This window comes from Euprymna scolopes, chromosome 29 (genome assembly GCF_053919585.1).
Source record: "Euprymna scolopes isolate OS-2025 chromosome 29, ASM5391958v1, whole genome shotgun sequence".
Classification (NCBI taxonomy): Eukaryota; Metazoa; Mollusca; class Cephalopoda; order Sepiida; family Sepiolidae; genus Euprymna; species Euprymna scolopes.
Genome location: NC_136510.1, coordinates 6,519,973 through 6,592,061, shown reverse-complemented (window position 1 = coordinate 6,592,061; position 72,089 = coordinate 6,519,973).

The following is a 72,089-nucleotide window of genomic DNA, read 5'->3' as shown; positions in this document are numbered from 1 at the left end:
TCTGCTTGGTGCAGATTGCGAACCCACGTGACTTATTTTTAAGTATTTCTTCCGATCCAGGGCAAGTTGGTTGATGGACTCCCAACCATTGAAAGATGTACAATTAAAAATATTTTCTCTCCGCCTTCCCCTTGCCTTTCCTTCGCCTCTTTTGCCTTCTAACATACCCTCAAAGCATAACTTTGATAAGCCAGTGGTTAATCGTTTGAAATCGCCAAAAAGTTTAAGGGTTTTACTTTTGATTTCATCAAAAGGAGTGGGGTAGGGAAGTAGTTTAACGGAAGGGGATAGGGTTTTTTTTTTCGATCAGGCGATGTCCCGTAAAGAACAAAATTAAAGGTGAATAAAAGCATTTTTAAAAATCAATGCAGCAAAATGACATTACAAACTTAAAGACGGTTTTACCATTATGTACGATAAATCAAAGCACAACAAATGTACGACAAGGTTCAGCAGCTGCTCCTGCTGATTCTCTATTGGGAAAATTTGTTTTCCGTTGGATTCGTTGGCAAAATGGAACAAATCCGCAATTAACTAAAATGTTATTTTACAACAGCAATTCCAACAACAACAGGGCATTGCGAAGGCTGCTGCAAAGAAGGTGGGCGCCCTTTATCGTGCTAGAAAACTACTCACACCTGAGAGTGTCCTGTTCCTCTATAAGGCCACCATTCGCCTATGCATGAAGTATTGTTGCCACATCTCCGCTGGTGCACCAACCACTAGTCTTTCCCTCTTGGATAGGGTCCCACTTTGTCAACTAGGTTCCAACTTTTACCCCATCGCCGCATCCCTATGTCTGTTTTACATGTATTTTAATGGAATGTGCTCTGATGAACTCATTGCACTTGTGCCCCCATCGATGTACATATCCCGACCAACCCACTTAGCAGCAAAATCACACCCCTTCACTGTTAAGGTCTCTAAATGCCAGAAAGCTTTCTACTCTAATAGCTTCTATCCTAGAACAGCTAAACATTAGAATGCCCTTTCTACTACCTGCTTCCCTCATTGTACTGATATGCGGAAGTTCAAATGTAAGGTAAACCAACATCTTAATTGTTTGGTGAGTTTAAAAATAAATAAATAAATAAAAAATAAGTTGTGCGATAAGTTATTCAAACAACAAGCAGTGGAAGAATTTGGTAATTTTTTTCGGCTGAAGAAATTTTAAATTCACTAACAGAATCTAAATAATTGCCATTAATACAAAAGTTTGGAACAGAAGAAATACTAAATACGTAAATTTAAAACCTCTTAAAAAAAAATAAAAAGCGAAGGGCATATCAGTAAGTGAAACAATAGAAATTTGGGTGAAAATTTCTGACAAAAAGAGATAGTCTGTTTCATACTCGATATAAGTATTTTAATATCGTAAAACAAGAGGATGATGTTATATATGTATTGTTAACGTACAGTTGGCATTAAAGCAATTATCAAGTGATTAATAAACACAAAAAAGGACAAGTATTTTGCAAATACAAACTTTAAGACAACAAAAGTGGGAAAAAGTTATATGCAGTTCGTGTGATGGAAAGCATGAATACAAGAATTGTTTCTTTAGGGATGAAATATGCGTTATTTGTGGGTGTGTAATCTATAAAAGTTCCAATTATCTGGTAAAACACTCGAAGAAGGAAATAAATGGACAAATCGTAAAATTATTACTCGATTCAGGAAGTGATATAAACAAACAAACCTGGGAAAAATAGGTTTTCCACTGTTGAGGAACACAGAAAAATTTGTTGGGAAAGAAATTGGAATGTAATGGTTTAACAGTTACATTAAAATGTAACATTTCGTTCGTGGAAGAACAAATTCATAAATCGACAATGTATGCACCCTTTGGTTCAGAAAATCTTTTTGGTTGAGACTGGATTTTATTGCTTACCTTATGGAGATTATCAATAAATTCTTTTTGTATCAAAGAACGTTATAGAGAAAAACGAAACAAATCAAACAGAAAGAATTATTGCGGGTTTAATAAGCGAATTTCCTACAATCGCGTATATGCATAACAATGAAAAACCGAAAAATCCAAATATGTGCAGATTTTTCGACGGGAATAAATGACTGCGTGAAAGACCATGCCTAGCCTCACTATCTCTGGAGGATATATCACTAAATTAAATGCTTCTTATTTCAGTAGCTTCTATTTAATAATTTCAACCTTATGGAACTGCTTTCCTCCTACCTATAGTCTTTTAAAGACTAAGGTCAATAGGCATAGCCTGTCTTGCGATAATCATCTTTCATTCTGGTTAGCTTCTTACATCAAATAGCTTCACGCTTTGTCTGAAGCGATTCTCATACAAAAAAAAATCTATCTGACAATTGGCCAGTTACATGTATGTGCATGTATTTACTGCACTGCAAGAGGTTGATGTTGGAACGTCTAATCGGTCTAGTCCTACAGACAAAGACGATCAGCAATCTGATGCAGATTGCGACGAACGTTGGTTCTTTATTCAGCCTGAATTGAATGATGTTGCCAAAGCTTTGTATTCGCTTAGGTATTCGCTGAATTGTTGGCTTCTATGTTACAAGAGAAAAGACTGCTGAAACCATATACGTTTGTTTCGCTTTTGTGATAACAGAGATTCGGAACTGCGCAAATAGTTCTATTCAGATTGTCAGTTTATTTATTGTAATCAGTTTGTTTATTGTAATCATAATAAAGGAATTATTCTACTTTTGGCGATTATGTGCATTGTATCCAAGTGAGTGAGTGATTCGTAATGGAAATGAGACATTCTGTTATAAGAAGACTATGTTTAATATGAAGATTTTTTCCGCAGATGTTAAGATGTGACCCGATCCTTTATTGAGGAGAGTAAGTTCGTGAGTCCGCGCCGTGAGGACCTCTCTTGAAAGGCTGTTACGTCCCGGATGTTAAACAACAGAAAATGATAGGCACATCCACTTTAGATCAAGGGGTTGATATGACGTCCGATACATCTGCTTGATGTGGGTTAGGTAATCATTAATTCTCTCCTAAAAATTAATTATCTGGACGCTTTTATAAAATAAGCGAACAATGCATTTAAGTCATCATTGCTAGTGACAGATTGATAAGAAAACAAGATAAAGTAAATATCAAGCGATTCTAATCTATAACTATATATGTATGCATGCGTAGAAGTAACAAGTTTAGTCGACTCACTCCTGCCAAGGTCAGTATTTTCGTAAGTAAAAAAAAAAAAATCTCTTGAAAATAGAAAACTCTGATGTAAAATCTGCGATTTTGTTTTTCACCCACGTCTGTGACTAGTTCTTATTTTCGGGTACTGGATTTAGTGTTCAGAGAATTGTTTCTCAATTTTGATACACGAAAATTGGGGTGGTGGCGTTTTTGTTTTTTAACAGGTAAATTAACTCTGATATTCTGATAATGCACTTATTGTTCAGCAAATAGGGTTAATCACATGCGGCATATTTTTGGAGTATGAAGCGACGAAAACGACGACAGCGACGACGACAACGATGACGATGACGATGACGATAATAATAATGATGATGACGATGACGACGGCGATGACGACGACGACGATGATGATGATGATGATGATGATGATGATGATGATGATGATGACGACGACGATGATGATGACAGCAACGACAATGATGATGATGATGATGATGATGATGATGATGATGATGATGATGATGATGATGATGATGATGATGATGATGATGATGATGATTCATATCATGTATTTTATTATCACCGAAAATAAAACGTACAGGAACATAAAAGTGGTACTATCGAGACTTAATTTTACTCATCCTGGGACGGGTATTCTAGTTTTAATATAATGGAGGAACCGATATAGTTATTATTAACGTTGTACGAGTAAGCATTGTTTGTAATTGTGTTAAATACGTTATTTCTATCAAATTTGCAATCATTTTCATAACTAATATTTTTTCTTGGAATGTTTCCACCACAAAATTTAACGATTTGTTAAGCGGTAAACACGAATTTCACAATGATCTGTTTGTCGTAGAAATATTGCCATTATTGCTGGTAATAGCTGTGGCCGTACTGTCGAAATAGTTGTCGGAGAAAAAATACTTTCGTTGAAATTGATTTAAAATTAGGTCATGTTAATCCTGGTGATGAAAGCTGCGTGTAAATGATTACATACTGGTTTTAATGGTTTAATAATAGTGTTACTGTTGCCCGCTAGGTGGCGCTTCTGCATGGAAGTAATGGTTTTCAGACGCCTCATCACTATTTCTACCTGATTCTCATTTAGACATTAACGGGTTTTTTTCTATATATAAATTATAAAGTCTGGAACCTATACAGAATAGCTGTCCACTGAGCATTTATTATCTCCAGGACTTGTATAGAATAACTACCCATCGAAAACTGTTCTGAAACTAAACATGGCTTCCAAATCAAGAGTTATTAAAAAAAAGATAACAACTTAACTCTGGAAGGAAGTAAAGTTTACATTGGGTTATCCGCCCAGCGTGAGACTTTACTTCGATGGATTAGAATCAAATTGTTGCAAGTGAAATTTTTAGGATATCTACGAATCCAAAAGTTACACAAAGTAATTCAGGCACAACCTTAAAACAGAAACGACCCCGACCTTTTTTTTTACATGGAAGTCACCTCTTATCAAGGCCCGGGGGCCACTCGGGGATAAGGGTTACTGTGTGTACAGTAATCAATGGGACAATATCGTAGTAATCGTTAGTAATGGAGATTTGATAAAGTGTCTTACTTAAGGTGGCGGTTTATCAGGAATTTGTTTATGTTGGACTTGAAGACATCCAAGTTTAGTCAGGTGGGAAACAGGCAAACGGAAGAGAGTTCCACAGTCGTGTACTTCTTAAAAAGAAGCTTTGTTCATGAAATCTACGTTTTGATTTAGGCACAGATAAAGAATGGGGAAAATTATTGACAGTAGTTTCAGCTAGACATGTGTTTTTTTTGTAAGAGATTTGCGAGGAGGAACCAGATCAGACGATCACTTCCCATGGAAGTAACGATAAAACAACGACAGGCTCGCAACGTCCCTTCTGTGGGAGAGAGGTTGCAGGGAAGAGAAAAGGGCATCACCCACTAGGCTACAAAGTCTATTTTGTACTCTGCCAAAGCAGAATAGGCTATTTTTTGCAGCTCCTGCCCAGATATGGCAGCAGTACTCCATCCTTATTAAAAAGAATGCAACTGTCTTTGCGGAATTAATACAGTGCTAAAATGACATAAGTCTATCACTGGTAATGCGAGAAGCCTTCGTCGATGATTACCAAGCATTGAACATATTAAGAGTGCATTATTTATCGAAAGGAACCCCCAAAATTATCTCTTTATATAGTGAATTGATATATCTAAAACGTATGGAAGCTGAAACCACATCAAATTCATTAAAAATGTCTGGTGAAGTTATTAGTCCGTTAATCTATATGGTCCTTAAAGGGTTGCCGAGTGATTTTAAGCTATTTACCACCGTGATAACCCAGAAAAAAAACTTTATATATTTCTGTAATTTAAACACGATCTGACTAAAACACTGGGAATTTTTTTTTAATGCAAAATTCAAACAATCTTTATTTATAAAAAATAATGTCTTTTAAATGTTGCCCATTTTCAGCTTCGCATATTTGTGCTCTTTCCAAAATATTATACATGACAGATTGCAGAAATTTCCTCCCTAATGTTTTCCTGTAATTTTTTCAGGGTTTGAGGTTTGACGTTTCGAGGTCTGCCAGCAATCAGAACGAAACAAGGGAGTTTAATCGCAATCCAGAGATTCTGCAATCTGTCATGAATAATTGAATTTTGAATTTTATTTTTTTTAATTTCCCAATGTCTTAGTCAGGTTGCGTTAAAATTACAGAAATATATCAAAAATAAAGAGTCTATTTAAACTCAAACCCAATCTAGTGACTTTTGGGACACTCGCTCTCTCTCTCTCTCTCTCTCTCTCTCTCTCTCTATATATATATATATATATATATATATATATATATATATATATATATACTTTTTAGTTATTTTAACGCAATTTTCTTACAAATAAATCTACTTTAATCCGTTGAAAACCATAAGAGCATTTTACAACGGCGATTTACACACCGTCTTTCTTTTTTTATTATTTATTCTCAAGTTTTTAATTCACTTTTCTAAAAAAAAAAATATTCATATATTTTCTTCAACACTACCAACATAAATAAATAACCCCAAAAATATGTTTTTTTTTAATTTGCGTTACAAATAAATAATCAACGCGACAATAAAACGTATTGTTTTACTGTGTACGTTTTCAGCACCCCAATTGTTTTTTTTCGCGTTCTAATTATCCAAATAAACAATTGTTAATACTTTCTGCTTTTCTTTTTACATCGTTCATTTCCACATTGTCTTAATTAGTTTTATTGACCTTATTATTAACATATAAATTAAATATTTAACCCAATGAGTCATGAATGTTTGTTTAAAATAAATGAAAAAAGTTACATTTCAGTTTCATTTTCTATTTAAAATCCATTCTTAACATGGGGAGAGTGTTTTTAACTATTCTGTACTTTCAACTAACAATTTCATTAAAAAAAGATATATCAAAATTTGAATTTAACTTTTAGTATTATGGTATCTGTTCAGTGCATATTTACCTATAAGTATGGCAAACCACTTATAATTCAATGGCTGTAAGTATTTTTTTTTTTTTGTCAAAAATAAACAATTTTAAACAGAACAACTCATAGAAATCTATCTATATTCTTTTTTCATTTTAATATACTTTCATAGAAATGTTTCTGTTATGTCAAAAAACACTATTTTCTTTACGTCACAAGTGTCACGCTCATACATTAATTCCATAGCTAATATAACATACTGACCTGACCCAACGGATCACGGGTAGTCTAATATATATATATATATATATAGAGAGAGAGAGAGAGAGAGAGGGGAGAAAGAAAGAAAGAAAGAGAAAGACAATGACAGAGAGGAAAGTGAAAGAATGTGGGGCAGAAACTGTTTCGTCTCCGCTTCTTCTTCTTCTTCTTCTTCTTCTTTTTCTTCCTCCTCTCTCTCCCTCCCTCTCCCTCTCCATCCCTCTCCCTCTCCTTCTCTCTCTCTCTCTCTCTCTCTCTCTCTCTCTCTCTCTCTCTCTATCTATCTATCTATCTATCTATCTCTCAATCATTCAACAAATGCTTATGTTTTGCTTCCCGGTCCCTATCACACAAATTCTTCCACAATTCTTACGAAATGTTTACCCTTCTTTTACCCTCCGTCCCTTCGCACGTGTCTTCTTTCTTGTGTTGCCTTTTATCCTTCTATTAAAAACCATATAGAAGCTACACTTCAAAGTAGACGATTATTGATTAACGATCTGCTAATGCGATTATGGAAGACGCAAATGAACACAATACGCGGCGTCTTTCAGTCGGCGCCGTTGTGAAAGCGAACTTCTGATACTATTTGTCACCGTTTTCTTTGTCTTCTTTTTCCCCACAACTTATTCTTCGCCATATTATTATTATTATTATTATTATTATTATTATTATTATTATTATTATTATTATTATTATTATCCGGACCAGCACACTGGCGATGTTCGGGAAAATTGTAAAATCCAAGAAAATTAGGTTCCCACATTTGGACGCCATCTAACTAATTATTTCTGAATTATCTATAAATATTATCAGTAGTGACTTCATGGATTAGATTTATAAATAATAAATAATACTACATTTATCTATAATAAATAACATTAAATCTATAAAATATAAATAATATTAAAATTATAAATAATACAGGATGACCAAAAAAAAACGAGCCCGTGTACACTTTATGTGATATCTCCATTATTTATTCATCGATTGCCCTTATTTTACAGAACATGGCAGAATCATCGACCGTGAGTACACCAAGACACCAGTGGGAGCTGGGGCAAAGAATACACTGTGTTAAATTTTACTACAAGACAGGCTCATTTAAGAAAACCCAAGACAGTTTCATGCGTCAGTTCGAATGTGAAAAGGCTCCATCCAAAGCAGAATTCAGAACTGGGTGGACCACTTCGATAAGTATGGGACCGTGGAGAACTTCAACGCTGCCAGAGAGAACCGTCCAAGCTACTCGGGACGTCCCAAGAAGCGAACATCCGAGCTGTTCGAAACAATTTGATAGTCTCTCCAGCAGAGTCCGAAACGCTCTGTGCGTAAGCGAAGTCAGTCCCTCGGTATGTCCCGGGAGACTTGCAGTGCTGGTGAACGATATCAGGGCTTACCCATACAGAATACAGACGCTGCAGGCCCTTACAGCCTCAGACAAGAAGCAGAGGAGGGCTATGGCAGTCAAGATGCTCGATAAGATCGAAGAGACACCAAGTTTCATTAACCTCGTTTGGACCTCAGATGAAGCCCACTTCCATCTTGATGGAACGGCGAACTCCAAGACAAATGTCTTCTGGGGGTCCTCCATACCCAATGAAGTAGCCACCAAGCCCCTGCACTCTCCTAAGTGCACAGTGTGGGCTGCAATCTCGGCCAGAGGCATCATCGGACCAATCTTCATCGAAGAATCTGGAGTAGCAGTGACAGTCACCAAGGAGCGGTATGTGGAGGTCCTCAAAACCTTCAAGAGTGAGCTCCAGACCATCTACCCGTCGCTCATGAGCAAGTTCTGGTTCCAGCAAGACGAAGCAAGTTCTCACACCTCAAACCTCTTCCGAGATTGGCTGAAAGAAAACTTCGGAGGCCGAGTGATCAGACTCAATTTTGAGTGGGCATCCCATATCCCGGAGCTAAACCCCTCAGATTTTTTTCTTTGGGGCTATCTTAAGGACAGAGTCTACGCAGGGAAACCCAGAATCATCACAGAAGCCACAGGGAGGAGATAAGAGCCATTACCAATTCGGTCTGTAAGAACGTCATGGACAACTTCGTGCTGCGCCTCAAGAAATGCACGGAGCTAAATGGAAGGCATTTATGCTGTAGAACGGAGAAAAAAAAGCGCCAAAGACCCCAGTGTTTTGATATGATGTTTTGAATATAATAAACTAGTTATGACCAAAATTTCATTTCATTCGGACAAAACACTAAGAAACGGGGCCTAATTAGAGTTGGGGCCCGTTTTTTTTGGGGGGGCACCCTGTATTAAATTTATAAATAACTAGCAGGGTCCGTTACCCGGCGTTGTCCAATGGAAGCACGCTCCCCTCGTAAAAAAGTTTACTACGGTTGTTGTTGATAGCCAACCCTCAATCTTCTCATGTTAAGAACTGCTTTTGTAATATACACCTCCAACATTCTCATGTTAAGAACGGTTTTCGGAATAGACACCCCAAACCACCCTCATGTTATCAACTGCTTTCTGAATAGACACCCCATTTTTTAAGAGGGGGTGTCAAAATAATTGCTCCAAACTTAACCGGGATATTCTTTGTTAGTATACCCACCCACAAATACTATAAACTAAAAAAATACAGGATGGCAGTGTCGGTCGGAGAGAAGTAGATTTGTTTATCGCGCATGCGTACAAATATAGCAGCCACTAAATTACAGTGCACAATACAGGTCTTTATATCTCGGAAAGTACTTGTCTCTGCCAAATTTAAATGAGATTGTCTCATTCAGCATAGTCGAAAACCTTCAAAAGTCGATATTTTCAAGAAAATTGTGGAGGGGAATGTAAGGTAAAAATTGACCTAAGAAACAAAAACAAATTTAATGTTTGTCGACAATGAGTCCGGAAAAAAGAATTAAACAAAATACTCCACGGAAAGTATAATTGGTAAGTAAACAAATATATAACCAATAAGTGTTTCCGTAGACAATGTAATTTAGTTTAACATCTATCTGCAGAAAATATTGGGGCCTTAACTTATTTGTAAGCGGTTGACACGATAACATGATTGAAGCCTAGGTAATTTTTGGAAAATATATAGAATCGTAAAAAAAATATACAAGTAGTTAAAATCGTAAGAAAAATATATAAGTAGTTAAAATCGTAAAAAAATACATGAGTAGTTTAAATCGTAATAAAAAATATATAAGTAATTAAAATCGTAAAAAATATATAAGTAGTTAAAATCGTAAAAAATATATAAGTAGTTAAAATCGTAAAAAAATATATAAGTAGTTAAAATCGTAAAAAAATATATAAGTTGTTAAAATCGTAAAAAAATATATAAGTTGTTAAAATCGTAAAAAAATATATAAGTAGTTAAAATCATAAAAAAATATATAAGGAGTTAAAATCGTAAAAAAATATATAAGTAGTTAAAATCGTAAAAGAATATATAAGGAGTTAAAATCGTAAAAAAATATATAAGTTGTTAAAATCGTAAAAAATATATAAGTAGTTAAAATCGTAAAGAAATATATAAGTAGTTAAAATCAGAAAAAAATATACAAGTAGTTAAAATCATAAAAAAATATATAAGTAGTTAAAATCGTAAAAATATATATAAGTAGTTAAAATCATAAAAAAATATATAAGTAGTTAAAATCGTAAAAATATATATAAGTAGTTAAAATCGTAAAAAATATATAAGTAATTAAAATCGTAAAAAATATATAAGTAATTAAAATCATAAAAAATATATAAGTAGTTAAAATCGTAAAAAATATATAAGTAGTAAAATTCGTAAAAAAATATACAAGTAGTTAAAATCATAAAAAAAATATATAAGTAATTAAAATCGTAAACAAATATATCAGTAGTTAAAATCGTAATAATAAATATATAAGTAGTTAATATCGTAAACAAATATATAAGTAGTTAAAATCGTAAAAAATATATAAGTAGTTAAAATCATAAAAAAATATATAAGTAATTAAAATCGTAAAAAAAATATATAAGTAGTTAAAATCGTAATAAAAAATATATAAGTAGTTAAAATCATAAAAAATATATAATAGTTAAAATCGTAAAAAAATATATAATAGTTAAAATCGTAAAAAATATATAATAGTTAAAATCGTTAAAAAATATATAAGTAGTTAAAATCATAAAAAATATATAAGTAGTTAAAATCGTAAAAAATACAGAAGTAGTTAAAATCGTAAAAAATATATAAGTAGGTAAATCGTAAAAAATACAGAAGTAGTTAAAATCGTAAAAAAATATATAAGTAGTTAAAATCGTAAAAAATATATAAGTAGTTAAAATCGTAAAAAAATATATAAGTAGTTAAAATTTTTAAAAAAATATATAAGTAGTTAAAATCGTAAAAAAATATATAAGTAGTTACAATTGTAAAAAAATATATAAGTAGTTACAATTGTAAAAAAATATATAAGTAGTTAAAATTCTAAAAAAAATACAGAAGTAGTTAAAATTGTAAAAAATATATTAGTAGTTCAAATCATAAAAAAATATATAAGTAGTTAAAATCGTAAAAAAATATATAAGTAGTTAAAATCGTAATAAAAAATATATAAGTAATTAAAATCGTAAAAAAATATATCAGTAGTTAAAATTCTAAAAAAAATACAGAAGTAGTTAAAATCGTAAAAAATATATTAGTAGTTCAAATCATAAAAAAATATATAAGTAGTTAAAATCGTAAAAAAATATATAAGTAGTTAAAATCGTAATAAAAAATATATAAGTAATTAAAATCGTAAAAAAATATATAAGTAGTTAAAATTGTAAAAAATATATAAGTAGTTAAAATCGTAAATAAATATATAAGTAGTTAAAATCATAAAAAAAGATTTAAGTAATTAAAATCGTAAAAAAATATATAAGTAGTTAAAATCGTAATAAAAAATATATAAGTAATTAAAATCATAAAAAATATATAATAGTTAAAATCGTAAAAAAATATATAATAGTTAAAATCGTAAAAAATATATAATAGTTAAAATCGTAAAAAATATATAAGTAGTTAAAATCATAAAACATATATAAGTAGTTAAAATCGTAAAAAATACAGAAGTAGTTAAAATCGTAAAAAATATATAAGTAGTTAAATCGTAAAAAATACAGAAGTAGTTAAAATCTTTAAAAAAATATATAAGTAGTTAAAATCGTAAAAAAATATATAAGTAGTTAAAATCGTAAAAAAAATATATAAGTAGTTAAAATCGTAAAAAATATATAAGTAGTTAAAATCGTAAAAAAATATATGAGTAGTTAAAATTGTAAAAAAATACAGAAGTAGTTAAAATCGTAAAAAAATATATAAGTAGTTAAAATTGTAAAAAATATATAAGTAGTTAAAATCGTAAAAAATATATAAGTAGTTAAAATCGTAAAAAAATATATAAGTAGTTAAAATCGTAAAGAAATATATAAGTAGTTAAAATCATAAAAAAATATATAAGGAGTTAAAATCGTAAAAAAATATATAAGTAGTTAAAATCGTAAAAAAATATATAAGTAGTTAAAATCGTAAAAAAATATATAAGTTGTTAAAATCGTAAAAAAATATATAAGTTGTTAAAATCGTAAAAAAATATATAAGTAGTTAAAATCATAAAAAAATATATAAGGAGTTAAAATCGTAAAAAAATATATAAGTAGTTAAAATCGTAAAAGAATATATAAGGAGTTAAAATCGTAAAAAAATATATAAGTTGTTAAAATCGTAAAAAATATATAAGTAGTTAAAATCGTAAAGAAATATATAAGTAGTTAAAATCAGAAAAAAATATACAAGTAGTTAAAATCATAAAAAAATATATAAGTAGTTAAAATCGTAAAAATATATATAAGTAGTTAAAATCATAAAAAAATATATAAGTAGTTAAAATCGTAAAAATATATATAAGTAGTTAAAATCGTAAAAAATATATAAGTAATTAAAATCGTAAAAAATATATAAGTAATTAAAATCATAAAAAATATATAAGTAGTTAAAATCGTAAAAAATATATAAGTAGTAAAATTCGTAAAAAAATATACAAGTAGTTAAAATCATAAAAAAAATATATAAGTAATTAAAATCGTAAACAAATATATCAGTAGTTAAAATCGTAATAATAAATATATAAGTAGTTAATATCGTAAACAAATATATAAGTAGTTAAAATCGTAAAAAATATATAAGTAGTTAAAATCGTAAAAAATATATAAGTAGTTAAAATCATAAAAAAATATATAAGTAATTAAAATCGTAAAAAAAATATATAAGTAGTTAAAATCGTAATAAAAAATATATAAGTAGTTAAAATCATAAAAAATATATAATAGTTAAAATCGTAAAAAAATATATAATAGTTAAAATCGTAAAAAATATATAATAGTTAAAATCGTTAAAAAATATATAAGTAGTTAAAATCATAAAAAATATATAAGTAGTTAAAATCGTAAAAAATACAGAAGTAGTTAAAATCGTAAAAAATATATAAGTAGGTAAATCGTAAAAAATACAGAAGTAGTTAAAATCGTAAAAAAATATATAAGTAGTTAAAATCGTAAAAAATATATAAGTAGTTAAAATCGTAAAAAAATATATAAGTAGTTAAAATTTTTAAAAAAATATATAAGTAGTTAAAATCGTAAAAAAATATATAAGTAGTTACAATTGTAAAAAAATATATAAGTAGTTACAATTGTAAAAAAATATATAAGTAGTTAAAATTCTAAAAAAAATACAGAAGTAGTTAAAATTGTAAAAAATATATTAGTAGTTCAAATCATAAAAAAATATATAAGTAGTTAAAATCGTAAAAAAATATATAAGTAGTTAAAATCGTAATAAAAAATATATAAGTAATTAAAATCGTAAAAAAATATATCAGTAGTTAAAATTCTAAAAAAAATACAGAAGTAGTTAAAATCGTAAAAAATATATTAGTAGTTCAAATCATAAAAAAATATATAAGTAGTTAAAATCGTAAAAAAATATATAAGTAGTTAAAATCGTAATAAAAAATATATAAGTAATTAAAATCGTAAAAAAATATATAAGTAGTTAAAATTGTAAAAAATATATAAGTAGTTAAAATCGTAAATAAATATATAAGTAGTTAAAATCATAAAAAAAGATTTAAGTAATTAAAATCGTAAAAAAATATATAAGTAGTTAAAATCGTAATAAAAAATATATAAGTAATTAAAATCATAAAAAATATATAATAGTTAAAATCGTAAAAAAATATATAATAGTTAAAATCGTAAAAAATATATAATAGTTAAAATCGTAAAAAATATATAAGTAGTTAAAATCATAAAACATATATAAGTAGTTAAAATCGTAAAAAATACAGAAGTAGTTAAAATCGTAAAAAATATATAAGTAGTTAAATCGTAAAAAATACAGAAGTAGTTAAAATCTTTAAAAAAATATATAAGTAGTTAAAATCGTAAAAAAATATATAAGTAGTTAAAATCGTAAAAAAAATATATAAGTAGTTAAAATCGTAAAAAATATATAAGTAGTTAAAATCGTAAAAAAATATATGAGTAGTTAAAATTGTAAAAAAATACAGAAGTAGTTAAAATCGTAAAAAAATATATAAGTAGTTAAAATTGTAAAAAATATATAAGTAGTTAAAATCGTAAAAAATATATAAGTAGTTAAAATCGTAAAAAAATATATAAGTAGTTAAAATCGTAAAGAAATATATAAGTAGTTAAAATCATAAAAAAATATATAAGGAGTTAAAATCGTAAAAAAATATATAAGTAGTTAAAATCGTAAAAAAATATATAAGTAGTTAAAATCGTAAAAAAATATATAAGTTGTTAAAATCGTAAAAAAATATATAAGTTGTTAAAATCGTAAAAAAATATATAAGTAGTTAAAATCATAAAAAAATATATAAGGAGTTAAAATCGTAAAAAAATATATAAGTAGTTAAAATCGTAAAAGAATATATAAGGAGTTAAAATCGTAAAAAAATATATAAGTTGTTAAAATCGTAAAAAATATATAAGTAGTTAAAATCGTAAAGAAATATATAAGTAGTTAAAATCAGAAAAAAATATACAAGTAGTTAAAATCATAAAAAAATATATAAGTAGTTAAAATCGTAAAAATATATATAAGTAGTTAAAATCATAAAAAAATATATAAGTAGTTAAAATCGTAAAAATATATATAAGTAGTTAAAATCGTAAAAAATATATAAGTAATTAAAATCGTAAAAAATATATAAGTAATTAAAATCATAAAAAATATATAAGTAGTTAAAATCGTAAAAAATATATAAGTAGTAAAATTCGTAAAAAAATATACAAGTAGTTAAAATCATAAAAAAAATATATAAGTAATTAAAATCGTAAACAAATATATCAGTAGTTAAAATCGTAATAATAAATATATAAGTAGTTAATATCGTAAACAAATATATAAGTAGTTAAAATCGTAAAAAATATATAAGTAGTTAAAATCGTAAAAAATATATAAGTAGTTAAAATCATAAAAAAATATATAAGTAATTAAAATCGTAAAAAAAATATATAAGTAGTTAAAATCGTAATAAAAAATATATAAGTAGTTAAAATCATAAAAAATATATAATAGTTAAAATCGTAAAAAAATATATAATAGTTAAAATCGTAAAAAATATATAATAGTTAAAATCGTTAAAAAATATATAAGTAGTTAAAATCATAAAAAATATATAAGTAGTTAAAATCGTAAAAAATACAGAAGTAGTTAAAATCGTAAAAAATATATAAGTAGGTAAATCGTAAAAAATACAGAAGTAGTTAAAATCGTAAAAAAATATATAAGTAGTTAAAATCGTAAAAAATATATAAGTAGTTAAAATCGTAAAAAAATATATAAGTAGTTAAAATTTTTAAAAAAATATATAAGTAGTTAAAATCGTAAAAAAATATATAAGTAGTTACAATTGTAAAAAAATATATAAGTAGTTACAATTGTAAAAAAATATATAAGTAGTTAAAATTCTAAAAAAAATACAGAAGTAGTTAAAATTGTAAAAAATATATTAGTAGTTCAAATCATAAAAAAATATATAAGTAGTTAAAATCGTAAAAAAATATATAAGTAGTTAAAATCGTAATAAAAAATATATAAGTAATTAAAATCGTAAAAAAATATATCAGTAGTTAAAATTCTAAAAAAAATACAGAAGTAGTTAAAATCGTAAAAAATATATTAGTAGTTCAAATCATAAAAAAATATATAAGTAGTTAAAATCGTAAAAAAATATATAAGTAGTTAAAATCGTAATAAAAAATATATAAGTAATTAAAATCGTAAAAAAATATATAAGTAGTTAAAATTGTAAAAAATATATAAGTAGTTAAAATCGTAAATAAATATATAAGTAGTTAAAATCATAAAAAAAGATTTAAGTAATTAAAATCGTAAAAAAATATATAAGTAGTTAAAATCGTAATAAAAAATATATAAGTAATTAAAATCATAAAAAATATATAATAGTTAAAATCGTAAAAAAATATATAATAGTTAAAATCGTAAAAAATATATAATAGTTAAAATCGTAAAAAATATATAAGTAGTTAAAATCATAAAACATATATAAGTAGTTAAAATCGTAAAAAATACAGAAGTAGTTAAAATCGTAAAAAATATATAAGTAGTTAAATCGTAAAAAATACAGAAGTAGTTAAAATCTTTAAAAAAAATATATAAGTAGTTAAAATCGTAAAAAAATATATAAGTAGTTAAAATCGTAAAAAAAATATATAAGTAGTTAAAATCGTAAAAAATATATAAGTAGTTAAAATCGTAAAAAAATATATGAGTAGTTAAAATTGTAAAAAAATACAGAAGTAGTTAAAATCGTAAAAAAATATATAAGTAGTTAAAATTGTAAAAAATATATAAGTAGTTAAAATCGTAAAAAATATATAAGTAGTTAAAATCGTAAAAAAATATATAAGTAGTTAAAATCGTAAAGAAATATATAAGTAGTTAAAATCATAAAAAAATATATAAGGAGTTAAAATCGTAAAAAAATATATAAGTAGTTAAAATCGTAAAAAAATATATAAGTAGTTAAAATCGTAAAAAAATATATAAGTTGTTAAAATCGTAAAAAAATATATAAGTTGTTAAAATCGTAAAAAAATATATAAGTAGTTAAAATCATAAAAAAATATATAAGGAGTTAAAATCGTAAAAAAATATATAAGTAGTTAAAATCGTAAAAGAATATATAAGGAGTTAAAATCGTAAAAAAATATATAAGTTGTTAAAATCGTAAAAAATATATAAGTAGTTAAAATCGTAAAGAAATATATAAGTAGTTAAAATCAGAAAAAAATATACAAGTAGTTAAAATCATAAAAAAATATATAAGTAGTTAAAATCGTAAAAATATATATAAGTAGTTAAAATCATAAAAAAATATATAAGTAGTTAAAATCGTAAATAAATATATAAGTAGTTAAAATCATAAAAAAATATATAAGTAATTAAAATCGTAAAAACATATATAAGTCGTTAAAATCGTAATAAAAAAATATATAATAGTTAAAATCGTAAAAAAATATATAATAGTTAAAATCGTAAAAAAATATATAATAGTTAAAATAGTAAAAAAATATATAAGTAGTTAAAATCGTAAAAAATATATAATAGTTAAAATCGTAAAAAATATATAAGTAGTTAAAATCATAAAACATATATAAGTAGTTAAAATCGTAAAAAATACAGAAGTAGTTAAAATCGTAAAAAATATATAAGTAGTTAAATCGTAAAAAATACAGAAGTAGTTAAAATCTTTAAAAAAATATATAAGTAGTTAAAATCGTAAAAAAATATATAAGTAGTTAAAATCGTAAAAAAAATATATAAGTAGTTAAAATCGTAAAAAATATATAAGTAGTTAAAATCGTAAAATAATATATGAGTAGTTAAAATTGTAAAAAAATACAGAAGTAGTTAAAATCGTAAAAAAATATATAAGTAGTTAAAATTGTAAAAAATATATAAGTAGTTAAAATCGTAAAATATATATAAGTAGTTAAAATCGTAAAAAAATATATAAGTAGTTAAAATCGTAAAGAAATATATATGTAGTTAAAATCATAAAAAAATATATAAGGAGTTAAAATCGTAAAAAAATATATAAGTAGTTAAAATCGTAAAAAAAATATATAAGTAGTTAAAATCGTAAAAAAATATATAAGTTGTTAAAATCGTAAAAAAAATATATAAGTTGTTAAAATCGTAAAAAAATATATAAGTAGTTAAAATCGTAAAAAAATATATAAGGAGTTAAAATCGTAAAAAAATATATAAGTAGTTAAAATCGTAAAAGAATATATAAGGAGTTAAAATCGTAAAAAAATATATAAGTTGTTAAAATCGTAAAAAAATATATAAGTTGTTAAAATCGTAAAAAAATATATAAGTAGTTAAAATCATAAAAAAATATATAAGGAGTTAAAATCGTAAAAAAATATATAAGTAGTTAAAATCGTAAAAGAATATATAAGGAGTTAAAATCGTAAAAAATATATAAGTTGTTAAAATCGTAAAAAATATATAAGTAGTTAAAATCGTAAAAAAATATATAAGTAGTTAAAATCAGAAAAAAATATACAAGTAGTTAAAATCATAAAAAAATATATAAGTAGTTAAAATCGTAAAAATATATATAAGTAGTTAAAATCATAAAAAAATATATAAGTAGTTAAAATCGTAAATAAATATATAAGTAGTTAAAATCATAAAAAAATATATAAGTAATTAAAATCGTAAAAACATATATAAGTAGTTAAAATCGTAATAAAAAATATATAAGTAATTAAAATCGTAAAAAATATATAATAGTTAAAATCGTAAAAAAATATATAATAGTTAAAATCGTAAAAAATATATAATAGTTAAAATCGTAAAAAATATATAAGTAGTTAAAATCATAAAAAATATATAAGTAGTTAAAATCGTAAAAAATACAGAAGTAGTTAAAATCATAAAAAATATATAAGTAGTTAAATCGTAAAAAATACAGAAGTAGTACAATCGTAAAAAAATATATAAGTAGTTAAAATCGTAAAACATATATAAGTAGTTAAAATCGTAAAAAAATATATAAGTAGTTAAAATTTCAAAAAAATATATAAGTAGTTAAAATCGTAAAAAAATATATAAGTAGTTACAATTGTAAAGAAATATATAAGTAGTTAAAATTCTAAAAAAATACAGAAGTAGTTAAAATTGTAAATAATATATAAGTAGTTAAAATCGTAAAAAAATATATAAGTAGTTAAAATCGTAAAAAATACAGAAGTAGTTATAATCTTTTAAAAAATATATAAGTAGTAAAAATTGTAAAAAATATATAAGTAGTTACAATCGTAAAAAAATATATAAGTAGTTAAAATCGTAAAAAATACAGAAGTAGTTAAAATCTTAAAAATATATATAAGAAGTTAAAATCGTAAAAAATATATAAGTAGTTAAAATCGTAAAAAAATATATCAGTAGTTAAAATTCTAAAAAAAATACAGAAGTAGTTAAAATCGTAAAAAAATATATGAGTAGTTTAAATCGTAAAAAATATATATAAGTAGTTAAAATCGTAAAAAAATATATAAGTAGTTAAAATCATAAAAAAAATATATAAGTAATTAAAATCGTAAAAAAAAATATAAGTAGTTAAAATCGTAATAAAAAATATATAAGTAGTTAAAATCATAAAAAAATATATAAGTAGTTAAAATCGTAAAAAAATATATAAGTAGTTAAAATCGTAATAAAAATATATAAATAGTTAAAATCGTAAAAAAAAATATATAAGTAGTTAAAATCGTAAAAAAATATATAAGTAGTTAAAATCGTAAAAAAAATATATAAGTAGTTAAAATTGTAAACAAATATATAAGTAGTTAAAATCGTAAAAAATACAGAAGTAGTTAAAATCGTAAAAAATATATAATAGTTAAAATTGTAAAAAAATATATAAGTAGTTAAAATCGTAAAAAATACAGAAGTAGTTAAAATCGTCAAAAAGTATATAAGTAGTTAAAATTGTAAAAAGTATATAAGTAGTTAAAATCGTAAAAAAAATATATAAATAGTTAAAATCGTAAAAAAAAATATATAAGTAGTTAAAATCGTAAAAAAATATATAAGTAGTTAAAATCGTAAAAAAAATATATAAGTAGTTAAAATTGTAAAAAAATATATAAGTAGTTAAAATCGTAAAAAATACAGAAGTAGTTAAAATCGTAAAAAATATATAATAGTTAAAATTGTAAAAAAATATATAAGTAGTTAAAATCGTAAAAAATACAGAAGTAGATAAAATCGTCAAAAAGTATATAAGTAGTTAAAATCGTAAAAAGTATATAAGTAGTTAAAATCGTAAAAACATATATGATTAGTTAAAAATGTAAAAAAATACAGAAGTAGTAAAAATCGTAAAAAATATATAATAGTTAAATCGTAAAAAAATATATAAGTAGTTAAAATTCTAAAAAAATACAGAAGTAGTTAAAATCGTAAAATATATATAAGTAGTTAAAATCGTAAAAAATACAGAAGTAGTTAAAATCTTAAAATATATATAAGTAGTTAAAATCGTAAAAAATACAGAAGTAGTTAAAATCGTAAAAAAATACATAAGTAGTTAAAATCGTAAAAAAAATATAAGTAGTTAAAATCGTAAAAAAATATATAAGTAGTTAAAATTGTAAAAAAATATATAAGTAGTTAAAATCGTAAAAAAATATATAATAGTAAAATCGTAAAAAAATATAAAAGTAGTTAAAATTGTAAAAAAATACAGAAGTAGTTTAAATTGTAAAAAAATATATAAGTAGTTAAAATCGTAAAAAAATATATTAGTTAAATCGTAAAAAAATATATAAGTAGTTAAAATTCTAAAAAAATACAGAAGTAGTTAAAATCGTAAACAAATATATAAGTAGTTAAAATCGTAAAAAATATATATAAGTAGTTAAAATCGTAAAAAAATATATAAGTAGTTAAGATTGTAAAAAATACAGAAGTAGTTAAAATCGTAAAAAAAATATATAAGTAGTTAAAATCGTAAAAAAATACTGAAGTAGTTAAAATCGTAAAAAAATATAAAAGTAGTTAAAATTCTAAAAAAATATATAAGTAGTTAAAATCGTAAAAAAATATATGATAGTTAAAATTGTAAAAAATACAGAAGTAGTTAAAATCGTAAAAAAATATATAATAGTAAAAATTTTAAAAAAATATATAAGTAGTTAAAATCGAAAACAAATATATAAGTAGTTAAAATCGTAACAAATATATAATAGTTAAAATCGTAAAAACATTGTATAAGTAGTTAAAATCGAAAAAAAAATATAAGTAGTAACAATTGTAAAAAACTATATACGTAGTTAAAATTGTAAAAAGTACAGAAGTAGTTAAACTCGTAAAAACAATACAGAAGTAGTTAAAATCGTAAAAAAAATAAATAAGTAGTTAAAATCGTAACAAAATATATATGTAGTTAAAATCGTAAAAACAATATAGAAGTAGTTAAAATCGTAAAAAAATATATAATAGTTAAAATCGTAGAAAAATATATAATAGTTAAAATCGTAAAAAAATATATAATAGTTAAATCGTAAAAAAATATATAATAGTTAAAATCGTAAAACAATTTATAATAGTTAAAATCGTAAAAAAATATATAAGTAGTTAAAATTGTAAAAAAATTGTATAAGTAGTTAAATTGTAAAAAATATATAATAGTTAAAATCGTAGAAAAATATATAATAGTTAAATCGTAAAAAAAATTGTATAAGTAGTTAAAATCGTAAAAAATATATAATAGTAAAAATCGTAAAAAAAATATATAAGTAGTTAAAATCGTAAAAAATATATAATAGTTAAAATAGTAAAAAAATATATAAGTAGTTAAAATCGTTAAAAAAAATATATAAGTAGTTAAAATCGTAAAAAAAAATATATAAGTTAAAATCGTAAAAAAATATATAATAGTTAAAATCGTAAAAAAATATATAATAGTTAAAATCGTAAAAAAATATATAATAGTTAAAATCGTAAAAAAATATATAATAGTTAAAATAGTAAAAAAATATATAAGTAGTTAAAATCGTAAAAAAATATATAATAGTTAAAATCGTAAGAAAATATATAATAGTTAAAATCGTAAAAAAATATATAAGTAGTTAAAATCGTAAACAAATATATAATAGTTAAAATCGTAAAAAAATATATAAGTAGTTAAAATCGTAAAAAAATTGTATAAGGAGTTTATATCGTAAAAAATATATAATAGTTAAAATCGTAAAAAAATATATAATAGTTAAAATCGTAAAAAAATATAGAAGTAGTTAAAATCGTACAAAAATATATGATATTTAAAATAGTAAAAAAATATACAATAGTTACAATCGTACAAAAATATATAATAGTTTTAATCGTAAAACAATATATAATAGTTAAAATCGTAAAAAAATATATATAAGTAGTTAAAATCGTAAAAAAATATATAAGTAGTTAAATCTTAAAAAAATTGTATAAGTAGTTAAAATCGTAAAAAAATATATAATAGTTAAAATTGTAAAAAAATAAAGAAGTAGTTAAAATTGTAAAAAATATATAATAGTTAAAATCGTAAAAAAATATATAAGTAGTTAAAATCGTAAAAAAATATATAAGTATTTAAATCGTAAAAAAATTGTATAAGTAGTTAAAATCGTAAAAACATTGTATAAGTAGTTAAAATCGTAAAAGAATTGTATAAGTAGTTAAAATCGTACAAAAAATTGATTAAGTAGTTAAAATTGTAAAAAAAATTGTATAATAGTTAAAATCGTTAAAAAATATATAAGTAGTTAAAATCGTAAAAAAATATAGAAGTAGTTAAAATCGTAAAAATATATATAATAGTTAAAATCGTAAAAAAATATATAAGTAGTTAAAATCGTAAAAAAATATACAATTGTCAATATTGTAAAAAAAATATATAAGTAGTTAAATCGTAAAAAAATATATAAGTAGTTAAATCGTAAAAAAAGATATAATAGTTAAAATCGTAAGAAATAAAATTGTAAAAAATATATAAGTAGTTAAATCGTAAAAAAATTGTATAAGTAGTTAAAATCGAAAAAAATATATAATAGTTAAAATCGTAAAAAAAGATATAATAGTTAAAATCGTAAGAAATAATATATAAGTAGTTAAAATCGTAACAAAATATATAAGTAGTTAAATCGTAAGAAAAATGTATAAGTAGTTTAAATCGTAAAAAATATATAATAGTTAAAATTGTAAAAAAATATATAATAGTTTAAATTGTAAAAAAATATATATAAGTAGTTAAAATCGTAAAAAAATATATAATAGTTAAATCGTAAAAAAATTGTATAAGTAGTTAAAATCGTAAAAAATATATAATAGTAAAAATCGTAAAAAAATATATAATAGTTAAAATCATAAAAAAAGATATATAAGTAGTTAAAATCGTAAAAAAATATATAAGTAGTTAAAATCGTAAAAAAACTGTATAAGTAGTAAAAATCGTAAAAAAAATATATAATACTTAAAATGGTAAAAAAATATATAATAGTTCAAATGGTAAAAAAATATATAATAGTTAAAATCGTAAAAAAATATATAAGTAGTTAAAATCGTAAAAAAATATATAAGTAGTTAAAATCGTAAAAAAAATATAAAAGTAGTTAAATCATAAAAAATTGTATAAGTAGTTAAAATCGTAAAAAAATTGTATAAGTAGGTAAAATCGTAAAAAAATTGTATAAGTAGTTTAAATCGTAAAAAAATTGTATAAGTAGTTAAAATCGTAAAAAAATGGTATAATAGTTAAAATCGTAAAAAAATATATAAGTAGTTAAAATCGTAAAAAAAATATATAATAGTTAAAATCGTAAAAAAATATATAATAGTTAAAATTGTAAAAAAATATATAATAGTTAAAATCGTAGAAAAATATATAATAGTCAAAATCGTAAAAAAAAATATATAAGTAGTTAAAATCGTAAAAAAATATATAAGTAGTTAAATCGTAAAAAAATTGTATAAGTAGTTTAAATCGTAAAAAATATATAATAGTTAAAATCGTAAAAAAATATATAATAGTTTAATCGTAAAAAAAATATATAAGTAGTTAAAATCGTAAAAAATATTTAATAGTTAAAATCGTAAAAAATATATAATAGTTAGAATCGTAAAAAATATATAATAGTTAAAATCGTAAAAAAATATATAATAGTTAAAATCGTAAAAACATATACAATAGTTAAAATCGTAAAAAAATATATAATAGTTAAAATCGTAAAAAATATATAATAGTTAAAATCGTAAAAAGTATATAATAGTTAAAATAGTAAAAAAATATATAAGTAGTTTAATCGTAAAAAGATTGTATAAGTAGTTAAAATCGTAAAAAAATATATAAATAGTCAAAATCGTAATAGCAAATGTAAAAAAAATAAGAAAAATATAATTTTAAAAAAAACGCCCCCGAAAAAAAAAGCTAAAACAAAACAAAAAAATTGTATAAATTTAAAAGCTGCTCCAAAATCGAAAAATAAATAATTGTACCCCTAAATGGTGTGTTTTATTTTTCGGGGCTTTTGGGGGTGGGGGATAATGGCGGGTAGGCACTTTGTGTATAGATAAGTGTAAGGTTACCAGTATTTAATTTTCTGTTTATAAGCGGTTATTATGTTTGTATGTGTTTTTTTAGCATGATTGTCTCATATGAAGAGCGATGCCATATTGGAAAATTTTAGAACGTTGGTTTATGTATGAAGAAGTGGATTCCGGAATAATACAATTATCAGGTCTCAGCCAATCAGAAAAGAGAATTTTTTTATTTTTGAATCGGGAAATGGAAAAATTATGTTATGTGTATGTAGTTAATAACCAGTTACGATGGGTGGAATAAAAATTAAGAAATGAAATAAAAATAAATTAATGAATATATATATATACATACATATATAAAAAAATAAAACTTGTCAATAGGAAAATGAAACCGCCACCAGAAAATAAAAAACAACCATAAAAATTAATGTAGAGAAGTAGCGACAATAAGAGTATAATACTACTTCAAATCAAAGCGAAAACTTAGATCTATAAACAACCGCCAAATTAAAAGAATACTAGCACGTCCCCACAACGACAGCTTAACAATACGGAATCGTTCTTCCTCCGCTTCCCTCACCTCTATTCCCTTCCTTCACCATACCTCCCTCCAAAATCCCTACTGCTCACATTCATAAGGTATACATCCCATTTTCTTCCAGAACGTAAACCACACCCGAATATCTTATAAAAACTAATGTAATTTTGACTCCTGTTTCAATATCGATTCTTTTTTGGTCTGATTAAGTGTTAACCTTTAATTGGGATTCTACTGAAACATGTATGCATATATGTAACCAATAATTTTTGTACGATAAACAAACTACATACCAGCTCTTTCCTGCATAGAGCACACTTTCATAATCACGCGAGTTTCATTGGATTTACATCCAGGAAACCAATCGATACAACCATTATATGCATGCATGTGTGTGTGTGTGTGTGTGTGTGTGTGTGTGTGTGTGTGTGTGTGTGTGTGTGTGTGTGTGTGTGTGTTCGCTCGCGCTAAATCTATTTTAGTATGACAGTTTTACTTATGCCTATTAATTATTAGTTGAACCAACCACTTACCACCTTGAGCTAAGTTTTTTATTATTTTAATTCTGATCTCTAACCTCCATCAACACTTTGCTTCTCCGAATTCTAATGAAAATTCCCACTCTTGGAAAACTGGCTGTCAAAAAGGCTACAGTGAATTTTGTCGCGAGGAATTAATAGTCGACAATGCATTTCGCGGCCAATTTTCTGGTCGCAGGTCATCAAAACTCCACTAGAAGCTCTGGGCGGTCCATCCTCTCATTGTGTTTCGGGCTGGCTGGAATATTTCGCAATGACCCCGTGTTAAGAAAGGCCTCGGTTAAACATGGGCAGCTTTCACCACTGAATATGTTCTTGGCGAACTAGATGGGGAAAGAGTTAGAAGCGGTGGTGGGGCAGGCGGGAGGTTTCAATTCAAGCGTCGTAGAATAACAAATTGGACAAGGAACCTGAAGCGATAAACTGTTTGTCTCCAGTTTTTGCTTAAATGGCATAAAATTATATATATATATATATATATATGTGTGTGAATTTAGGAAAACTCGTGCCGGGAAAACTCGTCTCCGGAAAACTCGTTTCCGGAAAACTCAACCCCGGAAAACTCGACCCCGGAAAACTCGTCCCCTTTCGCTAGGTAGGAAAAATGGTCCCTTATTGAATAAATATCGATTGAAAATACATTCTATAATCGTTCTTGAAGGAGATATTGTTTTTTTAAAATAAACTATAGCCCCCCCCCCTAATATTTTTTTTAAATATTTTTACTCAATGTACAAAGTAAAATCTTCGGAAAATGTTAAATGGTGTTCTAATTGGTAAATGTCGGTGCGTTACTTACGGAAAATTTGAAAATTCGATGTTCCAGGTAAAAAAAAAACAGATAAATTACTCCAACTTGGTGTGCTTTCCTTTTCTTATTTTATTTCTTTTTCAGCTAATTTTAAATTTTCCACCCAAAAAGCGCTATAATGTATTTTTGAAAATTAGAAAATTCTATGTCCTGGAAAAAAAAATCCCCTCCCCCAACGTAGTTTGCTTGGTGAAGCCGTCATTTATGCTACAGCGTGCATGCGCGTAGCATAAACGGAAGCTGCAAAATGGTGGAAAGAAGTTCGTGGGTTCAGGGGTAAATACCATGCAAACGGTAAATTTGCCCCAAGTTTGACTATCAGATTCGTTGTCAGCGACCTCAATTACCTATAAAAAAACAAAGAGTGGTCGGTGTTCTGTAGTAGCGTATCTGGATATTTACATTTTTTTTCTTGCTTAAAAAAAATAGCATTAATACAGTAAGTTAGGTAAACTGACTTTTTCGTTTAAAAATGGAATTATTTCCCTTTCGTTATTAACTTTTTTTTTTTTTTAATTTTTTTAATAAATATTTTGTGTTTTATATACATAAAGTACAATTGTTGAATGTTACTGTTTTGATTATATTCGTTTGGGGGGCACAATTAAAAAATTAAGAAAGATTAAAACGAAGCGAAATTTAAGTTTCCGTTCCATTTTTACAACAACCGTAAAACAGTGCATACTCAGCAAGTTTTATCGTACTTTATAAGCATATTGAAACACTAAATCAACATTTTATTTATTTTTTTGCATAATTAATAATGGAAGTATTTTTCTGTTTATTTTCTTAACATCTGTTAAAAAAATAATTTGTACATTCTCTTGAAAAAAAGAATCAAACTTTTCTCTACTTTCACATGTGTTCCATTTTAACTGAGCCACAGCAACGCGTGGCCGGGTACAGCTAGTTATTAATAATAATATTGCTGTTATTATTATTATTATTATTATTATTATTATTATTATTATTATCATCATCATTATCATTATTGATGATGATGATGATGATGATGATGATGATGATGATGATGATGATGATGATGATGATGATGATGATGATGATTGGATGTAGCTTTAAACTAAGCTACTACATGTAGATACAAACATGGGAACAGAAAGCCACGCGAACGTAGGCATATAAATTTAAATTCATTTGTTTTGAGTGATTCGGGTCTTTTTAACCAATTCCTCAGAACTTTAGTCGAAGCCACCTCCTGACCTCATCCTAACCCGACCCCCACCCCTATAACTTACAAAATCCGACGAAGAAGAAGAAAGGTGCCCTCGTCTATTAACGCTTGTCATTAGATACTCGCGAGTCAGGCACGCAATATATTTATGCTTCAATTATTTTCGTGATAATTCTTTGTCCGGCTCGATGGCCATTCTTCGAAATGGCACCGTCTTATCATCACATCAACTCAGTGACATTTCGAAAAGTTAAGACAATTAATACTTATTCGCATTCGAAAGTAAATCACTTTTTTTTCTTTTACTTTTCAAGCGAGTTCTGCTAAAGTTACAACTTTCGATATTAGCGCATTTTGTCTACAATGACATACAGCCAAGTTGTACGATCTGGCAAGTCTTAACTTATCTATTACACGCCTATGGAATCCATAGTAACGATGTGCCCAGTATAATAATACAAGCTTACCTGTGTCTTGGCGTTGCCCGGGAAATTAGAATAAATCAAGAAATTCTGTGTTCCAATTATCAAATATTGGTATTATTTGGATTAATCGGAGTACTGTTCTCATCTTGAGTGTCATTTTCACAACGTTTTATTGGACTATAACATTTCAAGTCGAAAATGATAATAATCAACTTCGAATGGATTAATCAATTTCAAATCGGAAAACAACCTCAAAATGAGTAATATCAAATTGTAAATGAAACAATCAACTTCAAAATGGATTAATCAAATTCAAATTGAGATTTTTTTAGTAAATTGATAATTCTTTCTTTTTCAATTAACTTACCCCATGAGTAAGGAAATTAACTTGTTGTTTTCATTAAATATATGTATATATATGTGTGTGTGTGTGTGTGTGTGTGTGTGTGTGTGTGTGTGTGTGTGTGTGTGTGTGTGTGTGTGTGTGTGTGTGTGTGTGTGTGTGTGTGTGTGTGTGCGCACGCGTCTGAAGAAAATAAAAACAAAATACAAACAACTTAGAGGCCAAGAAAGCACTGGGTAAACCTACCATAAAAGCAAGAGAAGAAAGTCGCTGTAGGAGCAAACGCTCCAATTAACTTAGATGATATTATATGCTGAATAAATTTATTTTGAATATTTATATTATTTTGTATCCGTTTGAAAACAAATTAAAGAATAAATATTAAATTTATTTATATTATATTAATTCTCAATTTGAAGTTGATTATTTCTCATTTTGCAGTTTATTAATCCATTTTGAAGTTGATTGGTCCATTGTGAAGTTGATGAATCCATTTTGAAGTTCATTAATCCATTTTGAAGTTCATTAATCCATTTTGAAGTTCATTAATTCTTTTGCTTGAAAATAAGTTCATTTTGTAGTTGATTATTATCATTTTGAACTTGAAATGGTATAGTCTCATAATACTAGCTAATCCGTGTCTCGGCATTGCCCGAGAAATTAGAATAAATCAAGAAATTCTGTGCTCCAATTAAATATTGGTACTATTTGGATTAATCGGACTACTATTCTCATCTTGAATGTCATTTTCACAACATTTCGGTTGATGTAATCTCCGGCCTCTTTCAGGTGTGTCTTGTCGAACTCGGGAATGTTTCTGTTGAACTCGGGAATTTGGATAGAATTTCGAACGGAACCCTTTATTTACTTCACGGAGGTAGTATGTTCTTGTTCCATCAGCCATTATTGGATAGAGGTCCTAAGTAATCGCAATTGTATTTTTCGGTCGCCTACACTGAGACTTGAATTGTCCGCAAGGACCCGTGACGCAGTAGTTAGAAAAATCTATTGTAAAAGTGATATGTTGAAGGTTCAATTTCTCTGATCGGCCAAGAGATTTACACGGTCTCTTATAGAGACGCATGGACGTATCTCAAAAGTGTTTTGTGCAGAGTGGTGGATTTTGAAACAACATTTCGGGTGAAAATATTATTACGTACTTACGTTTCATATCGAAATTAGTATAAAATCCAAAAATTACGAAAAATGATCCAGCAGAAAACTAATTACTAGTAAACATAGAATTTATTGAATTATAGAGTTTTATCGTATGTTTTAAATAAAAATTGGAAAGTTCTTTAAAAAAAATTATTTATGAGAAACTGATTTATCGCCCTTGCTTTTCTTGAAATCAACCATTGAAAAAAATGAAAAATATCCAACCACTATTTTTTCTTAAAACTACATCCAATACATCTTCTACCGGATAATGTTTCGTAAGTTTTTTTTTTAATTTTTACTAATTTCGACATGATGTATTATTATGTACTAGTGTTTTTACCTGAAGTGCGTTTGTTTCAAAATTCACTATTCCGCACAGGCACCTGTTCTTTCATACTTAAGCGTGACAGACGGGCTGACAAACGATGCATGGGCGTATGTAACACTAAAAGTTTCAAAGGAAACGACCTTACATTTTGTTTCATTCACAAGCGCGAGACGTAAATGGTTCGAGCAAATGTTGGGTGCGGGATGGGTACCGGCGCAGTTTTTAAATGTTTTTAATTGCCGTGATTAAACCAATTGAGGTTGAATGTTGAGGTCACAATGTGAAATTATAAATCCGGAGACAAACCGGCGCCAAACGATCAGAATAGCTGATCTTTATATAAAGGATAATTTCAGTATTACCTTTATTGGAGTCAGGACATTTGGAAAGAACGGATTCAGTTCTTAAAGAAGGCTTTGTTAGATAAAAAAAAAAAAAAAGTTCAAGAATTACCGTCAAATAATGCGACAAGGTCAACGTTCAAGTTATCGGAAGTTAACAATCTGCAGACTCAGAGGTTAAGACTACTTCCTACGATGGGATTCAGTTTATCACGTGTTTTGTTTGGCTAAACTCGCAAAGTAACTGGTCAGTCGGTGTTCAAAACACCATCATGATAAATAGATGTTTGGTTTGGTTTGGTGGATGTTGTTGGCACTTGTGGGGGTGGTGGTGTTGATGTTGGGGGGGATCATCCATTCATTTTGTATGAATCAGATGATTTTTGTTAGCATTCGTTTCCACGATATCTTTCTAATTAGAATTCTGTCTAGAAAGACATCGGGTATTACGAGAGGATCTACGTCGAATTTGCCAACATGCCTAAGTGAAATTGTTTCGGTGGAACAAACTGGATTCGAACTTGGTACACACAGGTTATTAGCCTGTATCGTTAACTACTGAACCACCATCATCTCCTGGTATTAAGTTAAAGTTAGGATTTGATCATTACTGTCACAGTTTGGTGGTTGTGGCGAAGTGGGTGCCCGGAAAACTCGTCCCGGGAAAACTCGTCTCCGGAAAACTCGTACCCGGAAAACTCGTCCCCTTTCGCTAGGTAGGAAAACTGGTCCCTTATTGAATAAATATCGATTGAAAACACATTTTATGATCGTTCTTGAAGGAGATATTGTTTTTTAAAATAGACTGTTGCGGACCAGGATATAAAATACCCTAACTCGCTACAAGAAAAAATAATGAAACGAATTGAATGAAGGAAACAAAAAACTCAAATGCTGGAATAAAATAAATATGTCGTTTATTTTCTGTTGAGAAATGAAAGTCTTCGGTGTACACGTGTTCATTCAGCCGTTGACGACTACGCGCGTGGAAGGAAATGGAATGCAATAGAGAAACGCGCAGTGGCAAGCCGGCCTGTAGAAAGAGAGGGTTAAGCTCAGTAGAGCGTCGCGCACTTTTCTGTTTTGATGGACCAAAGGCGAAGGGGAGATAGAGTGAGAAAAGTCAATCCAGTTCAGAAAGCGTATAAAGTGTACGTGCGCTTGCCCCACATTACAGTAGCAAGGAAAGTGACGTTAGAACACGCGGTCGGTTCGTCGACTCAACAGGTCGAACGCTGGTCCGGACGAAAAAGGGGAAGTTAACAGGTTTTGTTGACTCTTATACTAGAGTTAGTGTTCTGGGTGCGCATGTCTGGTTTTCACTTAAAAGGAAGTGACGTCAAAGCTCGGGTGTGTGTGTATGCACGCTAGCGCGTGTGTGTGTGTGTGTGTGTGTGTGTGTGTGTGTGTGTGTGTGTGTGTGTGTGTGTGTGTGCGCGCATGAATGTGAGTGTGTGTATGAGGATGTGTATATGCGTGCGTGGTTGTGTGCGTAATAAATTAAAAGCAAAATATTTTTTTGGCGCGAGAGATGCCATGTGCTAACAATCTCTCGTTAACTCATTTTTAATTTTTAAAATTTTTACTTCAAAATTCTAAAATCAATCATTAAGAGAAAAAGTAATCACTAAATAAATTTATTAATCAATTCTATTGAAAACTCTGCTATCGTTTATCAAGAATCTTTTTAATTTCATTTTTTGTTGGTTGTTTTTCGGAGGGAGATATAGTTTTTACCCCCTCCCCTTTCTCTCTAAATTATATTTTACAAAATATTAAAATTTATTGTTTTCTTTTTAAAATCAAATCTTCCTCAGTAATTTCTTTAATTTTCTAACTCTTAGCGATTATCAAGACCCCTAAAATGTGATATACCCTCATGTCGGACATTATTTCTCGTTCTCACGTAACACTCGACATGTTTTTTGTTTGTTTTCTGTGTTTTTCTTTATCGAATAAACGATTCCAAATAAATTAAACAACAAACAACATAGTCGGCGAAGTAGAAAAACGTTTTTACCTCTTTATAAACAACAGTAAATAAGTAAATTCTTTTTATATTAATATAAAAAATATATGCGGTCTCGTTTATGAACATAATAAACGCTGTAAATAAGTGAAACCACTAAGAACTTAGCCAGTTAGTTAGAAAAGGAGACTTAGAAAATCGATTTTATTTTTTTTTTTAAAACATTAATCAAGTAAAAATATTTTTTAAAATATTATGGGGGGGGGTTATAGTCTATTTTAAAAAACAATATCTCCTTCAAAAACGATCATAAAATGTGTTTTCAATCGATATTTATTCAATAAGGGACCAGTTTTCCTATCTAGCGAAAGGGGACGAGTTTTCCGGGGTTGAGTTTTCCGGGGTTGAGTTTTCCGGAGACAAGTTTTCCGGAGACGGGTTTTCCTAAATTCGGCGAAGGAATAAGTGGATACTAACGTCGATTCAAGACCAGAAGTATCAAGCTCGAATCCAGTCTATAGCGTCATTTTCACTATAGATGTAACAATAATCGCATGGTCCATCCTAAAAGTACGTTCATCCACAAAAATTCACGTAAACTAATACGAACAAAAGAATCGAATCGGTCGTTGCTTCCTACATTATCGTAGTTTCAACATTTTTATACGTTAAGAATATTAGAAAGTATTCGAGGTATGATACGTTAAGAATATTAGAAAGTATTCGAGGTATGATTACAGGGTTGTGGAGACAGAAGGTATAAGGTTCGACTAACTCCGACTCCGTTTTCAAAATGTCTGATTCTAACTCCTTCCGGTGGCCGGAGTTAGACCGAAGCGATTGCACCCCCTCCCCCCAGAAAACATGAAATACAAACTGTTATGTAAAAAGTTTCTTTTATTTAGTTGGTCAGTATGACTTTTAAAAAGAGGAATTAAAACTCGTATTGAAGACCAACATCGAATAAGTCTTTTTCTTTCATATTATTTAAATGTTTCAAACTAGTTTGTTGTCATTTTCGCGCATTTTCGACCGTTGTACTCTCCGGCCTTCTTTGTGTATCTTTTGTTATAGTCTACAACCGTATACAGAATGTTGATCTGAACTGTTTATTTGCTAGCACAACTGTCTAGTTATTTCCCTTTGTCCTCCGTGTGCCTAACATCAATTTCAATGAACAGAGTTTCTTTCTTTCCAACAACATTACTGCAGGATTGTTTACCTGTAGATTCCAATAGTAAAAAAATGGAGGTCAAAGGTCACCATTAATTAACATTAGAAAAAAGGATTCTTATGCCAATGCATTACTTTACGGCTTGTTATCAATTTTCATACAAGCCCAATCCTTATTAAAAAAGGCCTATAACAATGTTTTTGTCCGTATTATTTTGACCTATATATATATATATATATATATATTTATTGCATTATCTTTTTCTTAGTTTGTCTTACTGTCCATTCCGTTTTTTTATCGGAAACTACAAGACCGATCTGAATGAAATTTTTATGGACTTTGCTATGATAAGGTGCAGCGAGTTGACTATTATGCTATCTGTCCGGTGCACAGTTAAGAGTTATAAGGGATTAATAAAGATTAGTATTTCATGCAAAAAGTGAACAAATGTAACCACACATATACACACACACACACACACATACATACACAAGCACAAACACACACACACATACACAAGCACAAATACATGCGCGCGCACACACACGCACACACACACACTTATGTATATATGTATAAAGAGAGAGAGAGAGAGAAAGAAAGAGGGCGATTGGGGTGGAGTAAGAGTGAGAGAGAAACAGAAAGCGCCATTAACGCATTCATAATGTCGGTCATTACAGATGGAGCGCCTCCTCCTTTCGCGCTCAAAATGAGAAATTTCTACCACTTGTTGGAGAGGACCGTTTCTATTCGTCGAACTGGAATGGACACTTAAAGCAGCCGCTGGCAAAACAGTACAAGGCCACCCACTGATACCCGGAGATTTCTAAATGAATGATGGCAATTTTAAAACCTGTTCGGCAGATGACATTTTTTTGCCAGGTGTTAGACGAAATAGGGAAAGGTATATTTCGTTGCGAGTAGATAAGAAGGGGGGAGACGGGTTATAATACCCCACCTCACCCACTCCCCACACACATACACTACCACACACCACTTAACACTGTCTAAAACTAGAATGTTTATGGCTCCCTTATGACTTTGCGTTTAGGAGTGATGTTCATCGTGGGTCGCTAAGTTAACTCCGAAAAAAAATGTAGACTGATATCCAGACCAATTTAGAAAACTCGTTCCCGGAAAACTAAAAATTAAAATATTATGCGGTCTGTAGTCTCGTTTTTGAACAGAATAAACGCTTTAAAATAAGTGAAACCACTAACAACTTAGCCAGTTAGGTAGAAAACGGACACTTAGAAAATCGATTTTATTTTTTTAAAAACAAAAAAAAAATTTTTTTTAATATTATGGAGGTATAGCCCCTCTTAAAAACAATATCTCCTTAAAGAACGGTCATAAATTGTGTTTCCAATAGATATTTATTCAATAAGGGACCAGTTTTCCTACCTAGGAAAAGGGGGACGATTTTTCGGATACGAGTTTTCCGGGTACGGGTTTTCCGAGTACGAATTTTCCGGGTATGAGTTTTCCGGGGACGAGTTTTCAGGGTGTGAGTTTTCCGGGTGTGAGTTTTCCGGGGACGATCCAGACATACGCATACATAGAGAGCACGGTTATAATTAGTGATTGGACGATTTAAACATTTTTCCCGATTCCAATACAATTATTGATTCTGTTCTAAATTTCTGATTATGATACAATTAAATGACCTCCATACCGTAGAGGAATGGGGCCACAAATGGACGGTAACATTTAATGCTAGTAAGACTAAGCTACCTTCCTTTAACAATTACAAGACGCCTCTCTACCCACCGGTATCCATGACAAATAACACCCTTCCTGGGAATTCTTCATTCAAACTCCTAGGCCTAACATTCACGGGCAATATGAACAAATACATTGAGGACATTGTAAATGCTGCTGCAAAGGTGGGTTCCCTCTATCGAGCTAGAAAACTACTCACAACAACGCCACTATTCGCTCATGTATGGAGTATTGTTGGCACATCTGGGCTGGTGCGTCTACCACTAGTCTCTCCCTCTTGGATAAAAAAAGAGTTTTCAATCTAATAGATCCCACTTGTCAACTAAAGCTCCAGCTTCTGTCCAATCGCCGCAATGTTGCATCTCTGTGCCTGTTTTACAGATATGTTAATGGAATGTGTTCTGATGAACTCGTTGCACTTGTATCCCTTCGATACACATATTCCCGAAAACCCCGCTTATCAACAAAATCTCACCCCTTCACTGGTGAGGTACCTAAATGCTAGAAAGCTTTCTTCCTTCCAACAGATCGACTTTGGAATTCCCATCCTACTACCTGCTTCTCTGACTATACTGATATGCAGAAGTTTAAATGTAGCGCAAACCAACATTTTGTCAATTTTTCCTAAGCATAGTCCCAAACAGTAGCTCCTTACGTTCAAGTGGCGATATGCATTGTTAAGGGTGAACGTGAGTATTAAAAAAAAATAAAAAATAAAAAATAAAAATAAAAAAAAAACAATTACTGATTCTGTGCTAAATTCCCGATTCTGATGCAATTATCGATTCTGTTCTAAATGCCCGATTCGGATACAATTACTGATTCGAATCCCAGATTTTTTTTTTAAATTACTAAATATCTACTTATAGAATTCTTCGGAACTGTCTTGTCGAACTGGGGAATCTTTCTGTCGAACTAGAATTTCAAACGGAACTCTTTATTTTACCCACGGGGAATAAAATGCTTTCGTTCCGTCAACTAGAAGTCTTAAGTAATTTGCAATTACGCTTCTGAATTTTTGAGATGAGGATTGATTATTCGTATTATTTGGATTCTTCGGACTACTGTTCTCACCTGTAGCATTATTTTCACAACATTTCAGTTGATGTAATGCCTTTCTTCAGGTGTATCTTGTTGAACTCCAGAATCTGTACAGAATTAGGAGCGGAACTCTTTATTTAATCCACGCGGATAACATGCTTTTGTTTTGCCAGGCATAACTAAGTAGAAGTTCCATGTAATTTGCAATTGTATTTTGAGGATTGCCTGCACTGACTGAGGATTGAACCTTCAACCTCCAGAAGAGTGTAAATTACAACTGAATTTTACCAAGTATTTTATCCACTACATGGCGTAGTGGATAAATGAAAGGGGAAAAATGGATAGCCTGAATCAAGTATCGATTCCCAAGTTCGACAAAATTGACTGAAACGTGGAAAGAACATTCAACAGTAAAACTGACAGTAGTCTCAAGAATACAAATAATACAAAAAAAAAACTGCATCTGTTCTGCAAGCTAATCTATTATATAAATCTCACCTGTCTGTTTAAATGTATGTATGTATGTATGTATGTATGTATGTATGTATGCATTCACGTATGTATGCCTAAAACTTTCGACTGAGGCGATGGATTTTCACGAGATCGGTATCGTTTTGAAGCGCGGCCCTTCGAACGACAAATATCGAAAAATTGGCTAAAACATTAATTCTTTCACCCTTAACTGGGCACTTATCTACAAGGAGGGGTCGCTTTTTTCGTCGATATTTTCGAAAGACATCCCCTCTTTTCGATTGACTAGCCTTAATTTAAACCTTCGCCACTTCCAGTTCGGCGATGGACGCAACGGCAAAGGCCACTTTTTTTCCCGTTCTTTTCCTCCTTCGCGGTACGGGTTCGAACCTGCCAGCCTACTAACAGGTTTTTTTTATTATTATTTGAACAACGTTTTGAAAATAACACTAACGATGAGAACAGTAGTTTAAAGAATCCAAATAATAATTTTATTGTAAGTATTTTACGCATTGAGGATTGAAATTTCAACAACAACAAACCCTCCCCCCGAAGAGTATCAATTCAAACTGCATTATAACAAGTATTTTATCCATTACGACACAGGTCTTTGCGGAAAACTGGAATACAATTCCTGGGATAAAAATACAGAGGCATCTTCTAAATAGAGATTCTCTGCATTCCTGCAATTCTTCATGATAGCCATGATGCCACTCAACAACATACTAAAAAAAATGGCTTCCTACGTTTCAGCTTAGTAATCCTTATAACAATACAGCTCGGTACTCAAAAACAAAAATCGTAGTTTGTAACTTGCTCATAAAATTTTACGTATTGTTTCTTCGTCTTTGTTTTCTTTTTTCTTTTCATCCGTTCCGATTCAGAGGTTCTATGTTTTTTTCCATTATTATATTCGTCTACAATTATTTGTTTTTACGGAACCAATAAAAGATAAAACCACATCTACTCAAACCTGGGTAGAATAAACCTAAAAAGGTATCATCACTAGACATCCTCAGTAAAAAAAATAGGAAGGACACACAAATTTAACAATGAAAACTCGGATGGTTTAATGAGTAGGTATAAAACTCAACTTAAGGTAAATTAAACAGCTACACCGAATATGAGTGATGGTAATAACTTAAACCTTAATAATAGTTATGGAAATTACGATTAACCCTCGGTAAAATCAACATTAAAAGAATGGCTTCAACAGTAGTTGTTAGGAGTAGATAATATTGAAAATGAATGGTAATTCAATCTATGAGGTCATAGAGTAGCTGAGTGCAAACAAATAATTGGAGACGAATACAATATTGGAAGAACATAAAAGCTCTGAATCTTAAGAAACAAGAAAAATTAGAAACAGGATTTACTCAATTAGGGCTTTGGGTATTAATAATGAAAACGACAAATCCACTACAAATTCCGGATTCTTAAATTAACGCGTATGAAAGGAAGATCCCCCCTCATAATTAAAATAATCCTTTTGAAGCAGATATCTTAACTGTAATCTCTGAACGTATATACTGTTCACTGGACAAAACAGGGGAGGGTAGAGCGGTAGCCCTTGATATATCTAAAGCTTTTGACAAGATATGGCACGATGGTCTTCTAAGGAAAATTAGATCATATGGTATCACTGGAAGAATACATAATGTAATTAAATTCTTCTTAAGTAAGAGAAAATTCCAAGTTGTCCTCGACGGTCGTACGTCTAAACAATATGATATAAATGCGGGAGTACCTCAGGGGTCTATCCTTGAACCTTTATTATTCCTGATATTCATAAATGACCTCCCTGATAAAATTGTTTCGGAGATGGGTATATTTGCCGATGACACCACCCTCTATAACAGGCATGAGGGGAAAACAAATGAACACATATCTAAGGAAATGGCAGAAACACTAGAGGATGACCTCCAATCCGTAGTGGAATGGGGACAAAAATGGATGGTCACATTCAATGCTGCCAACATTAAGCTTGTTTCCTTCAATAATTACAAGAAACCTTCTCTAACATCAATAGCAATGGTCAAGAACACATTGCCTGAAAGTACTTATTTTAAATTCCTCTTCCTAACGTTTACCGGGAACATGAACTGGAATATATACATTGAGAGCATTGCCAAGGCTGCTGCAAAGAAGGTGGGCTCTCTCTAACGTGCTAGAAAATTACTTACGCCTGAAAGTATCCTGTACCTCTATAAGGCCACCATTCGCCATGTATGGAGTATTGTTGTCATATTTGGGTTGGTGCATCTGCTGCTTGTCTCTCACTCCTGGACAGGGTTCAAAAGAGAGGCGCCAACCTGATATATCCTGAACTGTCATCTAGGCTTCAGCCTCTGTCCCATCGATGAAATGTTGCATCCCTCTGCCTGTTCTACAAATACTTTAATGATGAATGCTCTCAAGAACTGTAAGCACGTGTACCTCCTCGACGTGACTACCCCCGACAAACCCGACAAGTAACTGTCGCACTCCTTTACAGTAGAGATCCCTGGGTGTAAGAAAGCCAATAGTGTCTTCCCCAGAACTGCAAGTCTTTGGAACTCCCTTCCGGGATTCTGCTTTCCCAACTCTACTGATATGCAGAAGTTCAAATGTAATGTGAACAAACATCTTTCTACTCATCTCCCTTCATAATGCCCCCGCAACTTATGTCCCCGATAGTAGCCCCCTACTTCAAAGTGGCACTGTGTCTTGTTTGGGGTGAAAATTGAATAAATAAAAAAAAAGTAACAACCCAATCCTAAGGAAAGAGAATTCTAAGGGAAATCGAAACGCAACATCATAGAAACAAAAGACGGATAACGTCTAGATGAAAGAATTGCACATCGGATAAACAGTTAAATGAGAATCTGAAGACACCGCCTAACATTCAAAAACTAGTAAAATACAAAACTAAATAAACAACTCAAGATGATTTAAGTGTAAATGTTTGGGATTAAGATAATTTAAACGCCAAATATCGTTTCATAAATAAAAATTAGTAATTCAGAGTTATTCCCCTTGAAACGCGTTTTACTGATTATTTCTATGAAATGTAAACAATAGATCACAATAATAAATACCAATATTCAACATCCTAAGCTACTAGTAGGGAATATAAATTCATCCATTTTATTTTATTTCCTCTTATTTTATTTATGTTATTGTACAGTAAACAATAATATTGCAGTAGATTTGTATGAACAATAGACTTCCCTAGTATAAATTAAAATCGATACGTAACACCAGAAAAGCACAAGATACGAAACTTTTTTTCCGGGAGGGTTTAGAACAGAGATTAAGCGTGAAATCCAACCAAATTACTTGAAGTTGAAAAACAAATAAAACACAGAAATAATATTAAATTAAATTAATAAACTAAAAATCTTATTAATTCAGAATCATGTCTGGTTTCAAGATAATTCAAGTTTAAAAATTTTCGCCGTAAGAAATACGAAAATAGGAACCCAAAAAATTTCATAAACACCGGATGATGGTTTATAAAAACACGATGAAACGGATCACACTGAGCAGGAGGAAAATATATTCAGATAAACCTTGTATTTCTTGTAACGTGCATCCAGGAGATAAGCGCCCGCGTGTTTGCGTGTTGTGTGGGTACGTGGGAGAGACGGATGAGGGGAAAAAGACTTACCTCGAGACCAGCTCAGCGTTACCGACCAAAAATAGAAAAGAGGGACCAAGATGGCGACCGCCGTCTTTTGTAAAGTATGATGTCTCGCAAAGTCACACGAATTCTCGGAATATGCAAATTTAGCCGACCTAGAACGACGATAAAAGCGGGTGAGGGGAAAGACGTGGCGAGTAACGATTGAGTTGGCTGGGGAATCGTGTGGCTGTTGCTTCTTGTGCCGTGTTGAGGATATCTTACCGTGTTAAAGAGAGAGTCGGGCGCCATCTTGAATTTTTCCCTACATTTTTTTTCTTACAGTAATTTCTCACTTTTACAAGCTATTCCGGCCATTTGGCCTCTAGGACTATGACCGAGTCGAAATTTGACTCATACCCGAGTTTGACGGGTCCACGTCCATCGTCGACTGGGTTGAAAGGGTCGAGCTGACGTGCGACCTTTGTGAGGTGAAAAGGGTACACACTGTAATTCCCCTGAGATTGGCTGGGGGTGCCTTGAGTGTATATCAGCAACTCAGTGCTGCCGAAAAGGGAGATGTCACCGCAATTAAAGCTGCGCTGTACAAGGCATTTGCCATGGATCCTTGTACGGCCTATGAAAAATTTGCTTCCCGCAAACTTCTACCGGAGGAAAGCGTGGACGTTTTCTTCGCTGAGTTAAAGAAACTCGCAGTTCTGTTCGGTGGAGGGGTGTCGGAGCGGACGCTTCCGTACGCGTTTGTGGCGGGCCTTCCCACTCGGGTGAAGCAGCTACTAAGAGCCTCAACCAGCGTTTCAACAACGACCATGGAACACTTGATGGAACGTGCTCGAGCCATCATCAAAGATGAGGAGGACCTGGGGGAACCAGTTGTGATGGCGACACAGACAGGCCAGATTGGCGCTCGGGAGATTCCGAATCAGAACCCTGCAAGCAATGGGAAATGTTTTCGCTGCGGCCGACGCGGACATTTTGCAAGGAATTGCACCAACAGGGGGCGTGTGCGCTGTTTTAAGTGTGGCGGTTTGGGGCATCTAGCCCAAAACTGTGCGGGAAACGTATCAGGGGAGAGGACGTCAGCGCCGCCCTACACCCCGAGCAAAATTTGAACAAGGCGCAACCAGTAATAACCGTCTACGTAAACAGGATACCCTGCTCAGCACTTCTCGACTCAGGCTGTTCGCATACTATAGTGAGCACCAGGCTGTGTCCAAGTTGGACTAAGAGGAAGATCAAAGTCACCACGATAGGAGGCGAGACCCAGACATGCTGTGGAGCTGGAACTGTCAAGATCTACACGGACACCGGTGCAGCCACTAAGATCAATGTGCTCGTGACCCAAGGAAATCTCCTGGGGTTTAACCTGTTGCTCGGATACGATGCCATCAAGGCGCTGGGGGGAGTCGCAATTCATCGGGATGGAAAGGTGCGATTCTTAGAGGCCCCAGTGTGTGCAGCGCTCCATATCGATCGGCCGGATTTTACAGTGGACTACGACTCGCGCAAGAGGGCCTGGATTGCATCTTGGAAGTGGACCGAGGGAATGGCACCGACTAAACTCAAGAATGGGGTTGCAGAGTACCCTATACCCAGTGAGGCCCGAGCAGAATACGAAAGGGAACTAAAGGCGTGGATCCAAGATGGCTGGTTAATCCCCTACCCTGAGGACAAGCTTGGGCCTCCGAAGGGTCTAATACCCTTGATGGCAGTAGTCCAGCATAACAAGTCGAAAGTACGGCCCGTGCTGGACTATAGGGAGCTTAACAAGCATATTGAAGCCTACACTGCCGATGCTGACGTATGCGCCAGTAAGTTGAGGGAATGGCGTCAGAAAGGCACTAATGTCTCAATATTGGATTTACGAAAAGCCTATTTACAGGTGCGAGTTGATGAGACGTTGTGGCCGTTCCAGACAGTTTGGTTCCAGGGGCAGAGGTACTGCCTTACACGCCTTGGCTTCGGCCTAAATGTGGCACCACAGATCATGAAGACTATTGTCAACACAGTATTGTCCCAAGAAAAGCCCATGAGGGACTCAACGTCAGCTTACATTGATGACGTATACGTCAATGAAGATGTACAGTCTGCGTCGTGTGTCAAAGAAAAGTTGGCTCAGTTTGGTCTGGAATGCAAGAATCCCGAACGTTTAAGGGAAGGAGCCCGTGTATTGGGATTGGATGTTTATGAAGAGGATGGCACCCTACAATGGAGGCGTGGCAGTGAAATTCCAAGCATCCCCAACCTCGTTACAAGGCGGACCGTTTTTTCTTGGTGTGGAAAACTTGTTGGTCACTTACCGGTCTGTGGCTGGCTCCGCGCAGCTGTTGGTGTGATTAAACGCAGAGCAAATTTAACAACCACGGGTTGGGATGACATATCCGATGATGTCCTACTAACTCTGATGATTAAGGAGACACTGGAGAGAGTGAACAAGAAGGACCCTGCCTGTGGGCGGTGGTGTGTTAACGGAGACAACGTAGGTGTGTGGGTTGATGCCAGTTCTTTGGCGTTGGGAGTATCGTTGGAGCAAGGAGGAAACGTGTTCGAGGATGCATGTTGGCTGCGGCCCGTAACAGATTCTCAGCATATCAACCTGGCAGAGCTGGACACTGTTGTAAAGGGGGTAAATCTGGCCCTGCAGTGGCAGTCTAAGAAGTTGACCTTGTACACAGATTCTCTCTGTGTCTACCACTGGGTGTCTGACACACTTTCAGGACGGACACGAATCCGTACCAAGGCAGCAAGCGAAATGTTAATACGGAGAAGGCTAGACACGCTAAAAAACCTGGTATCTGAGTATGGGCTATCACTGAGCGTCACTCTGGTGCCATCACATTGTAATCGTGCTGACCAACTGACCCGTGTACCTCACAAATGGTATGAAGCCGCGAAGATGGGAATGGAGATTACTGCTCGATCTTGTGCAGTTGCAATCGACCCATGTCAAATACAAAAAATTCATGCACAGAGCGGACATCCGGGTATCAAGAGGACCCTTTATTTTGTGAGGCGTGCATACCCAGCAGTGACCAAGATGGATGTCAGACAGATCGTCAGAAATTGTGAGGCTTGCCAGTCTATTGATCCTGCACCAGAGCGATGGCAGAAGGGTCGCTTGGAAGTTGAGAGTGTGTGGCAGCGGCTGGCCATGGATATTACCCATTACAGTGGCAAGCCCTTTCTAACTCTCATTGATTGCGGGCCTACGAGATTTGCGGTGTGGCGGCAGATGACCAGACAGGATTCAGCAAATGTTGTTCGCCACCTATCATCCATTTTTTTTGAGCGAGGTGCGCCGGAAGAGCTCCTGACTGACAATGATGCAGCGTTTTGTAGCCAGCAAGTCCGGCAGTTGTTAGATGAGTGGGGCGTCCGTCTACGGTTGCGATGTGCGCATGTGCCATCAGGAAATGGCATTGCTGAAAGAAGCCATCGCAGCATCAAGAGAATTGCTGCCAGGAAGCGATGTACTATTGCGGAAGCAACATATTGGTACAACATTACGCCAAAGGACGGGACGTCCCCTTCAACCGCACCTGCGAATGCTATTTACACGTACCAAGTCGGAGTGAAGGGAATCAACACTATGCAGCCAACCGACAAGGGAACATATAACAGATATGAAGTGGGAGATCCAGTGTGGGTGCGGCCTCCAGGAAATCGGTGCACCGACAAGTTTAAGCGAGGACACATATCTGGAGTGATTAGCCAGCAGTCTGTTTTGGTCGATGGAACCCCACGACATGTGCGAGATCTTCGCCCAGCTACCGAGGTGCGTCATACAACTACAGAAGAAAGCAGTGAAGCGTCTAGCGATGAGCTGCCGATGCACGGATTCAGTGAGCCCCTTCCAGAGACTGATAGCGATACTTCATCTGATGAGGCGGAACCATATATCCAGAGCCCGAATCTGAAACAGTGAATGTACCTCTTCGCAGAAGCACACGCACTAAAAGGCCACCCCCCCCAGTGCTCTCTATGTGATCATCAGATCAGGGGGGAGTGTAACGTGCATCCAGGAGATAGGCGCCCGCGTGTTTGCGTGTTGTGTGGGTACGTGGGAGAGACGGATGAGGGGAAAAAGACTTACCTCGAGACCAGCTCAGCGTTACCGACCAAAAATAGAAAAGAGGGACCAAGATGGCGACCGCCGTCTTTTGTAAAGTATGATGTCTCGCAAAGTCACACGAATTCTCGGAATATGCAAATTTAGCCGACCTAGAACGACGATAAAAGCGGGTGAGGGGAAAGACGTGGCGAGTAACGATTGAGTTGGCTGGGGAATCGTGTGGCTGTTGCTTCTTGTGCCGTGTTGAGGATATCTTACCGTGTTAAAGAGAGAGTCGGGCGCCATCTTGAATTTTTCCCTACATTTTTTTTCTTACAGTAATTTCTCACTTTTACATTTCTTTCAATAAGTCTGATGAGATGCCAACCTCGAAAATTTTTGAACAATACAAAGTTTAAAATTCTCTAGTTTATGTCAAAATAATTGTAACATTCGAAAAAAAAATACAAATATGATCTAATCTTTTTTCCGTGTTCTTTTGTGTTTTTTTTTTCAAATATATATTACTTCATTAGCGTTTCCTTTGAAGTTTGTATAAATATATATATATATATATATATATATATATATATATATATATATATATTATATATATATATACATATATATATATATATATATATATATATATATATATTGAGTAAAATTATTGATAATTTATAATTAAATTTAAAAATCGGTTTCAAAAGGAATAACAAATAAAATCAATAAATTGTACGATCGTTTCGGAAACGATGTTTTTATTGATACAGACAATACGTATTGGACAATAATTTTATCATTTGATTTTATAAAACAAAGTCTCCTCATCAGCAAAAAGTGTGGGTGGGGGTTTAAAGACACACAATATGTGTGTGTGTGTATATATATATATATATATATATATATATATATATATATATATATATATATATATATATATATATATATATATATATACGGACGCAGATCGTGATGTTAAAATCACAAGAATCACTTTTGACCGTCTTAAATGACGTATATGATTTATGCAAATGTTAATTTCAACTATATTTCTTGCCGCGGTTAACGTTAACCAAGCGGTTTGTTTCTTGCAAATGAAGTCAAAGATTTCTTCGTGGTCGGGTTCGAATCTCCCGACATGCGGTAATCGTTACTCCCTGCACTGATGATTCCCGAAAGAATGAAACACTAGTGTCTGTATCTATTAAAAATAATTATAGTAATAATTAATTTTTTTAAAAAAGTAGGCTTTAAATATCACTGTCAGAATAAGAAAAAAAATCGCAAATATATATATATATATATATATAATGTATATATATATATATATATATATATATATATATATATATATATATATGAGCAAACAGTTAATAAAATATGGTTAAAACACTTTGAAATGAGTTAAAAACATATTTAATCTGAAAAGGAAACACTAGATAAATGGATAGTCCTTAATCCGCGGAGTTTCGAAGAAATACTCTCCTTCTCATCAGAGGGTAGGAATTAGCAAAATGCGGGATCGGATTTTGCATGCAGAAGTATTTAATGAAACAACAAATCAAAGATCTTACTTGAAAACAAATAATGTTAAGCAGAGGGAATATGGTAAAGAAAAAGGTGATTTAACATGAATGGATAGTCTGGTGGAAGATAAAAAATCCAGTGACGGCAAAATCCAAATGTAAAACTTCAAAAAAGTATATATATATATATATATATATATATATATATATATATATATATATATATATATATATGAGTGTTTTGTGTATTGATATTTATATTAAAAAAAAACTTTTTCTATTTATTTAAAAAGAAAATACAGATTTGTTATACATGGGTCATGGAATTGCATATTTTTTATACATTCATTGCATTCATTTCAATTAATTCCTTATTAGTTCTTTCATTTTTCTAATGGGATTATCATCTTTAATTAACTATTATGTGTAGTTATATTCATGCAGATATTCTACATGATTTATACCTGAGTAATATTTGTGTAAAAAGCTTATAATAAACACAAACATCTTTCTATACTGATGCAATTCTCTATCTATATAAAAGCCAAGTACGTCCAAGGATGGAATACTGTTGCCATATCTGGGCAGGAGCTGCTAAAAACAGCCTATCCTGCCTTGACAGAGTACAAAATAGACTTCGTGGCTTAGTGGGGGATGCCCTTTTCTCTACCCTGCAACCTCTCTCCCACAGAAGAGACGTTGCGAGCCTATCCTTGTTTTATCGTTATTTCCATGGCAGGTGCTCGTCTGAGCTCCAATCTCTGGTCCCCCCTCGCCAATCTTTCACGAAAAACACCCGTCTAGCTGAATCCACTGTGAAAAATTTCCCCCACTCTATATCTGTGCGAGCAATATGAACGGGAACAAATACATAGAGGACATTGCAAAGGCTTCTGCAAAGAAGGTGGATTCCTCTATCGTGCTAGAAGACTACTCACACCTGAAAGTATCCTGTACCTTTACAAGGCCACCATTCGTCCATGCATGAAATATTGTTGCCACATCTATTCGTCTCTCCTTCTTAGATAAAGTCCAAAAAAGAGTTGTTAATCTAATCGCTCCCACTTTATCAACTAAGCTCCAGCCCATGTTGCATCACTGCCCCTGTTTTAAAAATATTTTAATGGAATGTGTTCTGATGAACTCGTTTCACTTGTACCCCCTCGACGCACATATCCCGACAAACCCGCTTAGCAATAAGATTTCACCCCTTCACTGTTGATGCTCCTAAATGCCAGAAAGCTTTCTATTCTAATAGTTTCTACACTTCGGAATTCTTTCCTAGACATGGGTTCAAATAGTAGCCCCTTACGTCCAAGTGACGATATGCTTTGTAAGGAGTGAACATTAGTAAGATTAACAAGATATTTGTTTATGTTACATTTAAACTTCTGCATATCAGTACAGCCAGGGAAGCAGGCAGCAAGAAGGGAATTCCGAAGTCTAGCTGTATAGTATATATATATACATATATATATATATATATATATATATATATATATATATATATATATATATATATATATATATATATCACATACGCACTTCCTCTTTGCAGGTCTTTGATTTGTTCTGTTTACTATTTTATAATCTGATTATTCTCAAAATAGCAACTCATAACCATCCTCCGCCGCCTCCTCCTCCTCCCCCCCTCCTCCTCTTCTAAAGAAAAATCGATGGATTTGTACTAAGAATAACCCCTCTCCCCCTCTCAAGTAATGTTTAAGGCATTAACCACCCCTTCGCATTCATTACACGTTGTCCATTAGTTCAATTATTTTCTTTTCTTACTAAACATTTATTTTCCTATTTTCGCGAGCAGTTCCTTGCCATATTCGTTTGCCTTTAACCTTTTATAGACATTAAGATACGGCGCGTTATGGGAGGGGGATGATTGGCCCGGGGATCAAAGGCAAATCTCAGAAACCTGATGGGTTGCGCATACGATACAAGGTACACGTTTAATATCGGAAAACAGTTCCCCACGTGTTTACGCCACATATTAACAAAGAAATAAAATAATAGGTTTTCTTTAAAAAATAAAAATAATAATGACTCTCGTGAAATATAATAGGTTTTCTTTAAAAAATAAAAATAAAATTCTCGTGAAAAATAATAGGTTTTCTTAAAAAAAAAAATAATAATGACTGTCGTGAAAAATGTTTCTAACTTGAAAATATTTGGAAATACTCAATGAAAAGTTTTATTTATTGTTAAAAGGACTGAAAAATATTCTTATAAAAAAATTTTTGTTTTACAGTTTAAAAATACAAATAAAATGAAATATTCGATTTCCTTCGATAGGAATAAAAGTTCAAAAACAAGTCCACTTACTGTTATATTTTGTTAGATTAAAATTATCCCAATGTGCAATTATAATAATTGCGATTATATAATTATTCAAATGTAGAATTGTTTTTTTTTTGTTGTTTTTTTTAGAAGAAAAACATGCACGTTTGGACTATCTTCATAAAATTACCACAGTCATTCTCTGGGACAACGAAAAATATTTTTATGCCCACGTGGTTGAACATAGGAAACTTTAGGCACCCTTTACCTACATGTTGATCTGTAATGGCGTCACGCTGTCATATTCACCGGCCTCCTCTCTCGGTAGCCGTGATATAACTCCATCTCACCTCCTCTCTCTCTCTCTCTCTCTCTCTCTCTCTCTCTCTCTCTCTCTCTCTCTCTCTCTCTCTCTCTCTCTCTCTCTCTCTCCTTATACCCTGTTTCTTAGAAGGAATGTTTTAGCGCGAAACAAAGCACGTGGTGAAAAAAATATAAGAAAAATACATTCGACACATGGACGACCTACAGTGAAGACGCCAAGACGCTGGTGCCCCCGCCCTCGATTACGCTGTGATCGAATCCATAGTATATACTTCTCATGTACCATGCGCCCAAACCAATACATAGGACTGGAATGGGCAGAAAAAGGCGAATTGAATGCAGATTTGATCGCTTAACAGTGGTGCAAAGAACTGATATTTTATGGCACAAGGATACCAACGAGGTTGTACCATGTTGCGCTGAGACTCCTGATCTGAAATGGAACACGTACATCAAGTCTGTTACCAAGGTCGCTGGAAAAATGGTGGGATCCTTCTACCGCTCCAGAAGATATCTCACTACTGATGCAATTCTCTATCTATATAAAAGCCAAGTACGTCCAAGGATGGAATACTGCTGCCATATCTGGGCAGGAGCTGCCAAAAAAGCCTATCTTGCCTTGACAGAGTACAAAATAGACTTCGCGGCTTAGTGGGGGTGCCCTTTTCTCTACCCTGCAACCTCTCTCCCACAGAAGAGACGTTGCGAGCCTGTCTTTGTTTTGTCGTTATTTCCATGGCAGGTGCTCGTCTGAACTCCAATCTCTGGTCCCCCCCCTCGCCAATCCTTCACGAAAAACACCCGTCTAGCTGAATCCACTGTGAAAAATTTCCCCCACTCTATATCTGTGCCTAAATCAAAACGTAGATTCCATGAACAAAGCTTCTTTCTTAGAATTGCACGCCTGTGGAACTGTGTTCCGTCTGCCTGCTTCCCACCAGACTACAACTTGGATGTCTTCAAGTCCAACGTTAAAAAATTCCTAATGAACCACCCTCTTAAGTAAACACTTCATTAAATCTCCACACTAACGTACTGTACGTGCAATAACCCTTATCCCTGAGTGGCTTCCGGGCCTTGATAAGTGGTGACCACCGTGTAAAAAAAAACGCAAAAGAATGACCAATATTCCATGGAGAACTGTTCATTGATGAAGAACTTACGTAAATATTTAATAAACAGAAAACGATGTCAATTTCGCTGAGGAGGAGAATAAAGTAAATGAATGAACCGCCTCTTGTAGGAAGACTATGGAAATACTTAATGGAGAGAAGAACTATGTTGATCCCGCTGAATGGGGATTTGAGCCAAAGATTGGATTTTACCTGGGCTATATTATCGCATATCGACATTCCGAAAATCTTCGAAATTGAATTATCATTTATTTATTAATTATGATTATATTATTTCATTTCAAGTTTATCAGGATGCCTCGTGTATCGCCCACCTAAATATTTCGTGTTTTCTAATCCCACATCCCTCATCCCTCTCCACGCCTATTTGGGCTGCCAAGCTAATTTCAAGTAGCATTCATGTTTAAATATGTTTCTTATTATTTGTGGGCAGTAGTAATCCAGACAAAAGAGAGAAAGAGATTTTTTATTTTATTTACTAACTTTTTATGTTTGGCCCTCCTTTGCCCCGTTGAGGATTGCTTGATGAATTTCTAAGGGAGATCAAACTTTATTATGTAATAAAATTGTTTTATATCTATAACCTACGGGTTTTTTTTTTTTTTTTCATTTTGCCATCTGTATGTTGCACTTGGTTATTGCATGACGATGCTGATCTGAACCTAAACACAACATGTCATATAGGCCGTAACATCTCACAATCGACACATTGCATTTTTGTTTGTTTGTTTTTCTTTTATTAATACGTCATGAGAATGTAGAGAGGTATTGTTAGTTTTGTAGAGTCAAAATATTTCCCTGGACAAAACTTCCCCCTCGTATCGTAACATGGGATATATCATAACACTTCCTATTTGCTTTCTAGCTTACTCTTACCATTTGAAATATTTTTAAGAGGCTAGAAAGGTTATTATTTTACTTTTTTTTACATGGAGGTCACCACTTATCAAGGCCCGGAAGCAACTCGGGGATAAGAGTTATTGCGTGTACAGTAATCAATGGGATAGTATCGTAGTAATCGTTAGTAATGGAGATTTGATAAAGTGTCTTACTTAAGGGAGCGGCTCATCAGGAATTTGTTTGTTGGACTTGAAGACATCCAAGTTGTAGTCAGGTGGGAAGCATGCAAACGGAAGAGAGTTCCACAGGCGTGCACTTCTAAGAAAGAAACTTTGTTCATGGAATCTACGTTTTGGTTTTGGCACAGATAAAGAGTGGGGGAAATGACTGACAGTGGTTTCAGCTAGAGGGGTGTTTTTCGTGAAAGATTGGCGAGGGTGGATCAGAGATTGGAGCTCGGACGAGCACTTGCCATGGAAATAACGATAAAACAAAGACAGGTTCGCAACGTCTTTTCGTGTAACGGGAGAGATATATATTTACTTATGGGCAAATAAATACACATGCAGATAGCCATTACACATCCCGAAAAACACTCGTCTAGCTGAAACCATTATCAATAATTTTCCACACTCTTTATCTGTACTTAAACCTAAACGTAGATTCCATGAACAAAGCTTCTTTTTTAGAACTGCACGCCTGTGGAATTCTTTTCCTTTTTCCTGCTTTCCAGCTGACTACAATATGGTTGTCTTCAAGTCCAACTTGAACAAATTCTTGATGATTCGTCCCCTTAAGTAATTCAATTTACCAAATTTCCACAACTAACGATGACTCCCTTTGACTGCGAGATAGTCCCTTTGACCACTGTACACTCATTAACCCTTATCTTCGATTGGCCTCCGGGCCTTTATAAGTGGTGAATCTTTTGTAAAAAATATCCTGCCAAAACAAAGTATGTACACTGAAAGATCTGCAGAAAGATCGCCAAACATCTGGGAATATGTAACCATCAGTCATAACAACAGACGGAAAAGTGAAAGCATTCTACGGCGAAGATATACATACAGATAGGCAGATACATCAAAGAGAAGGACATAAAACCACATATGATCACCTGAAACAAATCTGAAAGAACTTTTCTCATCATCGATGTCATTGTCCAAAACGACTCTGGCCTAAACGCGAAAAAATAACAAAATATCAGAACTTCAAGAATGATTTAAAGACATAGTCTCTAAAAGAAATAAACAGTACACCGGCTGCGATAGAAGCAACTGATCTAATAAAAATAGACATCTTAACAAATCTTTGCAAACAATCTCTAGAAGACCAAGGTGTACCAAAATACAGTTGGCTATATCTATTCTTAAAAGAGCCCTCGGATAAAAATTTCAACCTGCCATGAAATTAAGCGTTATCTCCCTGGATTTCTGAAAACTAACTAAAGTAAATTTTTAAAAAGAGTATTTTTATTGTAGTAGTAGTAGTAGTAGTAGTAGTAGTAGTAGTGGTAGTAGTAGTAACAGCAGCAGTAGTGGAGGAGGAAGACAACGGCGGGACGAAGAGAGCCTTTATCTTAAAGTGTTAATCTCGAATTCGTTCACGACTCGATAAGAATCGCTAACGTTGTCTGAGGGAGGAAACAAACCAATTTTGACACTTTCCATAACAGATATTTGATTCAATGTTGTTCAAAAAGCATTCTTCTTTCTCGCTGCAGACTTGAGATTCATTTTGACTGATAGAAAAAAATATATATATTATGTATACGAAAACATGGCTGTCAATGGGCGACTGGTTTTCGTTGCGCCGACGGACAACAAAGTTTACGCGTTAACACCCAATTCCTTTTATAAGAAAATCAGTTTTATGAGAGGAGGCAAAAAATATCAAAGAATTTGATTTGAATTAATATTCAGTCGATGTAACTCGAGTTTGAATTCTTGCCAACTTATATATAATCTGGTTATGCTAAAGTGTAATCTCATTAGGAGGGTTCTCTCAAGGGAGACAACTGATAGAAAGAGAGGTAGACGGATAGCAAAGGAAATAGATAAAGAAAGAGATAATAAAGAATCAAAACTAATAAAATAAAATATTTACAAAGTAGTTGAAGTACCTGGCAAACGCCCGAGTTAAAAGAAGTACGAAATCGTCTGAAAAGTTTTGGGTGTTTTTGAAGGATGGAAATAAAACCAATTCATTTGCAGCATAATAATAGTCACCAACCAATTACACATGAAGGTAAGAGTTTTTTTTTTTGTTTGTTTTTTACACAGTGATCACCACTTATAAAGGCCCGGAAGCCACTCAGGGATAAGGGTTATTGCAAGTACATTACGTTAGTGAGGAGATTTGCTGAAGTGTTTACTTAAGGGGGCGGTTCATTAGGAATTTGTTAACATTGGACTTGAAGACATCCAAGTTGTAGTCCGGAGGGAAGCAGGCAGACGGAACACAGTTCCACAGGTGTGCACTTCTAAGAAAGAAGCTTTGTTCATGGAATCTACGTTTTGATTTAGGCACAGATATAGAGTGGGGGAAATTTTTCACAGTGGATTCAGCTAGACGGGTGTTTTTCGTGAAAGATTGGCGAGGGGGACCAGAGATTGGAGTTCAGACGAGCATCTGCCATGGAAATAACGATAAAACAAGGACAGGCTCGCAACGTCTCTTCTGTGGGAGAGAGATTGCAGGGTAGAGAAAAGGGCATCACCCACTAAGCCACGAAGTCTATTTTGTACTCTGTCAAGGCAGGATAGGCTGTTTTTAGCAGCTCCTGCCCAGATATGGCAACAGTATTCCATCCTTGGACGTACTTGGCTTTTATATAGATAGAGAATTGCATCAGTAGTGAGATATCTTCTGGAGCGGTAGAAGGATCCCACCATCTTTCCAGCGACCTTGGCAACAGACTTGATGTACGTGTTCTATTTCAGATCAGGAGTAAAGGTCAAACCCAGAAGCTTGTCAAAACACGGGGCCTCACCCAGACGAGAGCCATCCATCACAATTGATGCCAGCTGGGGATCAGAACGTTGATGATGTAAGGATAGGAGTTTGGTTTTGGATGCATTAAAGGTAACCAGCCACATCTTCCCCCACTGAACCATGCGCTCGAGATCAATTTGTTAATGGGCTGGGAGAGCAGGGTTCAATCTTCGATCGAGTTATGCCAAAGACTTTTTTTTTTTAATGGTATTTGATGCCACCCTTGCTGAACAGTCAACATCATAAGATAAGGCTCAAACATATCGAGTTAGAAATCCTGTACCTCTACAAGGCCAGCATTCGTTCATGCATGGAGTATTGTTTCCACATCTGGGCTGGGGCATCTACCACTAGCCTCTCCCTCTTCGATAGGGTTCAAAAAATAGTTTTCAATCTTATAGGTCCCACTTAGTCAACTAAACCTCAACCCCTGTCTAATCGCTGTAATATTGCATCCTTGAACTCGTTGCACTTGTGCCTCCTCTAGACGTACATATCCCCGACAAACCTCCTAGCAAAAGAATATCACCTCTTGACTGTTAAGGTCTCTAAATTCTAGAAATCTTTCTATTTTAATAGGTTTTTTTTTTTTTTTTTTGCCTTCAAACAGCTAGATTTTTAAATTCCCTTCCTGTTACCTGCTTCCCTGACTGTACGGATATGCACAAGTTTAAATGTAATGTAAACCAACATCTTGTTAATCTCTCCTAGGCATGGTCCCAATTAGTAGTCCCTTACGTCCAAGTGGCGATATGCCTTGTTTGGGATGAACGTGAGTGAAAAAAGTAGGAAAGGAGTGGCGCCATTCCCTATGCTTGGGATGGCAAATGAAAGTTAAACCATTCATTTGAGTCATACTAAAGACTAAAAACATGAATCAATAGCTATTTCGTTATGCATGCATATTCGTAAGTCCGTTGGCGTCATTCACCTACCAAATTTCATTTTTTTTTTCATTTTCACACTTTTGCACCGATTTCTCCAGATAAAACCCAAATATAAAGTTTCGCATATGTCCGAATACCCTATATATTGAGTCTCATGTCTGTAAACAGAGGAGTTTGGTAGGCAATTTTTTAAACAAATATATATATATATACGCATACATATATATAGAGAGAAAACAGTTTGTGTTTACTATAACGTTTTCGCGTAAATATTACGCAATTATAAATCATGTAGAATATCTGCATGAATATAATTACACGTAATAGTTAATAAAAGATGATCATCTCATAAGAAAACCGGAAAAACTTATAGGGAATTTATTTAAATGAATGTTTAAAAGAATATGCAAATTAGCTTGATCTTTTGCTGATGAATGCAATTCCATGATCCATATATATAATAAAGTTGTATTTTCTTTTTTAAATAAATAGAGAAAATGGTTTTACCTATGAATATCAATACACAGAAAAAAAAACATTATAGGAGCATAGAAGATAGATAGATTTATTATATATGCGCGTGTTTGAGCAGGTGTATGCCTGCATCACTGTGGTAAGCACGTGAGAAAAAGCAAAGGGGCAAACATACCAAGAAGTAAAAAGAGACAGAAAAATTTTGTAAATATGAAGACGCGTTCGTTTCATCAATTTCCATAATGGCATTAACCGCTAATCAATACTTATCTACTTTGAAGTGTCGTTTCATATTTAGTCCTTGTTGGCTTTGTGGCATGGGGAGGGGGGACAGAAAATTAGGAGGAAAAAGGGAAAAGGAAAATCATATTAACAGAATTATTGCAGTGGTTGAGGATGATGGGTCGTCGTTGTTAGTATACAAGACGTACGTATCGGCTGAGATAAGATCAATAAAATAGAAAAAAAGACGAGCGTAGTGAAAGAGGAAGAAAGGGGGGTGAAAAAGGGTAACAGCGGTTAATAAACGGTTTATATTATGGGTTAAAATATTGAAAGAAAAAAAAAGAAGTTAAATAAACAAGAACAGGTATTGTTCTTGAGATACGTCCATTCAATGTACGTTTAGCAATGAAATATTCTTGCCCCCCCCCCCCCGACAAAAGGAGGATGGACCTGTAAATCACTCTTGTCCGTTCGTTCGTTTGTCTGTCTGCACTTTTCTCAATAACTACGCCTTGGAATTTTTTTGAAATTTTGCACAAACATTAAACATGATATGAGTAAAAAAAAGTAACAGAACGGATTTTCCGGGAAAACTCCAGTTGACCCCCCTCCTTTCTAGTTAAAATGGCTAAAATTGACACTTTTGTGCTTATTAAAAAAATATGCCTTGGATGTTTATAAAACTTTCTGAAAAGTTGTAACTAATTGATTTCTATATAATTTTGTTTGTCTATACTTCGCGATAACTCTAGGGTGTGCCTCAGGGGCTCTTTTAGGGCTAATAAAAACACTCCATTTTTGGGACTATTTTACCATATTTGTCCAAAATTTTTTGTTTATGTCTATTTAGCAGTTTTGCATGGTGCTGAACTCAAATTTAAATATGTTAAGGCCTTGGGGACTTTTGGAGCTAAATGGATGGGGGCAAATGGCGGACTTCTTTTTTTTTTGCATGGTGCAGAACTCAAATTTACACATGTTAATGCCTAAAACTGCACCGTTTGTTCATTTTTATCAGGATTTGATGTCTCCTGGGGGCCTTTGGGGCTAAATAGGGGAAGGGCTGAACTTAGTCATTTTTTATGCCTCATTCACTGTGCACTCACAGGGAACCATGCATGCTTCACTTGTTATTGTTAAGGTTTGGATTATTCGTACAACTGTTCTCATCTGGTCGAACTCGAGCATCTTTTATTTAATTCTTTTTTATTGTAATTTTATAAGTGACTAGCAAGGAGGCCGGGCGTTGAGTAACAGCGCAGATGCGCGTATGTAAATGCATGCGAAATGACGTCACTCGAAAAAAATGACTATTAAAAAAAGAAAGAGAACGATCACGTGAAAGACGTGGAGCAAGAAAGGCGATAACGTTCGAGATCATGTTCAGATCGATCACGAAAGAGAAAGAGAATAATCACGAGGGAGGCGAGATAACGTTCGAGATCTCGTTAAAGACGTGAAGAACATTCTAGATCACGTGGATGACGTCAGGGTTGTACCAATGAAGAAATAGATATTATTATTACAAAGAAAAAACGAGTTGGAGTTATTTCCTATTCTTTATCATGGTCTTCTTTGCGACTGAAACTGCACACAACGTGCGTTAGTTTCCGGACAACAGTACAGTTGTCCGGCATTGAATGATGATAAACGAATGTTTCACCCTCCCATATTTTATCGTCATCGAAATCGGTGAAATCGTCCATTTTTCAATCAAATCGATTGATTGCCTGCTCTACTTGGAGACCCCCCTCCCGCAGTGCACCGGAAGGAAACGTTACATGCCTCCTCGAAGTTACTTTTTTTTATAATACATTGTAGTCTACATTACACTGTAGAGGACCTACTATTGATTTTATGAAAATACTTTTGTAAAATGATTTGAATTAAATTTTAAAATGCAAAAGTCAAGTATTATGGTTCAGTTGTGCTCTCAACGGAAACATTGATTTCGAACGCGCCCCTGTCATATCAAAGACCCTACTCTGTATTTTATACTACAGACCCTTTTGTTTGCGTATTGATAAACCTGTTAATTTTATACGTCGAATTTTTCTACTTGTGGGATAATAATGGCTTGAATTAAAGTTTAACATGCAAAAGACAAGTATCATGGTTCAATTGTGCTCTAAACAGAAACATTCATTTTGAACACGTGCCCATTATTTCAAAACACCTATTGCTGATTTTATATGCTGGGCCTTTCTGCTTGTGCGGTCATAATACTTCTCAAATGTACTTCTGATATTAGGTTGCATAAGGCGTTAACTTCAGTCAAAATTGCCTGTTCCTTCTTTCGTCGGATTTTTTCGATTATTGATTATCGATACCTATCGAAGATATTCCAATACAAATCATTTCTAAGAACACGGCCAGGCACATAAAAGACATTTGTGTCAAATCTAAAAAAAAAAGTCGGCCCAACCGTTTAGACGTCCATAGGGAACGAACTCACACATAGAGACAAAGTTTCTTTTATTTAATAGGGAAACCCGACATTGTCTGGGGTTGCATGAGGATGAACGAATATCTTCCACTTTAAATATTTTTATTGTCATCAAAATCGGTCGTTTTTTTCTTGAATGTTTTTTTTAATAAAAATAACAAGTATTGTTGCCACATCTGGGCTGGTGGATCTATCCATAGTCTCTCGTTCTTAGACAGGGTCCAAAGATCCTCCAAACAATATATCGTGCAGTGTCAACCAGGCTCCTGTCGTATCGCCGCAACGTTGCATCTCTGTGCCTGGTTTATAGGTCAGTTAGTATGTGTACTGATGAACTCATCGCACTTGTGCCTCATCGACGTACATACTAACCCATCAAGAAGCAGAATCCCACCTCTTTATCGTTGAGGTCTCTAGATGCCGGAAGGTTTTCTACTCTAATAGTTTCTTCTCTTGGACTGCTAGACTTTGGAATTCTTCTTTTTTTTTTTTTTTTTTACATAGGCATCACCACATTATCAAGGCCAAGAGGCCACTCAAGGATAAGGGTTAAAGAGTGTACAGTAGCAATTGGACAATATAGTAATCATTAGTAATGAAAATTTGGTAAATTTGATAACTTATATGGAACGGCTCATCAAGAACTTATTTACGTTAGACTTGAACACAACCATAATGTAGTCAGCCGGAAAGCAGGAAAACGGAAGACAATTCCACAGGCGTGCAGTTCTAAGAAAGAAGCTTTGTTCATGGAATCTACGTTTAGGTTTAGGCACAGATAAAGAGTGGGGGGAATTATTGATAGTGTTTACAGCTAGACGAGTGTTTCTTGTGAAAGTTTGGCGAGGGGGGACCATAGATTGAAGCTCAGTCGAACACTTTCCATGAAAATAACGATACATCAGAGACAAACTCGCAACATCTCTTCTGTGAGATAGAGGTTTCAAGGAGGAGAAAAGGACCTCTCCTACGAGGCTACGAAGTCTATTTTAAACTCTATCAAGGCAGGACAAGGCTCTTATATAGATAGAGAATAGCATCAGCAGTGAGATATTTACCGGATCGATAGAAAGATCACACCATTTTTCCAGCGGTCTTGGCAACAGATTTGATGTACGTGTTCCATTAAAGATTAGGAGTAACGGTCAAGCCCAGAAGCTTGTCAAAACTTGAGGCCTCCTGAAGACGAGAGCCATTCATTTCAATTGATGCCAGATGTGGATCAGAATGTTGATGATGTAAAGAGAGAAGCTTGGTTTTAGATGCATTAAAAGTAACCAGCCACTCCTTTCCCCATTGTACTATGTGCTCAAGATCAGAGGAGAGAGAATTGGAGAGAACTTGGTCGTTTACTGTCTTAGATGTGCTACCATAAATGGTAGTGTCGTCAGCATAAATGTCTACAAATGATGTGAGGATGTGATTTGGAAGATCATTAATGTAGATCAGGAAAAGAGTTGGGCCCAGGATGGACCCCTGAGGGTCACCGGCATTAATACTGTGAGCTTCTGATTTTTGCCCCTCAACTATTACTCTTATGAACCTATAAGAAAGAAATGATTTAATAATTGAGAAGACTTTTCCAGCTATACCATAGCTAGCGATCTTATGAAGTAAACCTTTATGCCATACCCTATCAAAGGCCCTAGATATGTCAAGAGCAATTGCCCTAGAAGGATTGCCACCGTCGAGAGATTTGCTAATCCTATGCGATATAACTGTAAGCACATCTGCTGTAGATCTAGCAGAACGGAAACCATATTGAGTGCCACTAAGAAGGTTATTTTTGTTGAGATGGTTGATTACTTCTGTATTTAACACAGATTCTAGCAACTTACTCATGACGCACAGGAGACTTATTGGCCTGTACTGAGAGGGGGATGAGCGATCACCTGAATTCTTAAATACATGGCATACTGATGAAATTTTCCAGGGAGATGGGAAACTATTCTCCTTAAGACAACGTTTAAACAGTTTTGTAAGTATGGGCGCTAGTTCAGGTTGAAGTTTTTTGAGTACTATAATTGGAATACCGTCAGGGCCAGTTGCTTTACTGGAATCAAGGTTTTTGATTAGCTTGGCAACATCACGTACAGATATACGTATATCACATAGCGTGTTTTCTGATACAGGAGGAAATATTGGGGGTTGGCGGCCTTGGTCGCAAAGGGTAGAATTAGCTGCAAAGTTCTTGACAAAGAGTTTGGCTTTGTCTGATGCTGACGAGATTACCTCAGGTCCATTGATAATAGTTGGAATGGAGCACACGCTTCTGTTCAGGATTCTGTTTGCTATTTGCCAAAACTGGTGGGAACCAAGTCGCTGCTCAGCTACTTTGGACTTAACAGATTGAGCATACAACTCTCTTGCGTTCTTTATTACTTTCTTACAATGGTTGCTGGCAGTCCTGAAAGCGGCTTTAGTTTCCATACATCTATTACGTTTAAAGCAGTGGAAAAAGTGATTTTTGTGCGCAATGGCAGCAGCACATTCTGGAGAGAACCATGGCTGGCTGTTAGGTTTTTGCTGAAACTTTTTCGAGGGTATGAAACGGTCAATACCTACAATTAACCATTCCGTAAGGTCTAATACTATAGAGGACACATCCTTTTTAAACATGGAATGCAGAGGTAGATCAGATATAAATGTACGGACGCTATCCCAGTCAGCCTTAGTGTATCGATATACTGTACGATGGAGAGGTACGTCTGGGGACTTATTACATTTCATTTTTATCTTAATTGATACAACAGAGTGGTCGGAAGATCCAAGAGGCGACAGAACAGAAACTGAACATAGTTCAGGGCAAGTTGTGAGAAAAAGGTCTAGTAGGCTCGCATACTGGCCGTCATTGTCGGGCACACAGGTGGGTTCCTGAACAATCTGAGTGAGGTCATAGGCAATGGAGAAATCATGACAGAACCTCCCCTCATCATCGGTCTTGTTTGAGTGGGTCAACCATTCGACGTTGTGAACATTGAATTCTCCACATACGTGAATGTTAGCTGAAGGATAAGCAGATAGGACTTGGTCAATTTTCTCAGATATGCTTTGAAAGATAGTAACTCCGCTGTTGTGGGGGCGATAGAGAGTAAATATAAATGCAGTAGTGTGAGCTAAAGCAACCCGGAAGCACATATAGGGTAAGTTAGGATATTCCCTGGAGATGTCCTTACCACATGGAAAGCTATCTTTAATATAGGCACATATTCCATGCCCATGGCGATCTTGGGGGTCAGATTTAGAAGTTAAGTTAGAGTATCCTGTAATTGCGAACTCTTCTAGGGAAATAGCCTGTCCAATGCCAGTTTCACTTAAAAATAAAAGGTCTGGTTTAGTCTCCTGTAATTGGGTTTCAACCTCTGGAAGGTTAGAACGTAGACCCCTGATGTTGGAGAAGGAGACATGGTAGTAGGTGTCTACGTTGGAAGTTGGAGAACCGGGTTTAATCGTGTATTTTTTCTTGAAACTTGTCATGATGAAATTTTGGAATTTGTGGACTAGGTCGTCAGATTTACTTAGAGCAGGACAGAGAGGGGAAACTAAGAGAGAAAAGTAACAAAGAATTTTTTTTTATAGAACATGATAAGGTAAAGCCGTAACAATTACCCACTAGTATGGCATCGAGAGGCCCCACCAGAATCTACTGCATGGTCCAGAATCCATTCACCAAATGGCAATACAGCAGCCCCAGTACTTTACACCTGCTGATAAGACAGCCTCCTTAGTGGTTAATCGAAGGTTCGGGTCCCTGACTATCAGGTGGATAACGTCAGCCCAGACAAAACGTTTACCTCCAGCACCCTTACTAGTGACATGGCTACAAGGATAGACATAGAAACAGAAAATTTCCGCCATCTCTGCCAACTGTTCGCGCAAAATACTGCCAACCTAGAAAACAGAAAATTCCCTTCCTGTTTCTCGGTTCTCAACTCTTCGCATAATCTCCTTTAGACATGATTCAAATAGTCAGAGATTAGACCATTCCTGAAATGATCTGTCCCCTATTGCGGTGTAATGATGGTTCTGTACAGTTCTAGGAGGCTCACCTATCCAGGGTTTACTTTCTTTCTTTGAGAAAGGTAGTTTATTGCTAATCGCCTGAAGTGCCTCTACGAGGCTGCACATGCATCTTTTGCAGGATCAGAGTGGTCCTTCTCTGGGACGCTGACTTTTAAATCCCACTTTCTGACCCTTGTGTCACATTTCATGGGAGAGAAATAAATACCGACATGATCCCAAATGGTAGTCCCTTCGTACAAATGTCAATATGCCTTGTATGAAATGAATAAAAGATTAAACAACAGAAAAAAAGATTAATTCGAAGACTTTCTAATGCAGGTTAGCAATTCAAATGTAACGTGCGTTTAGCACTTCTCATCGCAAAGATCCAAATCAAGCAGTGTAACGAATCGGGTGACGTTTTGTAACATAGTGCGTATTAGCACGTATGAAAATATCAGCAGCAGTGAAGGATGTCTGACTTACAAAGAGATTAGCAGCAGCAGCCGAAAAAAGTCAAAGAAAATGGACGTGTAAAGTCGAGGATTATAATGGGCCGGTTGTGACCGGCATGCATTCGGAGTAAGTAGAAACACGTTTCAGGCTAGATGGACATGTGGCAGTGAGAGACCTTTTAAGTGGTGTCTGGCTTCATTAGCAAGGACCTGAACCATTCGGTTACCGTCAACCGCGAGAGATACAGTTGAAATTGCATGTTATTAGTTTGCGATAGATAGATAGATAGATAGATAGATAACAAGATAGATAGATAGATAGATGTTATCAGGCTGAAGTACCTATTTACAATGCCTCCCCACGGGACAGAGTTAGACACCAGGGTCGTTTTTTAACGTGGAGAAAAGGTACAAAAATAAAAATTGTCTCAGTCGTGAAGGACTGCTCCTCCACCGAAAGAGAACAAGAAATGGAAGTGCAGTATCTGAAGAACAGATACTACACTTTGATCTTGGCGGCCAAAAGGCCAAGTATCGAAAATAATAGATATAGATTTTACGATACTAAGATAAGTATATCGATAGAGATATTCTGAGTGCTTTTCTTCTTTGTATTTGGTTGTTTCGTTTGCTTCTGTATTTTTAATTTTTTTATTGTTTTTTTTTTTTTTGTTTTTTTTTTTCCTTGAGACAATTCTTACCACCCTACTCACTCCTATTCTGTTCAGGATATGGAAATAACCTCCTTGGGAGTCGGGAGAGTAACGTAATAAAACATTTATTAAATAGGAAAAATATGCTGACTCGGATTTTTATTTATTTCCTTTGTTTGTTTGTTCGTTTGTAACGGAAAAGTCACAGTTTAAGCAGGACGCATCGTTTGGTAAAATAATGGCTCCTATTTTTTTTTAAAGAATTCTCTAGAGGTATTCATTATAAACTACTCAAATAAAGAAGAAACCTATGCATCATGATTAAGAAAACTGAAGAGAGAAAAATCAGAACGTAGATAGGAGCAGAAAACAGTTGTACTCTTCGACAGATTGCAGTAGTGTAACGTCGTTTTTATTTTTGTACTCGAACCCGACGTTGTAGATGAAAGTCTCGAGATTTTTTTCTTTTTTCAATTGAAAGAAAAGGCATTTATTAACGGTCGTTTCATAATCAAACCATTGACACATTTGCTAAGCTAGCAACCAAATAGTAGCATTCTTGCTTTTCCTTTCGGGGTTAATTAACAGTTTTCAAGTCTGCAGCTACAACCAGCTGCAGTGTCAGTAGCTCACCACACGGCACACGGCCGTCCGACAATTTTTGTTAAAAGCTCGGATTGTATTTTGTTTAAAAATTCCTGTCTCGCCGACACGTGCTTAAAAGTCCTGTCATACCGTCACGTAATTAAAAGTCTATCTATTGCCGACACATGTTTCCAGATCTCTGTCTCCACCACATATTTTTTCTCTTTGCTTTTCTTTCCTTCCTCTCCTCTGGCGCCATTTCGCACCACGGCTTGGTCATTTGCACACGTTGAGAGGCCACTGCTGCTGCATATGTGTAAGCGACTTCGTTACAGGAGCTTAAGTAACTAACATAATTCCATCTGACTTCTTTATGTTTCTTAAACTAAAAATCGCACCTAGATAGATAGATAGATAGATATTATCAGACTGAGATAGATATAGATAAATAGAAACTTAATAATATATACATATAGATATATAGAATATATATAAATAAAAACTATAGATATAGATAAATAGAAACTTAATAATAGATAGCTAGATATTATTAGTTTGAGATAGATAGATAGATAGATAGATAGATAGATAGATAGCTTCCTTCAGACTTGACAGACTATAGATACCCACTGTAAAGGTACCTGCGTGTGGAATTTTTGTGTCAATAGTTGCACAATCACCAGCCACATTTCCCTGTGTCAGCGTTGTTAAATACCAGTGGCATGTAGAGGTTCAGGACGATTGGAAACAATGCCAAGATAAGCGGAGAGCACATACAGCACCTGGTAGTCTCAAATGGTCACCCATCTGGCACTGGCCAGGTTCAATGTTGCTTAGCTTCGGTGTGTTAACGTGATTATGCAATACAATATATATAGATACACACACATACACACACACACACACACACACACACACACACATGCTCAACGATAAGAAACAAGTTTCTTAAAGGGGCTGGCATTATTACTTACTATAATAATTATTAAATACCTACAGACACTAGTGTTTCATCCTTTCGGGGAATCATCAGTGCAGGGTGTCAGGATTAACGCCAGTCGAGAGATTCGAACCCTAGCAACAGAAGTCATGTCTGGCTTTATTAGCAAGAACCTGAACTATTTGGCTACCGTCAACCGCGAGAGATACATTTGAAATTGCATGTTATTAGTTTGTGATAGATAGATAGATAGATAGATAGATAGATAGATAGATAGATAGATAGACAGATAGACAGATAGATAGATAGATAGATAGATAGATAGATAGATAGATGTTATCAGGCTGAAGTAGATCGAAAATAATAGATATAGATTTTACGATACTAAGATAAGTATATCGATAGAGATATTCTGAGTGCTTTTCTTCTTTGTATTTTGTTGTTCTGTTTGCTGCTGATTTTTTTATTCTTTTTGTTTTTTTTTGTTTTGTTTTTTCCTGAGACAATTCTAACCATCACCACCACCCCACCCCACGCACTCCTTTTCTGTTCAGGCTATGGAAATAACCTCCTTGGGAGTCGAAATGACTGCAAGTATCTTTTAAATACGTGTCCTCTAAGATGGCAACACTATAAAAAGCCGCACCGTTTTTACGATCGCATAAAAAAGTAAAGGGCAGACAATTCACGGTGTCACCGACGGGAATGAGAAATGCAAAAGTCAGGGTGAATCGAGTGTGAAGTTTTACCGTTCTTCCTTCCGCTTCACTTATCGTTAATGGTCTATGAAATTCCAAGTACATGTCAGAAGGCGAACATCTTTATGGCAAGAGAAGACTGTCATGGCCGCCGAAAAGGGCGCGAAAAAAAAAACGGGGGAAAATGGAAGAAAAACCCGTGAAAAGAAAAATGCAAGCTCGACGAATGTGTTTATCGTGAGTTGTGCAAACGTTGTAATTTTAACCTTTTTTTTTGGGGGGGGGGGGGGTATATTGTGATCTTTTAAACCATCGCATTTCAGGTGAACACATTATTACGTACTTACGTGTGATAGCGAAATTTGTATAAATTCTAAAAGTTACGAAAAATGACCCAGCAGATGTGCTAGATGTATTTTTAACAAAAAAAAAAAAAACTCAATTACGTTCCGAAATGCGTTGGTGTAAAAATGGCGGATCCTTAATTTAAGTCAATTTAATCAAGAAAGTTAAGTCACTTTAGCATACTGCATTAGTCGCACAACTTTTCCACATTAAAGAATACGTTAAAACTCGAGAATTCGATCGATTCTATTTTGTAATTATTTTTCTTACCGGATAATTTTTCGTGATTTTTGGAATTATACTAATTTCGACATTATACGCATTTCCGTAATATTTGTCTTTTTTTATCTAATATGCGCTTGTTTAAAAGATCACCAATTCACACAAGCATTCTTGTAATTATTTATTTTTTCCTTCTTTTTATCTTTGTTTCTTTACTTATTTTTCTTATTGGCTATTTTTTCTCTCATACAATATTTTTTCTTTCATTTATACAATATATATTTTTCTTTCATTTATACAATATATATTTTTTTAATGAAATAAAATACGCATCAAGTGTGCTTGAAACCAAATCACAACGTAATATTAGTAAAATAAACAAATATTTTACGTGTTTTAAATTTATCACAAATATATTTCAGAGGTATACTCCATCTTCAGTGTGTTGTTTTGTTTGTTTCTTTTTTTTTTTTTTTTTTGGCTTCTCCCTTGCCAATTTGGAGAAAAAAGGCTGTTTGTGTAGAGCCGCGCGTTGTAGCTGGCGGTTGTATTTTGAAACGTTTGAACTGTGCGTAGGTAAGGCGAGAATAACATCAAGAATGAGAGTTCAATAGAAACGTTTTAATTTGAATAAAATACGAATCAAGTGCGCTTGAAACCAAATCACAACGTAATATTAGGAAAATAAACAAATATTTTACTTGTTTGAAATTTATCACAAATATATTTCAGAGGTATACTCCATCTTCAGTATGTTGTTTTGTTTCTTTTTTTTTCTTTTCTTCTTCATTGCCACTGAATATGGAGTCTACTTCTGATATATATTTGTGATGAATTTCAAACAAGTAAAGTATTTATTTATTTTCCTAATATTACGTTGGGATTTGATTTCAAGAGCACTTGATGCGTGTTTTATTTTATATAATGTTTCTTTTATTTATACAATGTATATTTTTCTGTCATTTATACAGTATATATATTTCTGTTATTTATACAATATATTTTTTCTTTCATTTATAAAATATATATTTCTCTTTCATTTGTACAATATATATTTTTTATTTCAATTATACAATATATTTTTCTTTTATTTATACAATATATATTTTGTTTAACTTATACAATATATTTTCTTTCATGTATAAAATATATTTTTTTCATTTATACAATATATATTTCTTTTATTTATACAATATATATGTTTTCTTTCATTTATACAATATATTTTTTCTTTCATTTATAAAATATGTTTTTTCTTTCATTTATACAATATATTTTTTCTTTCATTTATACAATATATTTTTTCTTTCATTTATACAATATATATTTTTTCTTTCATTTATACAATATATATTTTTTCTTTCATTTATACAATATATATTTTTACTTTTATTTATACAATATATATTTTTTCTTTCATTCATACAATATATTTTTTTCATTTATACAATATATTTTTTCTTTCATTTATACAATATATATTTTTCTTTCATATATAAAATATATATTTTTTCTTTCATATATAAAATATATATTTTTACTTTCATTTATACGATATATATTTTTTCTATCATTTATACAATATATTTTTTCTATCATATATACAATATTTTTTTATTTATACAATATATAGTTATCTTTCATTTATACAATACATATGTTTCTTGCATTTATACAATATATATTTTTCTTTTATTTATAAAATATATTTTTTCTTTCATTCATACAATATATTTTTCTTTTATTTATACAATATATTCTTTTTTCATTCATACAATATATTTTTTTCTTATATTGATACGATATATATTTGTCTTTCATTTATACAATATGTTTTTCTTTCATTAATATAATATATATTTTTCTTTTATTTATACAATATATTTTTCTTTCCTTTATACGATATATATTATTCTTTCATTTATACAATATATTTTTCTTTCATTAATATAATATATATTTCTCTTTCATTTATACAATATATATTTTTCTTTCATTTATAAAATATATATTGTTTTCATTCATACAATATATAATCTTTTTCATTCATACAATATATTTTCTCATTTATTTATACGGTATATATTTTTCTTTCATTTATACAATATATTTTTCTTTCATTAGTATAATATATATTTTTCTTTTATTTATACAATGTATATATTTCTTTCATTTATACAATATATATTTTGTTTCACTTATACAATATATTTTTCTTTCATTTATACAATACATTTTTTCTTTCATTTATAATATATATATTTTTTTCATTTATTCAATATATATTTTTTCTTTTATTTATACAATATATTTTTTCTTTCATTTATACAATTAATTTTTACTTTCATTTATACAATATATTTTTCCTTCATTTATACAATATATATTTTTTCTTTTATTCATACAATATATATTTTTTTCTTTCATTTATACAATATGTTTTTTCTTTCATTTATACAATATATTTTTTCTTTCATTTATACAATATATATTTTTTATTTCATTGATACAATATATATTTTTCTCGTTCATTCATACGATATATATTTTTACTTTCATTTATACCATATATATTTTTTCTATCATATATACAATATTATATTTTATTTATACAATATATAGTTATCTTTCATTTATACAATACATATTTTATACAATATAGATTTTTTCTTTTATTTATAAAATATATGTTTTCTTTTATATATACAATATATTTTTCTTTTATGTATACAATATATTTTTTTTTTCATTCATACAATATATTTTTTCTTTTATTGATACGATATATATTTTTCTTTCATTTATACAATATGTTTTTCTTTCATTAATATAATATATATTTTTCTTTCATTTATACAATATATATTTTTGTTTCATTTATACAATATATATTGTTTTCATGCATACAATATATATTATTTTCATTCATACAATATTTTTTGGCTTTTATTGATACGATATATATTTTTCTTTCATTTATACAATATATTTTTCTTTCATTAATATAATATATATTTTTCTTTTATTTATACAATATATATGTTTTCTTTCATTTATACAATATATTTTTTCTTTTATTTATACAATATATATTTTTTTACTTCATACAGTATATTTTGTCTTTTATTTATACGATGTATATTTTTCTTTCATTTATACAATATATTTTTCTTTCATTAATTTAATATATATTTTTCTTTCATTTATACAATATATATTTTTCTTTCATTAATATGTTATATACTTTTCTTTCCTTCATACAATATATTTTTTCTGTCATTTATACAATATACATTTTTCTTTTATTCATACAATGTATTGTTCTTTTATTTATACAATATATTTTTCACTCCTGTATACAATATATTTTCATTCATTCATACAACATATTTTTCATTCATTTATACAATATATTTTTTTATTTAGACAATGTAGTTTTCTTTCATTTACACAATGTATATTTTTTCTTAAATTTATACAATACATATTTCTTTTTCATTTATACAATGTATATGTTTCTTTAATTTATACAATATATTTTTCTTTCATTTATACAATGTATTGTTTCTTTCGTTTATACAATATATTTTTCTTTGATTTATACAATATATTTTTTATTTCATTTATACAATATATTTTTTATTTCATTTATACAATATATTTTTATTTCATTTATACAATATATTTTTTCTTTCATTAATAAATATATATTTTTCTTTGATTTATACAATATATATTTTTTCTTTCATTTATGCAATATATGTTTTTATTCATTTATGCAATATATATTTTTCTTTCATTTATACAATGTATTTTTTCTTTTATTTATACAGTATATGTTTCTTTCATTTATACAATATATATTTTTCTTTCATTTATACAATGTATAATTTTCCTTTAATTTATACAATATATTTTTCTTTCATTTATACAATGTATTCTTCTTTCATTTATACAATATATTTTTCTTTTATTTACACAATGTATAATTTTTCTTGTATTTATACAATATATATTTCTTTCATTTATACAATGTATTCGTCCTTTATTTATACAATATATTTTTCTTTTATTTATACAATATATTTTTTCTTTCATTCATACAGTATATATTTTTTCTTTCATTTTTACAATGTATATGTTGTCTTTCAGTTATACAATATATTTTTTCTTTGATTCATAAAATATATATTTTCTTTCATTTATACAATATATATTTTTCTTTCGTTTATAAAATATATTTTTCTTTCATTTATACAATATATTTTTTCTTTCATTTATACAATATATTCTTTCTTTCATTTATACAATGTATTTTTTCTTTTATTTATACAATATTTTTTTTCATTTATGCAATATATATTTTTCTTTCGTTTATACAATATATTTTTTCTTTTATTTATACAATATATATTTTTCTTTTATTTATACGATGTATTTTTCTTTCATTTATACGATATATTTTTCTTTCGTTCATACAATATATTTTTTTCATTTATACAATATATTTCTTCTTTTATTAATACAATATATATATGTTTCTTTTATTTATACAATATATATTTTTCTTTTATTCATACGATATATTTTTTGTTTCATTTATACAATATATTTCTTCTTTTATTAATACAATATATATTTCTTTTATTTATACAATATATATTTTTCTTTTATTCATACGATATATTTTTCTTTCATTTATACAATATATTTTTTATACAGTCTTTTTCGTCTTCTTTGATTAGTAAGGCAAATTTCTAAAATATTTTGAAATAAAGCGTCGTCAAATAAAAGAAAATACAAAGCTTTTTATAGACAACAAACGATATGTATTTAGTTAAGTGTCCTGCACCATTAGGTATAGATTGCTGAAAGTGAAAACAATATCACAATGAAAAAGGTAATAGTATAGTGTTTTGCTGTGTTTTTTTTTAGTTACGTGTCACCACTTATCAAGGCCCAAAGGCTATTCGAGGATAATGTTTTATGAATGTAAGGTTGTAGTGTAGTAATCGTTAATGGTATAAATTGGGTAGAATTTGATTATTTAAGGGGACGGCTCCACAAGAACTTGCTTGCTTGGGATTTGAAAACTACCATGTTGTATTCAACTGGGAAGTAGGACAGAAGAACAGTGTTCCACAAACGGGCAGTTCTGGGAAAGAAGCATTTTTCATGGAATCTGCGTTTAGATTTAGGCACATAGAAAAAGTGTGGGGAATCGTCTATTGTGGTTGTAGTTGGTCGAGTGTTTTTTGTGAAAGTGCAGCAGGGATGGTATATTGGAGCTCAGACGACCACTTGCCATGAAAATAAAGACAGAACAGAAACAAATTCGCAACGTTTCCTCCATGGAAAAGAGGTTGCAGGGAAGAGAAAAGGGCATGAGAGAATTAAGGATTGATGGAATGGACAAAATTTGATTACTTAAGGGGATGGCTCGACAAGTATTGGTTAACATTGTGCTTGAAGATGGTCATGTTGCAGTCTGCAGAGAAGCAGTGTCGTGTAAATGTGTTTCGAAGTTGGAATGTTTTTGGAAAGAAATTCAGTTCTTGGAAGTTCCGTTTTGTTTAAAATAGACAATGGAAAAAAAGAAACTATTTGTAGTTGTTACTTATGTTTTTTTTGTTTTTTAATTCTTGGAGTCCTTTGCGATAAGGCTTCATAATTTTTGCATTCATTCTTTTTGCGGGCTGTTATCCTCATCTTCATAATTGTTGTTGTTTCACCACGTTTCGGCCAACTCATCCTCTGGCCTTCTTCATGTGCTTAACCGCGACAGGATAGGAATGCTAAATCTTGTAACTGTATCCTCAGTAATTTCTGCCTTCACCACGTTTTGGCCAACAAATTCTCTGGCCTGCTTGAGTAGGATTGAAACCATTATTTTAAGATAATGCTCACCTGGAATAGAAGAGACTCGACGCCTTTATCCACTGCGCCACGGCCGCCGTTTTATGGTTTCATAAATCCTATTTTTGTATCTTTCTTCCACTATGCACCTTGTAGTTGTGGCTGTAAGACAAGTTTCTGCTTTGACTGTTTCACAAAAGTGTACACGATTGTCAACACAGAAATAAAAATCAGCAGAAACTAATTTCACTTACATTAACATTTTCTTGTTTATTTTGTTTGTTTGTTTGTTTGTTTGTTTGTTTGTTTGTTTTATTTTTTTTTTTTTTTACGGAAAACAAAAAAAATATTTTCCCGGGTTGAGGGTTAATGAGATCACCAATTGAATGCTGAAAAATATCATGAGAGGATTGAAAATGATGGACGAAATGGACTAAATTTGATTACTTATAAGGACGGTTTACCGCAAGTATTTGTTCACGTTGGACTTAAAGACGAACGTGTGGTAGCAGGTTGGGAAGCAGTCTCGTGGCATTCTTTGAAACTGGATAGAATTTGTTTGCCTAAGGAAACAGCTCGACAAGTACTTGTTTACATTGGATTTTAAAAGGAACATGTTGTATTTAGCTAGGAGGTAGCTGCGTGGTATCGTGTTCAACAAATGGGAAGTTTTTCACATGAACGGAATTTTCTTTCACGGATCAAAAAAAATTACATTTTGTCTTCATTTATTACACTTGCATCTTTCTTTTCCTTTCTTTTTTATTTCTTTTTTCTTTCTTTCTTTTCTTTTTTATTTCTTTTTTTTCTTTTTATTTCTTTTCTTTCTTTTTTTCTTTCTTAACCTTTCTCCGTGTTTTCTTTTTACCTTTCTTTTCTTTTCAATCTATCTTCTTTTCTATCTACCTTCCTTTCTCCACATGTCTTCATTTGTTCCAGACACGAAACTAAACTTCCTTGTAACCCTTGCGCACGGTGT